General features: G+C 37.7%; 2 protein-coding genes across 2 annotated transcripts; one reads left to right on the top strand and one right to left on the bottom strand.

The window, feature by feature from the left end:
- The first annotated feature begins 24,650 nt into the window (after positions 1-24,650).
- On the top strand, positions 24,651-29,819 carry LOC122820853 (butyrophilin-like protein 3). The gene is made up of 4 exons (XM_044098503.1): positions 24,651-24,807; positions 25,227-25,556; positions 29,549-29,650; positions 29,723-29,819. Exons 1-4 carry the CDS (start codon positions 24,696-24,698, stop codon positions 29,797-29,799), a joined length of 621 nt encoding a protein of 206 aa, XP_043954438.1. The 5' UTR covers positions 24,651-24,695; the 3' UTR covers positions 29,800-29,819.
- Positions 29,820-42,711: 12,892 nt separating this feature from the next.
- LOC122820118 (tyrosine-protein kinase receptor TYRO3-like) lies at positions 42,712-56,628 on the bottom strand. The gene is made up of 10 exons (XM_044097292.1): positions 56,598-56,628; positions 54,417-54,452; positions 54,040-54,318; positions 53,715-53,960; positions 53,576-53,623; positions 53,338-53,501; positions 53,182-53,241; positions 49,807-49,897; positions 46,461-46,541; positions 42,712-42,991 (listed from the first exon to the last, which is right to left on the bottom strand). The coding sequence occupies exons 1-10, from the start codon at positions 56,626-56,628 to the stop codon at positions 42,930-42,932; spliced, it is 1,098 nt and encodes a 365-aa protein (XP_043953227.1). The 3' UTR covers positions 42,712-42,929.
- Positions 56,629-72,087: the final 15,459 nt, after the last annotated feature.

Raw genomic sequence — 72,087 nt, forward strand, 5'->3', positions numbered from 1 at the left:
ATTATTCCACCAAGGAACTACTTTCTTCTGACCTTTCACTTTTATTTTTGGAATGCTATAATTTGCAGCATTTAAAATATGTTCTACTATTTGATTTGTACATTCTTCAATATTACCTTTTAATGTTACTATATGACTTGTTTCTTCACATTTTGTTTTAAATTTAAACCAATCAGCTTTATTAAAGCACCATCTTATTAATGTTAACTCTTCTTGTCTATTTATATTATCATTAATTATTGTACTCACTGGAAAGTGATCACTCCCTAGTGTAGACTCCCATTTAACATCCCATTCACATGCACTAACTAGGCAGTTAGATAATGTAATATCTAGACATGAAACTGTATTTTTATGTATATTTACTCTTGTACCTTTTCCATTATTAAGACAAACTAATGACCTTTCATCCATTAATTCTTCCACTATTTTACCATTATGATCTGTCTTCTTGCTACCCCATAGACTGTTGTGAGCATTAAAATCTCCACACCAAACTTCTCTTCTATGAATTTTCCCTATTTCCTTAAACATTTCACTATCAAGATTTTTACATGGATTATAATAATTTATGATTTTAATATTTCCGTGTTTCTTTAAATTAAATATTTCTATATTAATACATTCTAATTGTTTATTTAATGAGTCTTTCTTATAAGCTATTCCTTCCTTAATTAAGGTGGCACATCCTCCACCACTACCATTACTTCTATCCTGTCTTTCTATGTTATATCCAGGAATTTTAAAATCTAAGTTTGAGTTTAACCATGTTTCTTGTATACATATTACATCTGGTATTATTTCTAAATCATAAATATACTTTTTAAATTCTTGTCCATTAGCTATTAAACTTCTGGCATTCCATTGAAGAATATGAAGAACCATTAGAAAAGCTTGTATCCTAATCCTGACCATTTTCTGTTATTTCAGTGGCACTCAAAATGGTATGAATCTGATCTGCTTGAATTTCTTTCATATCTAGGAACCTCCCTGCTGCTGTTACTATTGCTTTTATTTTATCACTTTTCTTCTTCATTTGGACTGTAACATTAATAATATGACATATAAATGCTACAAAGTTTTCTTTTTCACCATCATTGTATTTTCCTCTATTTTACATTTATGTGAACATATATTATTCGTATTTGTTGTTGGCATTAGTATTTGTCTCTGATCATTCTGTCCTTGATTTGTGTTCCGAGAAGTGTAACTTTGGTCTGTTTCTCCCAGCCTTATTCCTCTTGTACTATCTTTCTTTACTCTTTTTAATGCTTCTGCATAAGAAACTCTTTCTGTTATCTTAATTTTCTGGGCTTCTCTAGCTTCCCTTTGAACTATACATCCACCATAGGCTGCACTGTGATCACCTCCACAGTTACAGCATTTAATTTTAGCGTCTTTGTCACATTTTCCAAATTCATGTGGACCTCCACATCTTGCACATCTAATTTTTCCCTTACATTCTTTTGCAATGTGTCCCATTCTTTGACAGGTAAAACATCTGAGCGGTTTCGGGATGTACTCTCTAACTTTATAGTTCATGAATCCTAGCTGAATGTTTTCTGGCATGTTGTTTTCAAACTGTAATATCACAGCCATAGTATCTTTGAGTTCCCCTTCTCTTCTACTTTTAATCCTGATGGCATTTGTTATTTTCCCTCCTTTGATTTCATTCTTCACCTCCTCCATTGTCATTTCAAGTGGGACTCCTGAAATTACTCCTCTCAACCTTGCCATATAACCTGGTATATATGATTTAATTCTTTCTCCCATCAGAGTTTTCATTTTGATTATATTCTGTTGTTGTGCCTCACTGATAGCTTGTATTATCACTTTTCTGTTGTTCATGATTCTAGCCGTTTTGATTTTTCCTATCTCTACCTCTATTGCTTTGGTTATCTTTATCGGATGAATATAACCCCTTTCTTGCTGAAATTCCACCACAACTTTGTATTCTACTTCTGTATTACTATTATCTTGTTCTCGCGAACTCACTCTTTGGTTTATTTTTGTCCTTTTACTGCCTTCCGCTCCTGGCTCACTTTCATCCGACCAACTTCTTGCTCTTTCATGTCTCTTTCTGATTGTTCTTTTCATTTTTGCTGACCTCGCTATCATCCACTCCATTTCATTTCCACTATTTCCTCCTGATGTAGAAGCCATGCTACTACAGTCAATGTACAGCTTATGTGATCCACCAAATCAGCTCCTACCGCCTTCTTTGTTTGTTGTGTTCAAATGTCCGCCTTCCGGGTTCAATCTCCGTTCCCCCCAGCTCAGCTGTCTGCTGCTGTGGGACGTCTTCTTCTTCTTCTTCTTCTTCTTCTTCTTCCCACTGTAAGAAATACAGCAGCTCGCGCGCAAAAACCCCCTGCACTACGGTGTCCCCGGCAGGACAAACATCTCGGAATTGTGGTAATACCAGCAATTACAGAAAACAATAGTACCCTCTTCTGTAACATTTATGCACTGCTTTACATTTACATCTGTGAAAATGGCTCAAATTTAACCGTGCAGTGCAATAAGTGTTTGCCAGCTATCAAGAACTTGTCCACGTCAAAGCAATCTATGTCAAACCTGAGGAAACATTTAGAGGTAATTGCAGCTCACTGATAAACGAAGCGTATTGTTTTACGAATATTTGACTGTTTGGTGTTGATGCATGACAAACGTAGGAATGTATTCTTTCCCATGAGACATTGTATGCAATGTGCTAGTGTTATGGTTTTCATAAACATAAAGTAAACTAGAAAATTCCTGAAGAAATTTAACTGGGGCCTGCCAAAGTGTGCCCGTTGGTTTGGACCCAGGGTTCTGATGCTAAAAATTAGCATCAATGCTAAGCTTAGCTGAATAGTAGTCATTAGCTTGTGGAAAGTCACAAGTATGTTAAGTAAGCTGGACGTGCACCATTCAGTCTGTTAAAATGAGTCTATAAACTGAAATTAGCCAAAATGCTAATGTAAGCCTAAATACTTTCAGCAGCATGTGGGGTATCATCAGAATGTTCTCTATAATTTACTTAGTCCATTCAGTATACTAAACATGGCTATTAAGTCAGAAAAATAGGTAATATCTTATTTAAGCTAAAAGGCTAATGCTAATAAACTGCCTTGCTATGCAGTTCCCTAACCTGAGAGAACCAGATAATGCAGAATCATATTATTGCCTGTGGCGGTGCACTAACCTGCAGTGCACTAAGAAAAATAAAATGTTGAACATGGGTCAATACTCATTAAAATCTTAAAGTAATCAAAAAGTAATCAAAAGTAATTAGTTACATTACTTTTTAAAAGTAATCGAAAAAGTTACACTACAATTACATTTTAAACAAGGTAACTTGTAACTGTAACGGATTACATTTTTAAAGTAACTTACCCAACACTGGTTGTAATGCAATATAAAATAATGCTGCTTCTAAAGAAAAGCATGGGTTCCAATTGAATTAAGATTTTTAAATATTCTGATTATCTTATGCCTCAGATTCAACATCTTTAACCAGATAATATCTATCCTCTGTTGTGATGGTCATGTAAACTTTACTTTGTCTTTAGCAGATGTTTATTCTGACCCCTTCTCACTTCAGTCCTTTGTTGGTTCATCGCCACTTTTCTTACCCAAAAATCCTAAACAAACCATTTCAGACCTCTTTACCGAAAACCACCAGTTTGCTGTTCTACTTTAGTTAAGTATTCTCATAAATCATCCATTACGATTAATAAAAATGCTTTAATCCCATGCATTTTTAAATACAATTATATCATATTTTAAACTAAAGGAGTATGAAATGTGACTGAAATAACAATCACATATCTGTAAATATTATTTAATTGACTCGATGATCCGCATTGTGTTACAATGGACTCACTAGAATATAGAAAATAATTTTAAGTCATTGAGCTTAAAACCACATTTTGAAAAGTGGTTTCAAAATGTCCCATGTGGAGGTGATACTTCACGCCTGGTTGGTATCCTGAGGCAGATGGTTGTTTCTGTGGAAGAAGTTGGGAAAAACATCAGCAAAATTGTAAAGTTATAAAAAGCTAACTGGACAGAATGAATGGCACATTTCTCAGACGTTATCTTTGTAGTTGATTATTAACCACTAAATCCTTTTTCGCCACTACTTTCCTGTGGAGGACTTTTTTTTTCTCCATATATGTGAAATATTCTATTCTATTAGTATTCTTTTCTGAAAATCTGTACTGCCTTTCTTAATAAGAACTAAGGGATTTTACAATTGTCTTTTTTTAAACAACCTCGCTTACAGACCTCTGTGAGGGAAGTTGCAAGTTTTAATTGTGCAAGATTTCTGCAGTTCATGTTGTCTTTCATCGATGACCGTTCCTCTGTATGTTTACTCAAACTTAGTCATGCATATTTTTCTGCGTAAGTTTCTGTCTGTATGCAAATTTCACTGATACACCATTTTATTTTTGCACTTTAAAGATGGAACTCAGTACTTCCTCTTCCGTGTGTTCAGAAATATCTTTTGAATAAAACAACTAACACAAAGCGACACTTTAATTGCTTAACTTTATAGAAGACATTTGAAAAGGAGGGGCTAAAATTACACAGTTTTTGAAGCTTTCCTGCCTTTCTATTTTAAACTAGTTATATTATCCCTATTGTTTCCCTTACTTTTCTAAATGATTAGAGGAAGGACTGTTTTAGATTAAAAAGTTCTTTTGAATGTCTTGTTTTATATAATAAGTTGAGCGCCTCTCTGTTCAGGTATGAAATTCAGGACCCACATCTGGTTGAGGAAAGTGTCCTGAAGGTCTTGAAGGAGAAGACGGACTTTGCCGACTACAGGCCCAGACCCTTCAACATGCGTGAATTCTACGAGCGAATGGGCCACGATATAAAGGAAATGCTGCTGTCTTGCTCCTACAGAGGGACGGAGTGCAGCGCTGAACACTTCAAAGTGTTAAGTCTTAATACTTACACAAAATATTACCAAAGATTTCTGATTATTTTCTAGTGCAAACGTCTTAGTACACTTGAATTAAGACAAAACTAACTTACTATTAACTTTTCAGCAAGACAGTGGTGCTTGTTTAGAATCAATAAATCCTTAATTTTAATTTTGATTTTTGTTTTTTCGTTGCTCAGCAGTTGTAATAAATTGCCTCATAGGGCTTGTTGAACAAGAGCTGCTTATTACTATTGATGCAGGACTGATAAGTGCATTGATTCTCTATTAGACTTTAAATTCTGTGCAACAGAGTATTGGAGGAGGCTGATATTTCTTTTCACATTTGTGGCATGTCATTAATGACATCTTTAAAAGTGTGTTGAATAGATGATTTCAATTTCCTCAACCAGTCTACATCATTTAGTGGAGTTTATTTTTTAATACCACTAAGTCACAGCAGAAAATCATCTCAGCGAAGTTTAAGTAAAATTAAACTTTTGAAAATACAGCCTTGATAGAACTCCTTTGGGTGACTCTTTATTAGTTTTTCATCTTTGTGAAACAGTTTTTGATCTAAAAGGCAGAGATGTGTAATGCCAAAACAAAACGTGGTGTAATGTTTCACTGATACGGTGTTTAGTTTGATTAGAAGCAGGTCGGTAACATGAGCGTCCCTCAGAGTCCTCTAGAAATAAGCAAGAGGCGTTTTAACATCAAGTGAAAAATACTTAGTGTAAGTAAAACATTAAAACTCATCATTATTTCACTGGAAAACTGAAGATTTCATCAAACTGTCCAGATATATTTGTCCTGTCTACATTGTTGACGTTGTTTTACTTTTCCGTACATGTTAAATACTTCTCTTTAAATGTTTTTGGTTTTCATAATTATGGCTATAGAAGCAGAAGCCATGGTAAATATTTCTGCAGCACGTTTGTTTTCACATTAACATGGATGTGATTTGAACAAATGCTCAAACAGATTTTTAATGAAGATGAGTGATGTCTTACCATTTCTGTGTCTTATGAGAAATATAAATCAAAGTAATATATTTTTGGAAATCTATCCCTCTGTGCCCTTCATAGTTTCTTAAGGGTGAAACATCTCATGATCCTCCAACCCCCATTCCTATAAAAGCATGTAGTGCAGCAATACCCACATCATTTGGCTCCTCTAATCTGCTGATGTGTCCACATTAAGTCTAGGTAGTTGTGTTTATGGCAGATGGTGCATAATATGGCTGTACTGTATTAGTGCAGTGGAGGAAATGGTGAACAGCTCAGCAGAAAGTAACTAATGGTGTGGAAAAAATCTCCAGTGTGATAGAAAGTGTGACAAAAAGAAATGATAACAGCAACCCTGATTCTCACTGTGTGGAGCTTCTGCAGGTTTGTTCTCAGCCTCTATGTTTTGCTAACGGACATCGATACATTATGCTGCTTCGTCAGAAGCAGAAAATGGGAATTAAGTTGATTTAACTTGACAAATTACCAAAAAGTTTTGATTTTAGATGATATTTGCTTTTATTTTCACTGCATCGTAAACATACCATGAGTACTGTATCACCACCTATGGCTGGGTGTTTAAATGTAAAATAAACTTGTAAGCTTAATAACTTTAATTCATATATTTTACAGTCTCAACAACGCTCAGCCAATGAGTGAAGATCCTCTGACACAGCAAGACGATCTGCAGCCAGAGCAGCGACCCGCCCACCAACACATCCTCCATCTGGTTCTGATCCAGAATCTGGATCAGAACTGATCAGAACCTTCTGATCGAACACTTTGTCTCCACAGCCAGGAGTCAGCAGATCATCTGCAGATGAAGAAACAGAAATAATAGAAAACTGATTTTACTGGATGATTAATTGTCCCAGAACTTATTGTGATAATAATATTGTATTGAGACCTTTTTAATGACAGTGGTAATGGAATAATAATATAAGAACACATTAATAATCAATAAACTAATTTCTAATGATCATAACATTGGAACTGAAAAACTAAATAAACAAACAATATTAAAAAATAAAATGGATCATGAAGTCTCTGGAAACAAAATTGTCATTTAAAGAAAGATCAAACTGAGACCAAAACACCAGACTGAAGAGTTTATCTTCCAGAACAAACAGAAGATAACAGAGAAATCAGATAATACCAAGAGTCAGAGTTCATCTGAGGGCTTCTGTGATTTAATGCACTTCTTTCCCAATAATTACAAATACCTAAAGGCTCTGAACTGGGAGCTTCATTAACAGCACAAAGTGTTGCTCAGCACTGATTGGACTATGTCCTGCACGTTTATAAACGTCGACACAGTAAAGTTACACCGCTGTGCAAAGTAAAGTGCAGCACAGTAAAGCTACATATAACGGTGGCAAACAATCAAATGACATATTGTGATTGAGTTTGCAACATTTTAACTTAACAATTGTTACAAAGTAACAGTTAGTGGTATCGCTACACAGCCGTTAGAACAAAAGAGGACAAAACAACATTCGTTCCACCACCGTCATCACCTATCAACTCAGAGTGATACTGACCCCCCTCTGCAACCACGTCAGTTTCAAACCTTCATTTCAGCCACAGTTCTAAGTCTTCAGAATTCACTCAAGTCAGTATATTTTTTTATATTCTGGGAAAGAAGAGAAAACAAATCAGAACCTCTTCAACTCCCTCTCTTTCTCTCTCTGCAGTCCTAAACGTAAAAATAAAAACAATGTTCAACCCAGCTGTCCTGAACTAGCACTGGCTAGTAAAAAGAAAAGGAAATTATAATAAAACTGTTTTTAAAAATCCACAATGATGGTCAAAACTGCAAAATAATACACTAACAAACAATAATAAACAATAGAAACTTTTACATGTGTAACAGGTGGCACCATTAGGTGTCGCTCTTTCTATTGTTTGAGCCTCCATAAAAGGGAAGCTAGAAGGATGGTGGCAAAGTATCAATTTCCTGTGTGTCAGACCAGCTGTGTGTTGGGTGTTTGCTGGCTGTGGAGTTGATTGCTGATGGTGTTCGGACTGTATCATTACCTGGGCGTGGGTGTTCGTTGCCGCAGGTAGGTTTTATACTTGGTCTTTTTTAATAAAAACTAATTGTATGTTTATATATTGTTTTATATTTTTGTCAGGGTTACACCAGATCGGCTACTCCACGGTTTGAACTGGGAGTGTTGATTTATGCAATGCAAGTAGGCAGTGTTTTAATGTGTTTTAGGTTGATTTGATTAAAATGATTTAATAAGAATTTAACAATTTTTGTGTTTTTGTTTTTACAGTTTTTGCACTGCCTCCTGCTGTCCTTTTAGCGTTTGGTTTTTCTTTGTTGTTAGTCCACCCAGTTATGATTGTTTTCTTCTTGTAGTATTTGTGAGGGCGGACTAAAAACCTTTCATTTATTTTGTTGGTTTTGTTTAATTGTTTGTTTTGGGCACTTCCCTGAATATTTATATCCTGTTTGGTGTGATCCCCATGTCGGGTTGATAACGAACGGATGAAGTTAGCGGGGAATCCTTTTTTATCTATGCAACAATAAATATCAATAATTAACTTAATTCTGGTTGTTGATTATTGCGCTTTGGTTAACCAAGCCTATAACATTTGGCGCTGTGAGCAAATAAGTTCAGGAAGTGACCTTCCCCTTTAAACACATGAACTTCCAAACATAAAAACAAGCAGCAGCAAACTTTGCTCCGACTTACCCACAGCAGCGGGAACAACGCTGTGAGGGAAAGGGGGTGGGGGGCTATGAGGGCTGGAAGTAGTGATGTTACGTGATGAGCCGAGGCTTCGAGGCGTGTGTCGAGTAATGGAGGGGGCGTTTCCGTAAAGCGCGTATCGAGGCTTGCTTCATTTAGGGGAGGAGCCGAAAACGATGACGTCCGAGGCCTCGCTGCCCGGCTGTACCACGTGACTGCTTCGGGAAATGGCTCAGATTTTGTCGCGCGGTTTGACAGCTTTATAAACCCCACAGGCTTCATTCAAAATGTGGGTTGTTGTAGGCGAGTTGCGGTCAGTTGAGAGAGTGGATAGAGTTTTGATAGTTTGGATAGCAGAGTTTGGATATTGTTGGTTATTTAGTTTGAGACAGTTAGTTTGGTGTTTGGAGAGTTTAGGAGAGAGATAGATAGATAGGAGATTTAGGAGCACAAAGACAGGATAGGAGTAGGATGGAGCCAGCGAGAAAGAGGAGGATTTCCCCTATGTGGGAACATTTCGATTTAATAAACCCTAACAAGGTAAGGTGAACTGAACATTTGCAGATGCATTAGGTTTGCTTATGAGGAACTGTATTTTTCACTGTTTCTTATTTTCTGTAAAGGTGAGGTGTTTATTGTGCACCAAGGAGTTGGGGTACAATAATAACACCTCATCCATGCTAAGACACTACCGTGCCTTGCATGAGAATAGGGAGGAAACTGGAGCTTCACCCAGCCAAGGTATTTCATTACTACATTGCAAACACACTATCACAATTTTTTGCATGTTGATGTTTGCTTGTTGTGCAAATAAAGACAGGTAACAGACACTGTATTTATTCCCTTTTAACCAGCCACCAGAAAACAAGAGCTGGATGAAGCTCTAGTCTCCATGATAGTGAAGGATACCCAGCCTTTCACTATTGTGGATGATGTTGGATTCAGGACATTTGTGTCTATTATGTTCTCCCTACAAGGCAGGTATGTGTGGCTCCATACATGAAACCAATGACTACATTATTGTATGTGTCACAATTCAGCAATATATATATAGATATATATATGAGTCTGCTAAGGAGCACGCTAAGGCTAAAGTAGAGAAGGTGGCTGCTGTTAGCCTTACATCAGATATGTGGACATCCATCAACATGGATGGCTACCTAGGTCCAGCGCTGCCTGTCAGAGGCAAACATAAGCAGCCTGGAGAACCTCCTGGAATACTGGGCTAATCATCGGTCACTGTACCCCAATCTGTACAAACTTGCACTTATTTATTTATGACCCGGCATCATGTGTGCCATGTGAGCTTGTCTTTTCAAAGGCTGGAGAAGTAGTGTCAAAAAAGAGAAATCCTTTGAAACCTAAAACTGTGGAGAAATTGTTGTTTCTTAATAAAAATGAATGAAATCATCCAAGTTACACAAGCATTAGCCTATTCACTATCCCCTCCCTAGTTCCACAAGCACTTTCACTGTCCTCTGCCTGATTAAGCTCATGCCATTTTTCTAGAGTCACAGAAAAACATTATTACACAACATGCCATATCACATGACACTATTTTGGGAATAATTACACACAGAGAATACATTCAATCAATATTTTATTGTTCAAACAATATTTTATTGTACACATATGTACACCTTTTGTGAAGTTATTCCCAAGACCCATAATAGACAAAAATTCAATGCATCACATGTGTTAAGATACAGCGGGTTGTGATTATACACCTGGCCAGTAGGTGGTTTCGTGTGCACATGAAGCCTCAAGAAATGAACCCTTTCTTGAACCAATTGGCTCAAGTGGTACAATGCCTCATGAGGCTTCATCTCACCATCACTAGCTGGAAGCAACTATGGAAACCCAGGAAACACAAATGAGACGGAGTGCAGAAGAGCGACCCCCGCAGGCAAAAACAACAAAATAAATAAAAATAACTGAATGAGATAAAATTCACGAATTCTCAATATAAAATGAATAAGAAATAATAATTTAACAAAAAGCACATTTGTAACCATCTTCATTGTTTCCCAACCGCCAAATAAACATCACAGAAGAAGCATCCTCCATCTCCATATTTTCCCGCCTCTGCAGGGCTCTGTCGTGTTGGGCTGAGTTATAATTTTCTCCCAGTTTATTTCAGTTATTATATTTGCTACGCACTTGTAACAGAGTCTTGTGTTTCCAGTTAAAGTATATATTTTTTGGTGTTTCCTGGAGTGGAGTTAACTCAACAAGAACTCCTCCATCATGTTTCAGCTGAGAAAAGTATTCTACTTTCATAATCCTCTGAGGAAAACTTTTGGTAAAAAAAACAAAACACGAGTGGAATAATGGCTCCAAAAGGATCTAAGACTGGATGAGGAGAAACAATCTGGATATAAACAGAATTGCTAAGTTGCCAAACGACACTTGGTCTAAGATGGAGGAGAAAGTGAAGACAGTTCTCTCTGAAAAGTCAAACCTGCAACATGAGATGGAGATGGAGAGAGCTCACCCACTGGGAAACCCAGAGGAGACAGACTCAGGCCGATTTCCGTCAAATCCTGAGGTACAAGGACAGATCAACTATTCTGCACCGGGTCAAGGCAATTAGGCTCGCTGCAGTCCTGCATGAGCTGATGCAGGACTTAAGAGCAGCACATCAAAGAGGAAACGTTGTTTATCTCCGTTATGATGAGCTGATCACCCATCCGCTCGAGTTCCCCAAAATTACCCAGTGACGTTCAGAGGACAACCAGGTATGCGGTCTGAACCCAGCATGCCAATTAGTAGCCAGATATATAAACTTTACCATGGCAACTGGCATTGCTGACGCACCCCGATGGAAAAACTTGCTATGGATCGGTGATTATGAGGATGTGGATACATTTCAGTACAACGACTATCAGCAGCAAGACTTAGGAAACGACATTGATCCTGATAAAAACATTTTTTTTTTATCAGTATCAACGATAGTTGTCACTTTTACACTGATGACCAGTTCAACATTAAACTGAACATTTCAATAATTCACTTTAACAGCAGAAGCTTGTTTGCAAATTTCTACAACATCAAACTGTCCAACAACGCAGACCTTTAATATCATCCCATTATCAGAAACGAGGCTCAATAGTGAAAAGGGCTTTGAAATGGATGGAAGAAACAATTAATAAAGTTAATCAATAAGTTGTATTTATTTGTGGGGTTTTCAACATTGATCTTCTAAACCAAATAAACGGAAAGACAGAATAATTTATTAACAACATTACAGTCTAAGATCATCAGACTCATCACACTGTGAACATTAACTGATAATATTTTTACAAATGATCTTGAAAATAGTTTAATTAGTTTAACTGTTAATAGATGACATAACTGATCATTTACCAGAGTAAAAAAAAACTGATCAATACAGATGATCAACACAAAAGATTCACTGGTGCACTAAAAACTGATTTGATGACATGGTTTATTTATTTTATTTTATTTATAGAATAAATTATATGAATTCAGTAGATAAAGAATTTATAAGAATATTTAAAATTGTCCAGTTAAGAAAATTAAGATGAAAAGCATAAAAATGAGCAGTGGATTATGAAAGGAAACAAAAAGCATGTAAAAAGAAAAATAAACTTTTTAGGGAATTTATAAAACATTGAGCTTCTGAATCAGAAAACAAATATGAGAAATATAAAAATAAGTTAACTAATATTGAAAAGGCATGTAAAAAGGAATATTATTATAAATTATTGGATAGTAATAAAGATATTACTAAGGAAACATGGAACATTTTAAATAATATCAGGAAATCTTCTAACAGTAATAATTATCCACAGTATTTTTAGATAATAACCAGAATATTAACAATATGAAGAGTAAATAAATTCAATAGTTATTTTGTGAATATAGGAGAAAAAATATCTGCAATAACTCGTCTGCAGCAACTCGTCTAAATTATGTTGAGAACAGTGACGTGCGGTGAGGTTCATAGCTGGTGAGGCACTGACGTCATCAGAATCAGATTTGCAAATAGATGCATAGATTGACAGCAGTTTACAGGTTATGTTTCACTTCTGCATCCTTACACATACAAACTGTAGCTCACAAAACACACATATTATCTCCTGCTTCGATTGAAAGTTCACTTGAGAAAACTTTTTTAGTGTTGTAATGTAGCCATCCATGTCGAAAGTCGGGATAAGCGAGAGGAAAAAAATCACTATCTCTATTGTAATCTATCGCTGCACTTGACTTGCTTCCCGAATCGTTTAGCCTAGCTCGCTGTCACTTACTCGGCAGTTGAGGAGTGAACAAGACGAACGTCTGGGATCTTGAGCGCCCCCTGCCATGAGGCAAGATAACTGCCTGCCTCACCTCGAACCTGTTCTCTGCCGTTTATAATCGCTCATTACACGAAACACGTTACACAAACACAGTTGGTGACAAAAAGCACTGTACATTATATACATAAGCTAAATTATTGGAAATAAGTTCACATATTAAATTAGTTTAAACCATTTTATTGACGCCGTACAGCAACATGCTCTCTCCGCTAAGCAGCCAGCGCAGAGCCTGGGGTTGCGCAATCCAAGGTGAGGCAGAGCTCGCTGCTGCCTCACCGGCATCGCTTCCAAGCATTTGAATGGGAAAATAAGAAAATTCAGCGATTTTGAACAAATAAAAATCGAAATTGGTGAAGCTACATGAAAAATAAATATTTCTTAGTACAAACCACCGGATGAATATAACAATTTAAATTACTTTATGATTATATATTTTCTTTCTTTCCATGTTGGCTGGTGAGGCACTGCCTCACCTGCCTCCCCTGACCGCACGTCACTGGTTGAGAATCATAACAGTTCAAAGATTTCCCATTAAGAGAAATAAATTATTGATATTGTGAATAAATGTAAAAGTAAATCCTGATGATCATGAAAACCATTAAAAAGGTGATTGAATCTCTAAACATTAACTTTTATAATTTATTGTTCCAAACAGGACAATTTCCCAACAACATCTAAAATTTTTCTAAAATCCTAGAAAAACTTTTTAAGGAGAGAAAATTCATAGACAAACATAAACTACTCAACAGTCAATATGGATTCAGAGTAAATTGGTCAACATCACCAGCTGTGACTGAGTTAATAGAAGAAATTATCTGTGGGGTTTTCATAAATATAAAAACTTTTGACACATATCTTAATTAAAATATTAGAACTTTATGGAATTCAGGGACTAGATCTGAACTGGATGAGGAGTCATTTAAAGAGCAGAAAACAATTTGTGAAAATGGAAGATATTAAATCTGATTGTATGTGGGGAACCTCAAGGGTCAGAACTGGGACCAGTTTGATTTAATCTGTAGCACAGGGGTTTCAAACTCCAGTCCTCGAGGGCCGCAGTCCTGCAGTTTTTAGATGAGCCACAGGTACAAAACACTGGAATGAAATGGCTTAATTACCTCCACCTTGTATAGATCAGTTCTCCAGAACCTTAATTATTCTATTCAGGTGGTGCAGCAGAGGCTCATCTAAAAGTTGCAGGACTGCGGCCCTCCAGGACTGGAGTTTGAGACCCCTGATCTAATGTATTAAAATTTGGGTTATTTGCTGAGAACGCAAATATTCTGGTCTCTGATGAACACTTACAACTTTTTTCCATAGTTGCGTCAGAAATCAGCAAATTAAAGAAACGGTTTGATAATAATAAATTATTACTTTACTAAATTTGAACAAGACAGAAATCATTGTTGATGGGAACTGTTACAAAAATACTTAAACCATTTCATTCCAGTGTTTTGTACCTGAGGCTCATCTACAAACTGCAGGACAGCGACTGGAGGCCTGGAGTTTGACCCCCTGATCTACAGTATCAAACCAGCACTCAGATCTAACAGTAATAAAACTACAACAAATCAACTGTTAATAGAAGATTATTATTCACTGGAAGCAAAGCTGTTTCAGTGAGCAGCTTTAAACCCAGACTGAAATCTCTCAGTCATATTATAATCTTTTAAAAACATTTCAAGCTGAATTAAAACTAACTTTTCAAGGACCTTAGATAAAAAAGGGAGTTTAGAAATGGGCCTAAAATTTTCTAATACACTTGAATCTAGATTGTTTAGTTAAGAAGGGGTTTAACCACAGCTTGTTTAAGAATTGATGGGACACAACCTGACTGCAGTGAGGCATTTATCACCTTTAAGATGTAAGAACCAGAGGTGACAGAAATTTCTATCAGACGGTAGGAAGACAATCCAAAGGACCGGATACAGTGGAGGGATTAACAATCCTATCCAGGACACTAATAAGGACTGGAGGCCTGTGGCCATTTGAAACTACAACATTAATCAAATATTTAGATTTTGCTAATTTAACATTAGTCTGGTAATTAAATAGATTGTCTTTCAAAATCTGCAATTTATCTTTTTTTTCACCTTCTCTCAGCAGCCTGCATTCCTGTCTGAGTGAACCAGTGGTTTCATTAAGTCACGGCTATAATAATTTATTTTTGGTAGTTTTTATAATTTTCAAGGGGACTATACTAGAACAGTGTTTCCCAATTCCAGTCCTCAGGCCCCCTGCCTGCATGTTTTAGGTGTTTCCCTTCTGCCACACCTGGTTGAATCTTTGGGTGATTAACAGGCTCCTGCAGGACTTGATGGCTGCAGAAGATGTCATGAAATCATTTGAATGGGGGGGATTGGAGGTCTCTTGACTGGGAACGGAAGTAGGGAGGAGACGGAAAGGCGGACATTTGAACACAACAAACAAAGAAGGCGGTAGGAGCTGATTTGGTGGATCACATAAGCTGTACATTGACTGTAGTAGCATGGCTTCTACATCAGGAGGAAATAGTGGAAATGAAATGGAGTGGATGATATCGAGGTCAGCAAAAATGAAAAGAACAATCAGAAAGAGACATGAAAGAGCAAGAAGTTGGTCGGATGAAAGTGAGCCAGGAGCGGAAGGCAGTAAAAGGACAAAAATAAACCAAAGAGTGAGTTCGCGAGAACAAGATAATAGTAATACAGAAGTAGAATACAAAGTTATGGTGGAATTTCAGCAAGAAAGGGGTTATATTCATCCGATAAAGATAACCAAAGCAATAGAGGTAGAGATAGGAAAAATCAAAATGGCTAGAATCATGAACAACAGAAAAGTGATAATACAAGCTATCAGTGAGGCACAACAACAGAATATAATCAAAATGAAAACTCTGATGGGAGAAAGAATTAAATCATATATACCAGGTTATATGGCAAGGTTGAGAGGAGTAATATCAGGAGTTCCACTTGAAATGACAATGGAGGAGGTGAAGAATGAAATCAAAGGAGGGAAAATAACAAATGCCATCAGGATTAAAAGTAGAAGAGAAGGGGAACTCAAAGATACTATGGCTGTGATATTACAGTTTGAAAATAACATGGCAGAAAACATTCAGCTAGGATTCATGAACTATAAAGTTAGAGAGTACATCCCGAAACCGCTCAGATGTTTTACCTGTCAAAGAATGGGACACATTGCAAAAGAATGTAAGGGAAAAATTAGATGTGCAAGATGTGGAGGTCCACATGAATTTGGAAAATGTGACTAAGACGCTAAAATCAAATGCTGTAACTGTGGAGGTGATCACAGTGCAGCCTATGGTGGATGTATAGTTCAAAGGGAAGCTAGAGAAGCCCAGAAAATTAAGATAACAGAAAGAGTTTCTTACGCAGAAGCATTAAAAAGAGTAAAGAAAGATAGTTCAAGAGGAATGAGGCTGGGAGAAGCGGATCAAAGTTATACTTCTCGGAACACAAATCAAGGACAGAATGATCAGAGACAAATACTAATGCCAACAACAAATACGAATAATATATGTTCACATAAATGTAAAATAGAGGAAAATACAATGATGGTGAAAAAAGAAAACTTTGTAGCATTTATATGTCATATGTTACATGCTCGCACTTTGCTTCCGCCTCTTGATTGTTTATTTTTGTTTTATTGTTGGCACCTTTGACGGTTCACCGGTGGGGGGCGGGGCTTAGCCAGCCCAGGTGTTTTTAGTTGGGCTGGTGGCACACCTGAGAGAGATGAGTGATGGTGGCGTGTGCGAAGCTGCGGTAGCAGCGGAGTTCGAAAAGGAACATTGATTAAAAACGGTGCGGGAAGGCTCTGGATGAAAAGAGTACCTTCACCTCGGGACGGATCCACCCAGAGGGGAGCGTCGGAAGTTTTTGGCCGGGAGGAAGTTTGTCTTCGTTTGTTTTGATTTGTTTTGTTTTTTTTGGACAAAACCGGCTGGACGCTAGGAATTTTAGCACCGGGGAAGTTACACGCCTGCCAAGACCAACCACCATCGAAATCACCAGAGGTGCGGATTTTTTTAAGGAAAAGAGAAAAGAAAACTAGATCTATATATATTTAAAGACAAAGAAAACATAAAAACTATTAAACGAAACGCCTGACGCATGAGGGATCGCAAGGGCTTTCCCTTCTGCATGAATGCCATCTGGATTGAGGAACATAATCTACTGATCGGACGTCTAAGGTAAGCCCCACCACACTGTGTGTTCCGTCAGGTGCCCTTTTTGTTTCTTTTCTCGGTTTCTTTTTGTTAAAAAATCATTACGCACTTAATGTTGCGGCCCCTCTCTCCCGTAATCTGTATAAAAGAAATAAGAACGAGCCAGGGTGAGGGTAGCGGGTCGTAACAAGTGGGGGCTCGTCCGGGATTGCGGAACTTTATTTTGACTTTATAAAAATAAAATAAAAAAGAGAAGAAAAAAAAGCTACCATTGTGTAACCGGCATAAAATAACTACCCGTATTTTATTTTGGCGGGTCAAACGAGAAGCCACCCTTTAAGTTTTGGGTTGAAGGTGAGCTCTGATCCTACTCCATGGCTGTTGCTGCTGTTACCGGGCTAGCTGTTTCTGTCGGCGTTTCCCTAAATCGCTGAACCATATCGCAACATAAACTCAAATTAAAGCTGCCAAAGGATTACTTTGAGCATGTTGTGACCACTACTCGACGGTGAGTTGCTAATTCCCTGTCAAATTGTTGTTTATTTTAAAAGTAGAAACTCTATGGCGACACGCCCACTTATGATTTGTATATCGGCGTTTTAAATGGTTTTGCGGTCTAAAAAACCATTTTTGTTTGTTAATTATGTGGCCGAATGAACCATATGCCGTTAAAATGTTATAGAAGCCTTTTGATTTCGTCCTTTAGCGATACTTTTAGTTATTTTTCTTTTGATTGTGAACGGCCAATGGAAATTTTTACTGATAGGTTTCAGTAGTTGCGCAACAAAACTCGAGACCAATTAAATACTTATCAAAGTAGTATTTAAGTGAATTAATTTTAATTGACAACGTCAATTAAAATTTCATAGAATTTAAAAGTGCACTTTATTTTGAAAACTTGTCTGACTTTACTTTGATATTTTGTCTGATTTTATTTTGATATCTTGTCTGACTTTATTTGATCTGTGATATTAACTTGGAAACTTATTTAAATGATTCCTGACTATTATTATTTGGTTAGTTATGTATGTTTTTGAATAGCAGTTTAACCCTGGTTAAACTCTAATTTTTATTTTATTTATGACCTCATCTAGGTCAGGTTTTTTCCCCCCCACGGTTTCAAGTCAGGATGGCGAGCTACCACCGGATCACCGCAGCTTTGCGGTAGGACGTACTAGAACCAAAAAAAAAAATTTTTCCTCTTTCCCCGGACCTTTAATTATTTTTTCTTTCCCCTTGGAATACGGACTAACACCAGTTGGACTATTGTTGGTGAATCATTAATCACCTTAAAAGAAAAAGGAAAGAGAAAGAAACGGACTTGAATGAGAGAAAGAAAACCTCTTGTGTCTCATCAGGGTTTATTTGTTGTGTGTTATTGTTGTTTTCTTGTTGTGTTTATTGTTTATATTTATAAGAAAATATTATTATTATTCAATACCTTCCTAAAGATATATATAAAAGAAAGTATACATTAAAATACAATAACTCAACTTTACCTTTTGTCGGATGGTGTTTATTCACACACGGGCTCCTCGGCCGAACCTTTCTGATTGCCATAATTGGCCGTAGTCAGGCGCCTAGCCTCAATTAGCGTTACAATTGAAAAATCGGGGTTTCGTGTTTCCTGTAACTGTAGCGAAAATTATGGAGGAATTCAAAGTCGAAGAATTCTTAAAGGAGGGTCGGATTTTAAGAATGAGAGACTGGTACCAACTTAAAAAGGAAGAACTGTTAAAAATAGCGGAGCACTTGAAGGTTCAGTGTCCACCTGGAATAAAAAAAGTTGACTTAATTGAAGCCTTAATAACTAAACTTTCCCCTGTGGCTCTTTCGGAAATACACCCAAATGCTATGGAGTTACAATTGGCTAAATTGGAATTAGAAAAAGAGCGTATCAGACAGAGAGCAGTACAGGAAGCTGCCACACTTGAGTTGGATAGAGAACGTATGAGGCGGGAGTTTGAGTACAAACATAAAGAACTGGAGAATGAACAACAAAAGCTGGCATTAGAAAAACAAAAAATCGCTGCTATGGAAGCAGAAAGAAGTTTTGATTTAAGTAAAAACATCCGATTAGTTCCTCAGTTTTGTGAAACTGAAGTTGAAGTTTTCTTTCTGTCTTTTGAAAAGATAGCAAAAGCTTTAAAATGGCCTGAGAATAAATGGTCTCTTCTTGTACAGAGTGTGTTTACTGGCAGAGCTCTGGAGGTTTATGCTGCACTTGATGCAGAGCAGTCATCATCTTATGAAGATGTAAAAACTACTGTTCTTGCAGCTTACCAGTTGTCTCCGGAAGTTTATCGACAGCGTTTCCGTAACTTGAAAAAAAGTACTACTCATACTTATATTGAATATGCTAGGGAGAAAGAAATAGCATTTGATAGATGGGTGCGTTCAAAGAATATTGGTCAAGACTATGAGAAATTAAAACAGCTTATTCTCTTGGAAGATTTTAAGAGTAGTGTTTCTTTTGAGGTAAAAAATTACCTAGAAGATCATAAGGTTGACGAGATTCAGAAAGCTGATCGGACGTCTAAGGTAAGCCCCACCACACTGTGTGTTCCGTCAGGTGCCCTTTTTGTTTCTTTTCTCGGTTTCTTTTTGTTAAAAAATCATTACGCACTTAATGTTGCGGCCCCTCTCTCCCGTAATCTGTATAAAAGAAATAAGAACGAGCCAGGGTGAGGGTAGCGGGTCGTAACACATATTATTAATGTTACAGTCCAAATGAAGAAGAAAAGTGATAAAATAAAAGCAATAGTAACAGCAGCAGGGAGGTTCCTAGATATGAAAGAAATTCAAGCAGATCAGATTCATACCATTTTGAAATAACCACTGAAATAACAGAAAATGGTCAGGATTAGGATACAAGCTTTGTTGATGGTTCTTCATATTCTTCAATGGAATGCCAGAAGTTTAATAGCTAATGGACAAGAATTTAAAAAGTATATTTATGAATTAGAAATAATACCAGATGTAATATGTATACAAGAAACATGGTTAAACTCAAACTTAGATTTTAAAATTCCTGGATATAACATAGAAAGACAGGATAGAAGTAATGGTAGTGGTGGAGGATGTGCCACCTTAATTAAGGAAGGAATAGCTTATAAGAAAGACTCATTAAATAAACAATTAGAATGTATTAGTATAGAAATATTTAATTTAAAGAAACACAGAAATATTAAAATCATAAATTATTATAATCCATGTAAAAATCTTGATAATGAAATATTTAAGGAAATAGGGAAAATTCATAGAAGAGAAGTTTGGTGTGGAGATTTTAATGCTCACAACAGTCTATGGGGTAGCAAGAAGACAGATCATAATGGTAAAATAGTGGAAGAATTAATGGATGAAAGGTCATTAGTTTGTCTTAATAATGGAAAAGGTACAAGAGTAAATATACATAAAAATACAGTTTCATGTCTAGATATTACATTAATATCTAACTGCCTAGTTAGTGCATGTGAATGGGATGTTAAATGGGAGTCTACACTAGGGAGTGATCACTTTCCAGTGAGTACAATAATTAATGATAATATAAATAGACAAGAAGAGTTAACATTAATAAGATGGTGCTTTAATAAAGCTGATTGGTTTAAATTTAAAACAAAATGTGAAGAAACAAGTCATATAGTAACATTAAAAGGTAATATTGAAGAATGTACAAATCAAATAGTAGAACATATTTTAAATGCTGCAAATTATAGCATTCCAAAAATAAAAGTGAAAGGTCAGAAGAAAGTAGTTCCTTGGTGGAATAATGAATGTAGTAAAACAATTAAAGATCGTAATAAAGCTTTTAAAATATTACAGAAAAATCTAACAATCGAAAACCTTATTGATTATAAAAGGAAAAGAGCAAAGGCTCGGAAAACCATAAAGGATGCAAAAAAGAAAACATGGAGAGACTATTGTTCATCAATAGGTTCAGAAATAAATTTACAGAATGTTTGGTCAATGTTAAGAAAAATGATGGGGAAAAAGAACAATGTTAATATTCCATCCTTAGTCAGAGGACAGGAGGTATTGGTTTTAAATAGAGATAAGGCAGAGTTATTAGGTGAGACATTTGCGGCAGTTCATAGTGGTGATCACTTGACAGATACTCATAGAAGGCAGATGATTCAAAAACTAGGAAATCATAAAAATTCACTAGAAAAATGTCAAAAATCTATGTCAACATTAGATATGAATATAACCATGAAAGAAATAAAAACAGTATTGAAAGGGACAGGATATTCAGCTCCAGGGGAGGATCAATTATGCTACGCTATGTTTCGACAAATACCGGAAGTAACACTGAAATTAATATTAAAATTATTTAATAAAATATGGAAAGAAGGATCGATACCAAATAGTTGGAAAAGGGCAATCATTTTACCATTTAATAAGCCAGGTAAAGATCCTACCTGTCCAAATAATTATAGACCAATAGCTCTTACTTCTCATTTAAGTAAATGGATGGAGAAAATAACGGTTAATAGATTAGGATACTTCCTTGAGAAGAATAATCTAATTAATGGATACCAATGTGGTTTCAGAACAGGAAGATCAACAATGGATGCTCTAACTAGAGTCAGTAATGACATAGAGAAAGCTTTAAAAATGAAGGAAATAATGATTATAGTATTTTTTGACATAGAAAAAGCATATGACTCACTATGGAAAGAAGGATTACTTATAAAAATGAAACAGATGGGAATAGGTGGGAGAATGTATAATTGGATAGCAAATTTTCTGCTAGATAGAAAAATAAGAGTAAAAATTGGGAATGATTATTCAAATGAATATAATGTTGAAAATGGAATACCTCAAGGTAGTGTAATTAGTCCAATTTTGTTTAATATTATGATCAATGATATTTTCTATGATACTGGTAAATGTATAAAATCTGCACTATATGCAGATGATGGGGCCATATGGATGAAAGGGAAAAATATTAAACATGTGGTAGAAAATATTAAAAAAGCAATTAGTAAAGTAGAAAAATGGTCTTATGAATGGGGTTTTAAATTATCAGCAAGCAAGTCTTGTTATATGGTTGTCACAAAGAAGAGAAATATCAATATAGAAACAATAACATTATATGGACAGACTTTTAACAGAATATAAATATCTAGGTTTATGGTTGGACAGTTCTTACTCATGGAAAACACATATAGATAAATTAGAAACCAAGTGTAAAAAAGTTATTAATCTATTAAAGGCTGTGGCTGGAAATAATTGGGGGGCAGATAGACGGTCATTATTAAGCATATACAGGGCTCTCATGAGAGCAATAATAGATTATGGCAGTATTATATATGGAGCAGCAGCTAAAACATCATTACAAAGAATAGAAAGATTACAGTGTAGAGCTTTACGTATATGTATAGGAGCAATAAAAACAACACCTATTAATGCTCTTTTAATTGAAACTGGGGAAACTCCTCTGGAAATGAGGAGAATTAAACTAGCTTTAGCATATTGGATGAAAATTAAAAGTAATATAGATGATAATGTGAATTCAATTATTTTACAAAATTGTTGGGAATATGTGAAGTTCCAAAGTAATGGATTTGGATGGATGGTTAGGAAATGGATTAAAATGTATGGATTAGAGGACAAGGAAATAGCTCAGTTTAATCCAACTAGCGTTATTCCTCCATGGTTAATACCAGAGGTTAATGTAGATTTGAAAATTAGCATAATGAAAAATGATTGGAATTTAAATGAAATAGGGATAAAGACTGATATTTATTTAAGAAATACATATAATAATTATCTTAAAATTTATACAGATGGTTCTAAGAATTTAAAAGGATATGTGGGAGTAGGAATATATATTCCAGAGTTTAAAAAATGTATTTCTAAAAGAATATCAGATCAATTGTTGGTTTTTACGGCAGAAATGGTGGCAGTTATATTAAGCTTGCAATGGGTGGAGGAGATTCGACCAGACAGGGTGGTGGTGTGCACAGATTCTAAAGCAGTAGTAGAAAGTATCAAGGGAGAAGGAAATAATAGAAAAGATCTGGTATTAGAAATTCATCATATTTTATTTAGATTATATAGGGGTGGCATTGATGTTTGGTTTTGTTGGGTGCCAGCACATGAAGGAGTAAAAGGCAATGAAAAGGCAGATAAATTAGCTAAAAGGGCTAATTTAAAAGTAATATAACATAGCAGGAATTAAAAAGGAATTAACATAGCAATGTTAATTCCTTTTGGGAAAGGGGAAGGGAAATCACTTATTAAAAGTAAAGAAATGGAGGAATGGCAAAAAATGTGGAATGAAGATAAGAAAGGAAGAAGATTATATGAAGTACAAAAGTCAGTTCGAATTCGAAGCATTAATGAAAGAAACAGAAGAGAAGAAATAATAATTAGTAGATTAAGAATAGAATGACATGCTTTATTTAATAGGGAAGAAAAATAGTGATAAATGTGAGAGATGTGGAGAAAAAGAAAATGTAGAACACATACCGATGAACTGTAAGTCATATGAACACAAAAGGAAAGAATTAAAGAGAATAGTTAGAAGTATAGGACATGAATGGAATCTTAAAGGTATATTAGGAAATGAAGGAAACATAACAGATATTCACAAATTAAGGAAAGCATTGTTTATTTACCTTAAGAATACAAAATTAAAAAGTAGAATTTAATAGATGTGAAGTAATGCAGCTACACACTCATGTACAGTAGGTGGCGGTATGCACCTTAAAGTTGCTTGTGATCCGCCATAATAGAAAAGAAGAAGAAGAAGAAGAATCATTTGAATCAGCTGTTCTGGTATAGAGGCACATCTAGAACATGCAGGCAGGGGCCGAGGACTGGAATTGGGAACCACTAGAGCATTTGAGCATGTGTTGTTAAAGTTAAAAATAAAAGTTTCAATATCAAGATTGCTATCATTAGGGAACGTAGTATTAACAAGGACTGCATTTAGTTGGAGAGCAGTTGCAGAATTTATAATATGAGAAATGAAGGGTTTTGTATTATTTGTATCCACAGAAAAAAAAAATTAATTGAAATGAGACTGGCAAATGATCAGAGATACATGTCTGAAGGATTTCAATGGTATTCAAAGAAAGCACATGTGATAACACCATATCGTATGTCCTTTTAAGTGAGCTGGTCCAACCACAAACTGTGTAATTAATATTCTTTTTAAAATGATAACATTAAATCATATTGTTATGAATTGTTACAAAGAAGTACAATATCTCAGGTTCTCACAAATTGATAACTGAATCGTTTATTTTGAAGGATATATGAGATTTTTGTTTCATTTATTTTGAGCGTTGCTGCAGTACACACCATCCACCAGTTGGTGGCGGGGCTGTGCCACTAACGATTTATGCTAACAAGAAGAAAAACAAGAAATAAAATCAGCAGCGCTAAGCTAGCGCCATCTCTATATTTTCCCGCCTCTGCAGGTCTTTGTCTCATCGCGCTGTGAGTTATAACTTTTTCTTTATTTATTTATTTATTCTAATTTCTCCGCAATTCTAACTGACTGTTGTGTTTCCAGTTAAAATATATTTTTTGGTGTTTCCTGGAAATATTTTCACTTGGAAACGTCGCATGAATCTAAATTTCGGACGGAAAGATCGACTCAACCAGGAAATGGTTTCTTCTCTCACTGCGTCTCTGTTCCTGCTGTGTGTGCTTTTCTGGCAGTTTGTTTCTGCTGCAGGTGAGATTTAGCCGTTACACACAGACAGTTTCATCAAACTAGTCGGTTCGAATCACTAACGTTTATCTCCGCCATGTTGAGAGTGCCATTTTTTAAAAATCCCCTTTATAAAGCTGTTGGAGACCGTTTTAATTCTCTGGTTTTAGGTTATTTTTTCTCAGTGTGTGTTTGTCATATTAACATGCAATTGGCCACGAGAAAATCAAGAACAAACCTCCACGTGGCGATTTGGCTTTTTTACATATTCTGAACAATTATCTGTCTAGATAATCTAGACTAAATACATTCTGATGACTAAAACACACCTCAGAGTTCAGAGATTGGATAATTTCTTTCACTCACTGTCTGATAAAAGCTGATGTGGAAGACTAGAGGCCCACTGTGACCTCTGACCTCTGTGTGTGTTTCCTCTCCATCAGAACAGACCAACATCAGAGCCTCAGCAGGAGAGGACGTCACTCTGCCATGCAGCGACCCTGACAATAACCCCATCCAGGTGGTAGAGTGGAGCAGACCCGGCCTGGGGGCGAAATTCGTCCTCCTGTTCAAAGACGGGAAGATGGATGAAGATAAGCAGCATCCGTCTTTCAAGGACCGGGTGGAACTGCTGGATTCTACGATGACGGGTGGAGACGTGTCTTTGGTTCTGAAGAAAGTGAAGGGCAACGATACGGGACTATTTGAGTGTCGAGTCATTCAGACGGTCCACGGGGAGGAACTCAGGAGGAAGGTCTACCTGGATGTAATAGGTGAGTCAACCTGCATGTAGCTCCGCCCCCTCCGCCAGGTGAGAGTTTGTCTCTGGATCAGAACCTGCAGCTGCTTCCTGGTTCTGGATCTCAGATCAGATGATGATCGGTGATATGTTCAGGAATATCCATATTTATCCCACACAATCTGTAATATTTCCATTCATTTATTTTCAGTATGTGGTATTTGTGTATCATCTAAGAGGAAGTAGTTAGCAGCAGTTTGTAGATTTTAAACATACTTCCCATTAAGCCCACATTTTTGTTATAAATATTTTTTATTGACAGAATAATTAACTGTAATTGTTTTCTAAGCTGCTCAGTGGACAATCGTCATCGTTAACAGAAATAGAGACTGGAAAGCATCAGTGAGTTTGGAAATAATCTACATAATGTTTTACACTCAGGCTGGATTCACACTGCAACCTGAAGTCACTTCAGCCAGAATTGGGTGCCGGTGTCGTTCAGACTTCCACATAAATGCAACCTGTATGTGTTCTGCAGCGTGAACGGGCAAACAACCTGACAGTGTCCCGCATGTGCAGTAGGGGGCGCAATAGCGTTAGCTTTCTCAGCGTTCTGCCAACCGCCATAAAAAGAAGAAGTGCTCAGTGTTTACAGAAGTAAACATGGATGCTAACGGTGGAGCATAGCTTACATATTTAAAGTTGTTGTCCAATTGCAGCAACATATTAACAAATTAATCCTCATATCAGGCCTGTCGCGATAAACCATAAATCAATTAATTGTACGATAAATTAAAACTATCAACCTCATTTTAATTATCGTCTCTTCCAGCCTTTTTCTCTTTCTGTTGATGACACTGAATGAAAAAAGGTTCAACTCCGCTGCTCTCCACTGACCCTCCCTTCCTCATTTCCTCAGTGTAATGTCCAGTTCACACTACACCATCTTAGAGCTGTTGGTCGATTGTCGGCCCATTTTCAAAACCTGAGAGATCACACATTAGTTTTTGTTAATGGAGACTGAGAATCCATTTTACTTTAGTTTTTGGTTGTTTTGTTTATTTGATCAGTTCCAGTGTTGAATGTTCTTTTGTAAATAAAGTGTATCTATCTTTGGCAGGAAATCACATGAATTATTATATCATTTCCATTAAATCAGTGTAAGAAGGTCTTCAAACAATATTATCGTTTATCGCAATAGTGTTTTGAGACAATTAATCGTTCAGAAAAATTTGCTACTGTGACAGGCCTACATCAAAATGTAGGCCTGTCACAGTAGCAGGCCTACATTTTGATCAAAGCAAATATTTCCTTCTCGATCACATAGTAATTCAACTGATGCTTATTGAACTTTTTAGAAAAATAACTCACCGGCCTTCCAATACCCAGATCACCAGTCTGTGTAATGCAGTGTTTCTCAGTTCCAGTCCTCAGGCCCCCCTGCCTGCATGTTTTAGGTGTTTCCCTTCTGCTACACACCTGGATTGATTCTATGGGTGATTAACAGACTTCTGCAGCGCTTGATGGTCATGCAATCATTTGAATCAGCTGCTCTGGAGTAGAGGTACATCTAAAACATGCAGAGCAGGGAGACCTGAGGACTGGAATTGAGAATCACTGGTGTAAGGACAGCTCCAGCCCCCACGTGACTGGCATCCACATAAAGTTGGAAAGGATGTTTAAGACGTGGTGCAGCCAATACAGCACAGAGGAGCCTTTTCACCTGTTCAAAAGCCTGTTGACAAAGGGGAGATCATTCAAACTTTACATCTTTATGCAGCAAATTTGTTAGCGGCACCACCACAGATGAGAAGTTTCAACAAAAACATCTGTAATATCCCACCAGTCCAAGAAAATGCATTAGCTCCTTTTTTGTAGCTGGAACAGGAAACTGCTCTACCGCCTGAACCTTTGCTGCAACAGGGCGGACCTCACCGTGGCCAACCACACGACCTAAATAGGTAACAGTCGCCCTTCCAAACTTGCATTTGGCCAGGTTGACCGTTAACCTCGCCCCCGCCAAGCGAGTGAAAAGCTCCCGGATGCGCTCTATGTGCTGTTCCCACATGTCATGGTACACCACCACGTCGTCCAAGCAAACCGCACAACCAGTCATGCCACCAACCTCTCTGTTCATTAGTCTTTGAAACGCCGCCGGCGCATTTCTCAGACCAAACGGCATTACAGTGTAAGAATATAATCCTGTAGATGTAACAAACGTCGACACTTCACGTGCGTGTTCTGTCAATGGCACCTGCCAGTAACCCTTTAAAAGATCAAATTTACTGACAAAGTTAGCAGAACCCACTTGGTCAATCATCCATTCTCTGCAAAAGGAAACAATTTGGTTTTGTAAGCGTTAAGCTTACGAAAATCCTTATGAGTCAGCACGTAATCGTCTGCCAACACTGCAGCCACTGACGTGTTTTTCCCTTTCTGCTCTGTGACGGCCCTGCTGTGCGGTCTGGTGTGCTATATTAGTGTCAATTAACACCATCAATTAAGGTCCTCTAAGTGGGAGGCGCTTCCATTATGCGGCCACCTGGTTGGTACTTAAGGAGCGCCGTTCCATTCAGGAGTGCCCCCACGTCCCCTGGTTGAAGCAAGCATGCCGCAGACAGTCATCCAGTCCAGTCCAGGTTGGAATCCGGACTTCCTGGTGTGGAGGGATCAGGCGTGATTGCCCCATCCAAGCTGCCGTTTGATGCCGAGGCCTAGACCATTTTTGATTCTTTTAAATAAATGCCTTTTATAGGCTTAAAGCACTGCCTGTTTCCGTGTCCCCCCAGTTTTTGTTGCGACCAGTCGAGCCGGGTCGTAACAAGCTCACTACTGTAAGTTGCAATGTTTTCCGGTAAGACACTTTTAAATTCCTCCAACAAAATCAGATTGCAGAGCTGATCAAAGTTCTTGACATCTTATGCAGCGCACCACCGATTAAATAAGGCAGTTTTAACACGCCTTTGATTATCGGCTTTTTTATAGTGGTGAAATTTTTGTCTATACGCCTCATGTATAAAAAGCAGTGCAGTGGAAAAATCTCATAGACTTTCTCTACTGCACTCTTCACGTTATCATAATTTAAACTGTCACCAGGTGGCAGCGAGGCTTCCTGTGCTTTACCAGTAAATACGCACTGCAGAAGCAGCGGCCGAACCTCCTTAGGCCACCTCAGTGTCTTTACGTTCAAACAAGATGAAATATTTATCCACATCCAGTCAGTTGAATACATTTGTTAATGTCAAACTGCAGAACAGCCGGCCTGATCAACAGAAAAGCGCACCGAGCCGCGTTTCACTGCTGCCTCCAATTCCAATTTGCGCATCTCAACTTGATGCTGCAGCTTTTTCTCTCAAAGCTCCAAACGACACATCTCTATCTTTAACTCCATTTTACGTACCTCAGAGTTAGACGCCCCAAGTTATTTAATCTGAGAAAGATTTTTATTTTATAAAACAATGTGATGAAAACATTTTGTATCCCAGATTTATTTCAACATGTTCAGTAAAATAGATGATAGTGTGATGCTGTGTTACTTTGACTGGTCCGTGTTTGTAGTTTCTTCTAGTTGTGTTACTTTGACTGGTCCATGTTTGTAGTTTCTTCTAGTTGTGTTACTTTGACTGGTCCGTGTTTGTAGTTTCTTCTAGTTGTGTTACTTTGACTGGTCCGTGTTTGTAGTTTCTTCTAGTTGTGTTACTTTGACTGGTCCATGTTTGTAGTTTCTTCTAGTTGTGTTACTTTGACTGGTCCGTGTTTGTAGTTTCTTCTAGTTGTGTTACTTTGACTGGTCCATGTTTGTAGTTTCTTCTAGTTGTGTTACTTTGACTGGTCCTTGTTTGTAGTTTCTTCTAATTGTGTTACTTTGACTGGTCCATGTTTGTAGTTTCTTCTAATTGTGTTACTTTGACTGGTCCATGTTTGTAGTTTCTTCTAGTTGTGTTACTTTGACTGGTCCATGTTTGCAGTCTCTCCTGGTCGTGGTCCTGCTGTGTTACTTTGACTGGTCCGCCTGTGTGTTTCCAGAGCCGTTTCCTGCCTGGGTCATCGTTCTGCTGGTTCTGCTCAGTGTGAGTCTGACCGCTGCTACTGTCCTGGTGTATAAGTACAGACACTACTTCAGCTCAAGTGAGTGAGGTGAACTGCGTTACCCATAATGCCGCTGGCCCGGCCCTGATCACCCTGTCTGTCCTCCTGCAGCCCTGCCGGCCCGTCAGCATGAGGAGGATGACTACGATGATGAAGATGATGTCAGGAAGATGAACTCAGAGGATTAACATCATAAACATTTCTGGACATCAACATTTCAGTGGTTTCACAGCAGAAGAACTTGTGAAATGTTTTGAAACTAAAATAAAATTGATTCTGCTGGTTTTAATTGAATCTCATGTTTGGTGGAAATTTAACTTTTAAATAAGTTTAAAAGATCCAAACTAAATATTAATATGCATTGATTTTACTGAATTTATGTAAATAATCTGTAGTTAATAATTTCTCTGAGCTCCATCTAACAGATGAACTCTGATTCATTTCAGTGACTTTCAACTGTAGAAGTTTTTAAATTAAATGATTTTTGTTTCAATTCAGAAAACGGAAATACAAGATCAGCAATTAATCAATTGATCACATGAGGAATTAAAAAGTGTTGTTTTCCTCAGACTTTATAAATTTAATCAGCCTTTCTGTGATTTCATTTAATTATGAGAATAAAACCAGAATAAACACATAATTTTATCAATAAAATGCATTAAAATTGGGAACGAAGTTCAGATCATTAAATAATTCTTTATGGTGGAGTTTTTGTAAAATTACTATTTTATTTTGATACGACAGAAGTTTCAACAAACTGAGCAGAAATAAACCTGAATCCAGAGGGCAAAGGTCAGATTATGTTAACTTTATTATAATTATTGACAGATTCGATTTTATGATGAACATTAATGATAATTTTTGAGTTATGAGTGAATTAAAAAATATTTTCTCATCTTCTGAATTTCAGCTGGTTTCCAACAAAAAGATGATCTGCTGAACCAGTTCAGCTCCAGTTCTCTGACCTGGGACCAGTTCAGAGCAGATGAAGCAACATCAACCCAGAAACCTGTTGAATCTGAACCAGATGGAGGAAGAGAGCATTTAGAGGAGAGGAAATATGATATGATGATGATAGAGCGGAGGCCCCGCCCCCTTAATAGTGAGGCTCCGCCCCTTTTAGCCCTGAGAGAATTTCTCGACATTTATCGGCTTGATGCAGGAATTTATACACAACTTGGAAAATAAATGTTCATAACTCTCTTGGAGAAATTTACTGTCATAAAATTACAAAAAACAAACATTGAATTGCTTGACGAGGTTCTATTATGACTTGGTCCAACATAAATGACCAGAGATCATTAGTGAAAGTTATGAAGTTTTTCTTCAGGTGAACAAAGACAGCAGGTGCAGAATAAAAGACGTCCAAGACAGATTAAAACCAGACTAACAGCAGGAGCTTCATTCTCAGAGTTCATCACCTTCAGTGTGATTTCTCAGGAGTCTGACCACAGACTGACCCCCTGTGGAGCAGAGCCCTGCTTTTAAAGCCACAGGCTCCGCCCACAGGAAGTCTAAAGAAGCAAAATAACTAAGCAATTACTTCTAATGCAAATAAACTCTTGAAGTATAGAAAATAATAATAGAAAAACATTAAATAAACAATAGTCAATTGAATAGAAAACACTCAGTTCGTTCTGATGACATCACTACGTTGTCATGTGACTTCCTCCCTCCCGGTGCTAGAAAATAGAACCGGGAAAATGTTTAAAGATGAAAATAACAGGTTAGGATGAATGTTAACTGTAGCAGGAACACGATGAACCGCGTCAGTTTAGCTGCAACAAAAAATAAGATAGTGAATGTGTGTGTGTGTGTGTGTGTGTGTGTGTGTGTGTGCTGCTCACATGCTGACACGGACTCTATTATTAAGTCCCAGACGGCTCCTCCGTCACAAATTATTTAATTTAGATGTGTTTCCTTTGTTTAGCATCAGATTTCTATGATCATATTATATTTGCATCTCTAATTATATTAGAGATGCAAATCAAATTAATTTATTTTATGCCCAATCTGAAAACATTTGAGCTAAACTACGGAGCCTGTAGAAAGTTTTCACCCTCTGGGTGTTTTAACCTTTTTATTGCTTTAACAAATTAAGTATGTTCAAGAAAATGTGGCTTTTGTGACAAAAATAAACAAAATATATTTCCAGAAGAATCTGTTGCTGAGAAATCTGAAGTTTATTTAAATTGTCTGATGAGGATCAGCCTCCTCTTCATCACCTCCGTCCTTCATCACTGGAGCAAATAAAACCTGATATGAAGGTTTGATGATAAAGACTGAAACAGTTTTAATCCAAATGTTTTTAACTGACAGACTGAAATGCGTTAACAGCAGGTCAAAGGTCAAAGTTGTTGTTGGGAAGCAGAAGCTGCAGGTGTGTGTAAGAGCAGCAGGTGGCGCTGCAGCACAGGATTACATTCAGAAGAACAGATGAACCAGAGATTTTCCTTCATTCAACCAGGAAGTGAGATATTCTTGTGGAGGTGACGTCATGTTTCCACCAGAAAATCTGAAGTGGCGCCCCCTGCAGACGACAAATTAAAATAATCTGAATATTTCCTCAAAACCAGGAAGTTTAACTTTGAAACAACAAACCGGAAGTACAGATCAACATTTCTCCGTCTTCCTGTGGACTGATTAGTTTTATATTTATTTATTACATTTAATGATTTAAAGATTAAATTTCAGGAAATGTCTATAAAATCTGCCTCTTTCCGAGAACTGCAGCAGTTCAGAAGACAGGAAGTGAGTGGGAGGAAGTTTCCTGTTTCTGCTGTTGCCATGGAAACGTCCAGACATGAGTTAATGCTTTACTGCTAACATTTGGGTCTGTGCTGAACTCTGAACTGTCCAGTGAGTCTGAAGCTCCAGGTTTAATTAACAGACAGAGGAGAAATTAAGAATCATTGTTTAGTTTACAGGTTTAAACCAGCAGAGGGCGCCGTCCATGTTTGATCTGGATTCACATCACAGAATGTTTTAAATGAGCCAAACTGACTGAAACATCAGAATCAGGATGAAAAAAGAAGAAACTGAGAATTTATGGTTTTATTTAGTTATTAATTTAATTAATGTACAGAAAATCATCAGAGTAAAAAAGCTTTAAGCTGGTTTTTCTATTTGCTGCATCAGTGGTAGAAACAGGAGTTAAAATCAACTAAATATTACAAAATATAAAAAATATACAGAAATCAGAGCAATGAGCATTAAATATAATCACATTACATAAATACATTAAAATAAATCTATAAAATGTAGTTTTTACTAACATTTTATCTCTTGTTTTTAGCTCTATTATCCTGAACAGACCCCTCAGCATGATGCTGCCAACAATTTACAACCTCAGGAGAATTAAAACATAAACCTGAACAAACAACCTGGAGTGAGTTCAACACTGGAGGAACCTGAAGATTCATTTAGATATTCAAAATAAAACAGAAATAATCCAGGATCAGATGTTTACATTGATCACATCATAGACATTAATATTAATCTGCATCCTGATTATTTAAAACAACTACAGCGATTATTAAATAAGAACCAGGAGTTTATATGTAGCTTTTTCTCTTAGATTATATTAAATGTTAAAGTAAACAGTAAACAACAAACCTCCAGTAAAATCTGGTTAAATGTTACAAAGAGAAAAACAGAACTGCTGAACTTTATTAAAACTGGTTCATTTCATACATTATTCATATATTTTCCATAAAGTTGAGGTTGAGTCCATTCCAGAATCATCATCCATAATAAAACCAGTTTGGATCATCGTTCTATTGGAGCAACAGGCTGGTTAGCGTCTCAGGCTGGTTAGCGTCTCAAGCAAATCAATAAAAACCACCAGTTCTAACTGTGACACCCTGAGATTAACTGAAAGCTGCAGCTAAATGTTTTATAGTCACAGAAACATGGAGCTGATTGACCAACAATGACAAGAAGAGTGTTTGGACACTAAGTGTCCAGCAGGGATAGCATCGGTGACTTGGTGTGGACCAAAACCAACATGGACCAGAGGTAGAGAAGGAAAGAAAATGATAGACAATCATATTAAAGATTATCAGACCGTCTTCAAGCAGCTCCATGTTCCTGTAATTACAGCTGTAAACATTGTTCAGATATTTAAGATCCAACCTAACTGGACGTGACGAACGGTAAATAAAGGGTCCAGAAAAACTTCTAAAGAAGTCAAAGATGAACTTGAAGGAACATGTCAAGTCTAGCACCTAGAACATCAAATACAGACACAAGAAAAGACAAAAGAGAGTTAAATTCTTTTTATTCACTAGGAGAAACAGACAGAGATGTGCTTCAGTTACAATCTGAAAACACTTTCTGGTGCACCTCTCTTTTTATTACTTACATTCCCTAAGTTACATGGACGCTGCAGCTCTAAAGAGGAATAAGCAAATTAATCACAGCTGCAGTGAGTCAGGGTTACAAATCATCTAAATGAGCTATACAATCTTTGTGGCAGCCGAGTGGTGTACCAAATAAAAACTGCAAGGATTGTGGACAGAGTTCTAAACAGACCAACAAAATTTATAATGATTTATTTAAAAAACTAAGAATCAAAAGGGAAGGAGGTGCAGGCAGTTCTTGACAATAAGTCAATAAACAAGTCTGTAACAGACTCCTAGCTGGTCATAGGGAAAAGGGCGCGGTCCTCCACTGCTCCCAACTCTTTCTTGGCTCGATCCGACCAATCCTCCAGTTCCTGGTGAACCTCGACCATGATCCAGCCGCCCGCTCCTCAACGGCGACCAGTCTCTCTTGTCCTCCGGTCCGCCTGCACCGTCCCCCAAATCCAACATGGCCATTGTTGAAGAAAGAAATATTAAGTTAGCTTAATTTGGAAAAAGCTTGGCTCTCTTTATTTCCTCCGATCCCAAGTTCTTCTTGGCGAGCCGCGTGTGCCAATCAGGAACAACGATGCGTGATGACGTCACAAAGTTACAGCGTTTAATTTCATAGGAAACCACAATGAAGTAACAACATGAGCTGCAAAGCAGCCAAGATACAGACTCATTACCTGAGACAGACAAAGAATAAAAACAAGGACAGAGAAAGAAAAGGCAAAGACATGTCTTTGGAGAAGGCTGATGCCAAAACGGCAGAAATATACCAGCAATCTGAATTATTATAATCGTGTTCGATCTCTTATAGTGAAGGCGTTTCTCTCCTTGTTAATGTATTCATTAAGGCGTAGCTCTGTATGACCAATTAGAAGTTACCTTGGAGACTCATAAAAACTTAGAGCCTCCCTAATTTACGCAAAAGATCAAAGGCCATTTGGTTTCCGAGAGGACAAAGGAGCAGGGCCAGCTGCATCTTGGTCTTCCCTGCTCTGTAGCCATTTGGTTCAATAAAACCATAAAATAAGACTTCACAGATACCTGTGAATTTCAGAGTGTCTCCTTCACAAAGTTAAGCTCAGTAAAAGATTATCTTCACAAACCTAATTCTGGTCTACTGCAATCAGCATTTTCCAAAGATTTGAATCTTTGCCTTATCACATAAATCCTGAACAATTTTCTAATACTAAACAACACATTTTCATTGAAACAATTTCCATTTGATTCAGATATTATCATAGACAGTACAATTTTCAAATACATTCAGCATTCACCATTCTAAACTTAGATAATACACTTTGATTATAAACTTGCTATTAATACTTAGAAAAATGTTAGTGATCTCAACATTCTATGTTGCATTTTAGTTTAAACCATGCCAGATGTGATTAAAAAACCTTTGATGTTCTGTGAACCCAACAGAGTTCTGTTTCACAGGCAATACTAATTTTATGGCCTCCTGACCTCTGATAACACAGCAGGAGGAACCTCACAGAGAGATCACAGATTTGACCTACTTCTAAATATTTACCGATAGAATAGTTTTAGTTTCAAATCCTTTACACAAACCTGTTTAAAATTAAGAAATTTGTTCAAAATCAGACTGTTCATTATAACCTTTACATCTGGGGTAAGATTAGCTGTATTAAGCACTAAAAATAATAATTTTCCGTAACACCATCCCGGGCTCGTCCGCGCTCCATCCAGCCGCGTATTGTCTCCCTCTCGTCCCGCTGCTCCTACACCTGTGATCTGTCCAGCTTTGTCTGCTTCTGGTCCCGCTGTCTATGGCTTATCCTCCTTCCCGGTCTGCACGCTGCTTAATTAGATACAGAACACCTGTGCCGCTGCAGTGGGGCGTCTCTCGGTGTACGTGGCACGTGACCTCAAAACAACCAATCAGAAACATGCAACACAACAACCCAAAAATATAACTCAACTAAATCTAAGTGTAGCCCAATTATACCGCTATGAAGTAAGTAAGGGCCCCTGAGTTCATTAAACCCATTAACTTATAAATAATAACACTCTCGTGTTTAAACCTTTGTTTAAGTTTCACTTTAGAATAATAATACACCTGTACTTTTCTATTCTTTTCACCCAATAATATAGCTTTGACCAAAAATAATAAACTCCAAATACTATTCTACAATAAATCAAACACACACCTGTATGAGATTTTTAACATATATTGAACACAATAATAAGTTCACATAAAACACTAGATGTTTCAATCTCTTGGTTTCAAAACCTGTTTTTTCAATGTGGGCCCACACTTAAATGTTCACCTAAGCCGGCAATAATTAACTGAAATATAGTCCCAAAAAAATAAACCCGTTGCAGGCCTGATGTGATGATGAAGCGTGGAATTTGGTACCTTACTCCAGAGAAAACCTTGGACCTTCTTGAAATTTAACTTGTCCTTAGTCCAGTTGGCAAGATGTCTTCAGCTCCTTCACAGGATTCAGGAAAAAGCAGGAAAATCCAACACAGACACAAACTCAGTGTAAGCCAGTGTTTCTCAATTCCCGTCCTCAGGCCCCCCTGCCCTGCATGTCTTAGGTGTTTCCTATGGAAGTAAATATGTGCCATCAGAATTTGAATTAAAAATGCCTCTGAAATTTGAATGCTGTATATTAGTGCTTACTTTTTCAGTATTAAAATAAATTCAGAATATATTTTTAACCTAAAAAAAATTCAGTGTCATTTTTTGTACATGGTTGCAATTTTCATTTATTAAAAAAATTCACATTCCTATTTCAAAGTCATCAAATTTTCAATATACATATTTTTCACAGTTTAAATTTTCAGTGTTAAAAAATTCAGCATATAAAAAATTCAACTTTTCAAAATTCAAATGCAATATTTTCGTTGTCCTCCAATTCAACTTGCTCAAATTCGCCGTCTCAAATTCAGCGTCTAAAAATTCGCTGTAAAAATGGGCAAGGTTACCTCAGGTCACAGACATTAGCAATGGATGTCCGATTCCAACATCCACCTAATCACGTGACACAACCGTCATATTGAAGAAATACCAGCATCACCCAGGCTGGCGACCATGGAGGCGAACGCAAACCCAACGGTGAGTTTAATGCTTTCATATTTCTGTAGTATATTTTATTTTGCGCATGAAGTTTGATACATTATCTTAAAGCCTGATTTAAAACACGGGTTGGGCCGTTGTTAATCTTACACCATGCAGTGCTGGCAGGTAGCGAATTTTTTTTTCATGTACAAATAATGACACTGAATTTTTTTAGGTTAAAAATATATTCTGAATTTATTTTAATACTGAAAAAGTAAGCACTAATATACAGCATTCAAATTTCAGAGGCATTTTTAATTCAAATTCTGATGGCACATATTTACTTCCATAGTTTCCCTTCTACTACACAGTTGGATTGAATCTTTGGGTGATTAACAGGCTTCTGCAGCACTTGATGGTCATGCAATCATTTGAATCAGCTGCTCTGGAGTAGAGGTACATCTAAAACATGCAGAGCAGGGGGACCTGAGGACTGGAATTGAGAAGCACTGGTGTAAGCTCATCTCTTTGCACTAGGCTCAACTCTGTAACGGTCCCACGACGGAAACCTTAGTTAAGTCTTCTGTTAGCCGAGTTAGCTCACAGTACTCAATGTCCATTCACTGTGCTAATGAATGCTAATGGCTAATGCGCTAGCGAGCATTACATATGACTTGCACCTACTGTACAGTGAATTCCGGTCTGAAAGGATCACAGTAGCTACAAACTGTTAAGGAAGAATATTTTATTAATTATCTTTGGAAAAAAGTTTGGCTCTCTCTTCCTAATGATCCCAGGTCCTCTCAGCGGGCGACAAGGAAAACAACAATGCGTGATGACGTCACAGAATTACAGAGTTTAATCCCATACAAAGCAACGTATGAATTAACAACAAAACCGCAGAGTTACAGAGATATACATTCTTTACCTGAGACAAAAAAGATAGAGAAAGAAAAGAAGGCAAAGACATGTCTTTGGAGAGAGCTGGTGCCAAAAAGGCAAAATAGGAGCAGCTATCTGAATTATTATTATTGTGCACGAACTCTTATACTGAAGGTGTTTCTTTCCTTGTTAATATATTCCATTAAGGCGTACCTCTGGCTGACAAACCAGAAGCTACCTTGGACACTCAGAAAAACTTAGAACTCCCCCTAATTTACACAAAAGATCAAAGGCCATTTGCTCTCTGGTTTAACAAAAGAGCAAACAGCTGCATCCTGGCCTTCTGGGTTCTACAGTCATTTGGGTAAAGAAAAACATAAGATAAGATTTCACAGATACCTGTGGAATCCGGAGTGTCTCCCGTTATCTTCTCCTTACATAAATTCTCAGGACAAACTTAAATCCAGTAATTTGGTTCAAGGAAAGTTTACCTTCATAAAACCCAGTTTTTGCTCATCTGCACTCAACATCTCAAAAGATTTGAATCTTTGCCTTAAACCAAAAAATAACACATAAAATCAACAGAACAAAATGAGGTACAATTCCTTTTTTCTAACCTATGAAACATAACATTCAATCCTAAGTATACAAGTTAACACAATCATTTTCCAAAACCCCATTTAGCATAAATCCTGAGCAATTTTCTAATACTAAACAAAACATTTTCATTCAAACAATTTCCATTCTAATACATTCATCATTTACTAGATTAGTAGTTCTAAAATTAGATAATACAATCTTCATTAAAAACCTGCTATTAGTACTTAGAAAAATGTCTTAGAAATTAAATGTTAGTGGTTTTAACATTCTATGTTGCATTTAGTTTTACACCATCTCAGATGTTGGTTCTGGAAAACTTTTGACCTTCTGTGAACCAAACAGGCTTCTCTCCTCCAGGCTCAAATGTTACTGCCCTCCAGGAGATGCTAATTTTATGGCCTCCTGACCTCTGATATCACAACAGGAGCCTCATTGAGAGATCCCCTCTGATCTGCATTTTCCTGTACTTTGAATACTTACCTATCAATAGTTTAGTTTTAAATCCTTAACACAAACCTGTTCAAAATGAAGAAATTTGTTCAAAATAAGAATGTTCAATATACCTTTTACACATGTCGTAAGATTAACTGTATTAAGCACTAAGAATAATCATTTTTCCTCAACAAAACAAAAGTGTAGAGTCGATATCAATAAACAAACTGTCGAGTTGATAGCCTGAATATCTACAAAAACACTTGTTTCTCATCAACTCCGCCACGTTTTCCAGCGCGGTTTTCTATCTCTCTTCTCTCTCGTTTTTCCCTCTATTTTTTACTCCTTCCTGTCTCTCCCTGACCCTCAGCCAACCATGGACCAGTGAAGTTGCTTTGTTTTACCCCACTTCCTCTTACAAACATAAGCACTTCAAAATAAAATATGGTGAAGATTACTTTCCTATAAAACGGTTTTAAATACATTTCTTTTTGTTAACATTTATTTATAACAATTTTAACATATTTAAGCAAACATGCTTAACACATTCTAAATTATTATTCCTTCCATGAACTTAACTCAATACAAAATACTCTTATTTTGGACTGGGTTACATAAGAAAAGTAAATAACTTCAAAATATAACAAACAATCCAAAACAGTGATATAAGGAACATAAATTTAAACCAAAAAAGAAAAAACGAGGCCACATTACCACATCTTCACCTCACACTTCTTCAGCCTTACGACTGAGGAGGACAGGAGTTTCCAGCCAAGCGTTTATCTCATGGGCGTAGGTTTGGGTATGAACGGTCCTGACACGTCACGACCAATATTCAACGGATATAAAATAGTCCGGACCAATTTTTGTCATATTAATTAAAATACACTTTTTTTTTAACAAAAACAAAATAAATAAAAGAAAATCTACATTGATTAGTTTAATATTTCAATATACTACGCAGTGGTAGCATTCATTGTTAAATTCACTGTTATGAACTATGACGACCCATGCCGCTATTGGCTCAAAGAACGTGGATCTACGTTCTTTGATTGGCTGCAACAGGCGGCGGCCAGCTGGACACACGCGGAACAGAAGCTTGGTCCATGGAGCTGAAAGTGAACGCGTCTCCTTCTGAGTTTGACATTTATTATGAGTCTCCGAGACCAAAATAGAAAAGGACGACAGACATTAGAAGTTATTTCGCTACTTCGGCTGTAAGTACAGTGAGTGGACCCATAACTTAGATATCTATCACGCAACGCATTTGTTGGTGGGACCTTACAACTTACTGACCAATCCCCTCTCCCCCCCACTGGTCAAAAATGGTTGGGGGGGGGGGGTTGGTCAGTAAGTTGTAAGGTCCCACCAAAACAGCCACCTACTGCAATGAACTCTTCTCCACTTCTCCTTTCAGTGACCTCCTTAACTATAATGATTAGTGTTTATATAGGTTATTATTTTAATTCTATCAGAACATCAGCATCAGATCGGACCAGCCGACCTTTGACCCAAAGTAACTTAAAGGGAGATGACCACGGAGAACAACATGGTTGAAAACAAATCATAAAATATCCAGACTGGAATTTACCAAACTGCATGTTGACACAAAGATTCTGGGGGATTTACCTCTGGACAGACGAGACAGAAACTGAACTTCTTGACACATCAGCTCTTTGAAGGATGGAGAAATGAAGCAGATGAGGGAAAGATCACTGTCAGTCACTGTGAAACACGGAGGAGGCTCCGTTATGCTCTGGGCTGCGTTGCTCCATCTGGTTCAGGGTTAGAATGAAACCTCAAGACTCTCAGTGGATTCTAGAGAGAAATGTGCTGCTCAGTGTTTGGATCATCATGCAGGTCACCAGGATGATGATAAAAACACTCAGATAAAAAACAGAGGAAAACATTCAACCAGTCTGCAGTGACCTCTGACCCCTGACCTGAATCCTACTGACGGAGCTGAAACGTTTCGTCTGGAAAAGGTTTCAGAACTGAGAGCAGTTTGTTGATGAGCAGAGAAATGAAATACCAGAATCGTTGGTTGATCAACTCAAAAGGTTGAGCAACAAAATATCAACTTTTATCATTTTATCCAGGAGTTTAATTTGAAAATATGTTTAAAAGGACGTGCTGTGGCGGCGTAGCGGACAGCGCGAGCCACATTTGGAGGCCTTGAGTCCTCGACGCGGCCGTCACGGGTTTGATTCCCGACCTGGTGAATCAAACCCGTGACATTTGCCGCATGTCTTCCCTCCTTTCCTGTCAGCCTACTGTCATATAAGGGACACTAGAGCCACAAAAGACCCCTGGTGGGGAGAAAAATATGTTTAAAAATCAATGACTGACTTTCATTTTCATAGAATCTTTATTCATCATTTTCTTTGTCAGATTGAAGTGATTTCTGTGACCATTGAGGTTTTTCCTTCACTAACTGAGAGAAACCAACAGATGAATTAATGAGAGATAAACTCAGAGGTCAAAGGTCGACACTTTGCCTCATTTCTTTGGAAACTCAGTTAAACATTTCAGAGAACTCAGATATTTAGAAACACATGACCAAGAAGATGAAATGTTTCCTGTCTCTGTTTTTACACTCAAACATTTCTCACCAACAGCTTCAAGTTTTCACAGGTTTTTAATCTCTCAACAACTGGGCGGCTAATCTCTAAATATAAATCTCTAAATATAAATCCTGTAGAGAAGAGGAACTGATCGGCTTCTCGTCTCTATCAACAAAAATAAACACGTTTCACCACAGAGGAGAAAAACGGTTCACTGCTAAAACTAGGAATGGAAAAAATGATCAGAAAGCAGAAATGTTCAGACAGCAGCTGCAACGTGTGAATTTCTGCTTTTAGATGTTAAAAATAACCAGAAATGTGGAGTTATGATGAAAACTGAGAGGCTGAAAGGAGCTGATTTAACCTGATGGCTGATTAAAGGAGCCAACAGAAGAATGAATGTCTGGAAACATCAGAGCCTGAAGCAACGATGGGAAGAAGAAGATCAAACGTTTTTCACAATGAAAGAAAAACAGAAACAGGAAACAAAAAGCTGATTTCCTGCTGCTGATGTTGGTTCATCAACATCAAGTTACTGAAACCAGAATTTAGATGATTAAACAAAAGATTTAAAGTTCAGGTCATATTAGCAGTCAGGCTGATCTCAACCTGACTGATGAAGATGAGTTACATCAGCCTCCTCTTCATCACTCCTTCATCACTGAAGCTGTAAATAAAACCTTCATCTGAACTCAGAGCTGATAAAACCTGAAAATCCTCTTTAGTTCATGAAACTGTTTTAAAGAAGCTTCATGTCTGAGTGAAGTCAGTATTTTAACATCTCAGGATGAATCAGATTCTGATGTTCAGCTTCAACCAACATGTCTGGATCCAAACAGGATCAAATAATCTTCACTTTTCACCATCAAACCATTTCTGCTGTTTTATGCAGTAAATTTAGATTCATATTGTAATTCAATCTGTTCAGGATAACAAATAGAACATCTGTTGTTACTAAACACAAACAAGAGTTTAATAGAAATTAAATTATTATAAAATAAACCTAAAAGACTAACATGATATTAAAACAGAATAAATTCATTCATTTATTATTTGATGCAGATTCTGAAAAACCAGAAAATTATTTATTGTAAAACTTAAAATAAAATTCTTTCTGACTTCAGAAGCTAAATTAGCATGAAGCTAATCTGAAACTTTAAATTTCCAGATTAAAAACATTCAAACATTTCAACCCAGAACTTAAAATCCAACATGGCCGCCGCACAGGAAGAGCTGCTGTGATGAAATGTTTTATTTCCTCTGCTGGTCAACATGTTGCTGCTGAGTTAAATTACATAAAAAGCAAAGAATTAGCTTGTTGTTAGCTTGCTGTTAGCTTGGGCTGCTGTTAGCCATTAGCTATGTCTCTGACTGCAACACTTAGCTCATGCTACTGGTTTCCTGAGCTGCAACTGGAAACCAGTCCAGCTGATCCCAGTAGATCTGACAGCTGCTGGAGGTCAGAGGTCAACTCTGGGTGACCTCACTGAGGAGTAGAGAACATCTGGGCCTGATTGATTCTCTGGAAACAAAAACAACAAAAAGTTTGATAAAGATTTGAAACTGCAGCAAAGAAACAGGATAAAAAACAGAAATTTATTTATAAAGGCAGAATGTGAGACGAGAATTAATGAGTTTAAACAAACGTCTCATTTTTAATGTTTTATTATTTCCATGTTTTTATTTTTGTCTATTTAATCATAAAAGAGGATCAATTCTCCTGCCTTCATTTCAGATTCCTGACGTTGATTTAAAGAGAAAAATCTCTAAATAGTTTGGATCTTAATTTGTTGATTTCCATCAGATTTTCATTTCATTCAATAATAAATATGAATAATTCATGTAACTAATAGAAATCATGAGTGAAACGGAGCAGAAAGAAGAATAAAAATATAATTTCTGTTCTTTATTCAAGTAAAGATAATATTATCTCTTCACCTCAAAAAACTATTTCAGACACAAAAACACAGAAACCATCAGTTTGTTCCTGTTTGGTTCTGGTTCTGTTTTCTCCTCTGATGGACCGGAGGTCGGTCCAGTCGGTCCAGTCGGTTCTCTGGTTCTGCTGGAGATGAACATCAGAACCCAAACTAACTTAAAACTAACAAACTAACTTCTCCCTCTTCAGTCTGAATATTCTGTTATTTTTTAACAGGTTTGTTGAATAAAACAGATTATTTCGGGTTCAGATTGTGCTGTTTGGACCAGCAAGTGGCCCGGTTCTGTTCACATGCAGAACAGCAGCGGTTCTGAACATGGATGGGTCGGGTCGACCAGAACCAGCAGCAGTGAAACTCACTGCAGGATGAACTCAGAAACCATCAGGCCTTCAGACGCTGCAGCTTCACATCTGATTCTGATATTTATCATCAACAGTTTTAATTTATCAGCTTCTTCCAAACCGGATCAGTACCAGAACCACGTCTGCAACTGGACCTGATCAGAACCAAACCGGAGAATTTCATCTGGATCCTGAAATGTTTTGATCAAAAATGCCGAAATGATCAGAGAAAAAACTCTGTTAGAAAGTAAAAGGTCAGGCAGTTTGACCTTTACTGGATCAGATTAATCTGACACTAATCTGATATTAATCTGATATTAATCTGATATTAATCTGATATTAATCTGATATTAATCTGATATCAATTTGATATCAATCTGATATTAATCTGACACTAATCTGACATTAATCTGATATTAATCTGATATTAATTTGATACTAATCTGACATTAATTTGATATCATTCTGACATTAATCTGATATTAATCTGACAGTAATCTGATATTAATCTGATATCAATCTGATCTTAATCTGATCTTAATCTGATACTAATCTGACATTAATCTGATATTAATCTGATATTAATTTGATACTAATCTGACATTAATTTGATATTAATCTGACATTAATCTGATATTAATATGATATTAATCTGACATTAATCTGATATTAATCTGATACTAATCTGACATTAATCTGATATTAATTTGATACTAATCTGACATTAATTTGATATCATTCTGACAGTAATCTGATACTAATCTGATATTAAGCTGATATTAAGATGATATTAATCTGATATTAATCTGACATTAATTTGATATTAATCTGATACTAATCTGACAATAATCTGATGTCAATCTGACATTAATCTGACATTTAGAACTAAATGAAGTTTCATCCTGAGAACAGGAGCATCAGGAATCTGTAACTTTTCTCTGTTTCTTTCATGAACATCTTCAGGTTTCCAGTTTTTATCTCTGCAGCTGCTCAGATTATCACTAAATCTAAATCCTGCTGACGTGTTTAAACCTGAAAACAGGAACTGATCAACTTCCTGCCTCCATCAGAAAAACTAAACACATTTCAACACAACGGTTCTAAAATTATGATGGAAAAAATGAACAGAAAACAGAAGCAGAAATTCAGATAACTGGAGGAGGAAGATGAACTTCTGCTTTTAGATGTAAAAAACCCAGAAAACATCAAGTTAGAGTGAAAACTGACAGACTAAAAGGATCCGATGTTAATCTGATGGAGGCTTAAAGTCCAAATGTTTCATGTTCAGCATCTGATCGACACTCAGTGGAAAAACTTCATCTTTAGTTTTAAATGTGACTGAAAAAATAACATTTTTGCTCCATAAAAGCATCAAAGAGGCAGATTTATTGAAAACTGACTGACTTTGTTTTTACTGTTTCAGTGAGAAACTTAAAGTTTGACGTAACGATCAGATTCTGTTCTGGTAAAACTCATTTCCTCATTCAGATGTTTCGATCTAACCGACTCCAGGAATCCAGACTCCAGTCAGTTTTAGATTCATCTCTGCTCAAACACACCTGAACAATCCTCAGGTAGGAAAACACTCAGCAGGTCTGAATCCTTCAGACTCTGAATCCTTCAGACTCTGAATCCTGACAGACTCTGAGTCTCTCAGCGACTGGAGGATTCAGAAACATGAAGCTTTGACGAGTTTCTAGAACTCAGTTCTGCTCTTTGCTCATGTTAAAACGGTTTTGCTGTGAACGGCTCTCAGCTTCTCGTTTTGATGGAAAGTTTCACCATAAACACGATGATGAAAGGATGATTTTCATCTGTTCCTGTGAAACCACAGAAAAAAACAGAATGATGAAGCAAACAGTGACGGATCACTTCTGCTTTCTGCCACAATGAGACTCTGCTGCCGGGCTTTGACTAGACACTCTGTCTGAAAGCTGCTCCTCTGGTAAAGTTTAAATAAATACACACTTTATTTACAGCAGCTTGGAAAAGTATTCACACCCTTAAACTTTTATATTTTATCACAAACAAAAACATAAATAAATTTCACTGGGATTTAATGTGAACATCAAACACAAAGTGACATAAAACTGGAAGGTGGAATAAAAACTGACTGAAGATTCAAATCATTTTTAACAAATAAAAACTGAAAAATGTTTTCCATTCATTCAGTGTCATCAACAAAAAGAAAAAAAGTTCAGAAGAGACGATAAAGCCAATAATTAAAATGACATCGATAGTTCTAATTTATCGTACGATTAATTGATTTATTGTTTATCGCAACAGGTCCAGGTGAGACCGACTATTTCTAACCAGAACCTCTCAGCCTCACACACACACTAGCTCCTCCTCCTTCCCCACCAGAGAGGAGACGTTCAACGTCCCAAGAGCTTCTGCAACCGAGGATCGGACCGCCAGGGCCCCCTCCCTCGGCCGCCACCCATCACACAATGCACCCGACCCCGTTGGCCCCTCTCAGGTGGTGGGCCTGGTCTGAAACCAACAACTGGTTAATGACCCTCCAGTGTTTCATCATATCCTGTAACCTCCATATTTTACTGTAGGAGGCGCTGCTGAGTTTTTACATCTTAACTTGACCTCAAATAAAAACAATCCTTTTGTAAGAACAGAAGTTTGGGAGGAGAAATTATGGAAAACAAACACAATAAAAGAAAGAAAAACCCAGAAAACTCATCAGGAGAAGTTTTACCTTTGGCCTTTGACCTCTTCTGCTTCTTCTTCTGGTTGGTGACTAACTCTCCATAAGTCACTTCTCCAGCTCCTTCACTGCCTGATAAAAGATAAAAACACTTTTATTTCCTTAATCTGCTGCATGTAAAGAACAAAAATCAAAGCTGAATAAAAACCAACCTGATAAAGTTTAGTTATAATTAATAATCAAAAGTCAAATTAAAGAGGAAATGAGAAGCTTTGGGTTAGTTCTTTGTTTTTAGATTCAGTTTGTCTGGATTTTAAATATCTGTTGTTGTTTTTTAAATGAAATATAAATATAATAATCCTGATCAGAGCAGCAGCTGGTATCTACACTGAAAAAAATAACTCTTTGGATGAACTTAAAAAAATCATGGAAAGGTTTTCCACCTGATTACTTTGCTTTATTTCAGCACCATGTAATTCTGTTACTCCTATTTAAAACAAATGTGTTGGGTCAACTTAATTTATTATGGTTGATTGAACTCATTTACTATAGTTGGATCCAATGTAATTAAAAGAACCAGCCCAACTAATTTGCAACAATTTGGACCAAATAATTTACTTGACTAAGATTAATGCAAATTTAGTTGAAACCAACTTTTTCTTTGAAGAGTTTTTGCTGCGCTAGTGGCTCATATCTTTTTGAGACAGTAGGCAGACAGGATGAGGACGTGGCAAAGGTCACCAGGACCGGGAGTTGAACCAGCAACGTCTCCATTGAGGACTAAAGCCTCCAAACATGCAGTGTGCTAAACCTCCTGCGCCACCACACACTGGAGAAACCAACTTATGTTACAGTGATTCCTTCACACTAATTATTAAGTTGATTCAACTCATGAAACTTAAGTCAGCTCAACAAACATGCTTCATGCTGAAAGAAAGATATTTAATTGTGTGGAAATCCTTTTCATAATTTAATTACGTTAATTCAAACATTTTTTAAGTTACATTACATTAAGAGTTTTAAGAAAGGACTGAAAGGGTAACAGCTGAACAACACGTTGTCATCCAGTCTCCAACCTGAAGCCCAACAGCAGTAGTAGCAACATCATAACAGCCTGAACTGTACAGCTTACACATTTAAATCAGAACCATTGCAGCCTTATAGCAAAAATATATACTTTATATAAGTTTGTCTTTGCCTGACTTCCGAAAAAAAGAGAATATAAACAAATTTCTTTGTCCAGATCCAGTAAAGAGAAATGTCAATGGAGTGATTACAGCCAGCAGAAAGAACACTCAACTATTAGAAAAGGTACAACAGAACTGTATTTTCATGCTGTAGTTTTTACAGCCATTTGTTTCAGTGCAGTTCTTAAATGCCAATAGTTCCCTGCAGAGAAAAACAAATATCTATAGTTTAATGTGTAACTAAAACCTTTTTGAAGTTTTCCCAGGTCAAAACAGTTCTGTCTCATAATCTCTCATGATCCCCTGATCTCTCTAGATCCTCTTCAGTGGGAAATGAATCTGACTAAATTGAATCACGTTATTTCAACTTGATTAAATTTCATAAATTCTTGTTTATCCAACATGATTTTATCACGTTTTTGTTTCAAGCATAAAATTATTCTGCTTTTTGTTAATGTGATAACTCCCTAAGTTCATTTTTTTCGGTGTAACAGTGTTTAAATATTTTATTTGTTCAGCTTCACATTCAGCTGAAGAACAGAAACAGGAAGCTGGACGACTGCAGAGCTGTTAGAGTCAGTTAGCAGCAAAACCACAAACTGCAGCACAAAGTGCAGCACAAAGTGCAGCAAAAAGAGTCAAATATTCACTGATCAGCTGGAAACATCCAGAGTCTGACTAAAGTTTGACCTGAATTAATCATAAATAAAACATCAAACCAAAAATAATCCACATTTTACATCTAATGTTGAGAGTATAAACTATAAAGAAAATGTTTTATTTCTCTAAATTAAATAACCAGATAAATCAGGAACATTTTCTACTTATAAAGTTTTGTTTAAATAAATTTTATTCTTGTTTGGACTTGAGTCTCAGTGAGAAATGTTCTGGTTTTTACGACTTAATTCTCTTATAAAGTTCTACACACATCAACAGCTATTTACATAGAAACAAAATTATTTAATATTTAATAAATACAAATTAAGAAATGGGTGGATAATTATTATATTTAATTTTGCTGAAGAGGATTTTTTTTCAGCCACACAACATCAGTAATAAAGAATTATATGAGTATCTGACATTTATATTTTACATGTTTTAACCCAGGGGTCTCAAACTGCAGGCCTCCAGTGGCAGTCCTGCAGTTTTTAGATGAGCCACAAGTACAAAACACTGGAATGAAACGGTTTAATTACCTCCACCTGGTGTAGATCAGTTCTCCAGAACCTTAATTATTCTATTCAGGTGCAGCAGAGGCTCATCTAAAAGTTGCAGGACTGGAGTTTGAGACCCTGATTTAACATTTTATAAAAATACATAACCATCTTTTTCTGTAAAACTTCCTGTGGTTTATTTTGTATAAACATTGATTAAAACAGATGATTCAACTTTTTATGAGTTTCAGTCCTAAAAATTGTATTTGGGATAAAATTATTTGTTCTTAGAGAAATCTAAAAATTTGGTTTCCTGACTTCCAACATTCAAATGACCATATTTAATTGATTTAATTTCTTTGTGTTTGTCATCATTAGAAAGTTTCTGAATCTGTAAATAACTCAACAGATTGTTCCTGGTTTTGCTTCAATCACATTCTGATATTCTTACTTATATTTTGATGGATTATTAATATTATGGATTTTGCTGATCAAAATCCTCCAGGTAATGTCACCATAAAACTTTAAATCATTTTCCAGGTTTGTTACTAAACTAGAAAACATTTTAAACAAATTATTTAGAAAGGAAATATTATGTAGCCAAAAGATCTGCATAATAAATTTATATTATTGTGTTTTATTACAAATAACTTGATGCTTGAACTCATGTTGACTCAAATATTTACTCAAGAAACATGAAGTTAAACATCATTAAGTTATTTTCACCTCAAACTGAGAAACTGATGAAGATAAATGAGAAGCAGAATGCTGACTTCTGGAAATACTGAACATATTTCATGTTTTTCTAAACTGTGAGTGATTTAATAAAGGTTTAATAAAGTTTTAATAAAGTTTTAATGAAGTTTTAATAAAGTTTCAATAAAGGTTTAATAAAGTTTTAATAAAGTTTTAATAAAATTTCAATAAAGGTTTAATAAAGTTTTAATAAAGTTTTAATGAAGTTTTAATAAAATTTCAATAAAGGTTTAATAAAGTTTTAATAAAGTTTTAATAAAATTTCAATAAAGGTTTAATGAAGGTTTAATAAAGTTTTACCTCTGGCCTTCGGTTTCTTCTTCTTCTCATTGATGATTATCTCTCCATAAGTCACTTCTCCTGTTTTTACTGCTGAATAAACTCCAGCTCCCTGAGAAAAGATAAAAACTTCAGATTTATTTCTGTCCAATCTGCTGCCTGGATGTAAAGATCACAGATTGATTAAAATAAAAACCTGTAGTAGTTTAATTATAATCAATATTACAGCAGCAAATGTAAAACAAGAGGCAGAAATTAGATACTTTGATTGTTTATTAGATCCAGTTTGTCTGTAAATAAATTGTTAAAGCTAATTTACATTTGAAATGTTTGGCTTTTCTCATTAAAGACTGTAATAAAATAATCTTTCAATAATTAGTGAAACACTGAATCAATCAGAGAAATTTGTCCTTTAGATCTTTTATTTTGAAAACTCTGAGATCAGGATAGAGAGCCAGAGAAAAAGAAGAAGATGAAATGAAATTTAACCAATTTTCTTTTCTATCTAATCAGTCTCATGTAGGGTTAAGTTTATCTCTAACTGGGCGCCATACAGCCAGTTCTTCCATTAGAGAGTTTCTCTCTGTTAAACACTAAAGTGAACCAGTTTTTCCTTCCACCGCGTTTTCTGACTCTGGAGGTTTTTAAAAAGCAACTAAAACATTTTGATGTTCCCAGGCTTTTATCTCTTGATTTAATTGTTTCTTATGTTGGTTTTATATTTTGTTTGGTTTTAAAGTTGATTTCTTTTGTGCAGCGTTTTGTGATTTCATGTCTGTGAAAAGAGCTTCATAAATAAACTTTACTTACTGACTTAGTTTCTCTCATCTCTGGTTAATTACCTCTAAATCAAACACAGTTCAAAGGAGTTTCAGTTTTGATAAAGAGAAGAAAAACATTTTCACTGAAAGCTTCGTTATCAGTTCATCTTCCCAAAGTTTATTCTGTCAATAATAATAATTATAATAATCCTGAACAGAGCAGCAGCTGCTGTTTAACAATGTTCAGGTATTTTATTTTGGTTCTAACATGTTCAGCTTCACATTTGGCTGAAGAACAGAAACAGGAAGCTGTTAGTGTCAGTTAAACAACACGGCTCCTTCAGACTAGTGGCAGCAGATGGAACACAGTTCATCTGACCTCCAACTCATAAACATGTCTGGATGTTGTTTATGTGTTTTTATGTTGTATGTTAAGCATCTTTAGGAAGCCAAAACCAACAGTAAGTCACTAAAGATGTTATGGAAGCTGATCTGAAACTAAGACCACAAACTTCTTGACCATATTTATAGATGAAACTTTTTAGAAAACAACAGGAAACCAGTAAGACCAGACCACACAGAGGCCCAACCAGTCTGATCGCTACAGGAGAAGGTTTCACTTCTCACTTCACATCAGAGCAGCTATGAGTCAGTAGAAAAGGAATAAAAATACATTTAAAAACTCTGGTTGTTCTGCAGGTGAAGACAGAAACTAAATGTTTCTGAATTTATATCCCAGATAAAAAGAACTGTTCCATGTTTCACACATAATGTTCCCTGATCTACAGAGATTCAAGCTGAGAGACAAAGATGTTAACATCCATCGGTCCAGAAAGGATCAGAGTCTCTCTGAGGGTTTGGGTCTCCAGAACCACAGAGACGTTATACACAGAGAAAACATGAGGCAGGGAAACGGCCCCGCAGGCCGACCAAACAAAATTACTCATTTTCAAACATAAAGTATTGAAATAATATTAGTTTCACTCCACAGAACACATTAAAGACTGTAACTGTAACCAGTGGTTCAGTTGGTAGAGCTGCTGCCTTGCAGCAAGAAGGTCCTGGGTTTGATTCCCGGCCCGGGGTCTTTCTGCATGGAGTTTGCATGTTCTCCCTGTGCATGCTGGGTTCTCTCCGGGTTCTCCGGCTTCCTCCCACAGTCCAAAAACATGACTGTCAGGTTAATTGGTCTCTCTAAATTCTCCCTAGGTGTGAGTGTGTGTGTGAATGGTTGTGTGTCTTTGTGACAGACTGGTGACCTGTCCAGGGTGACCCCGCCTCTCGCCCGGAACGCAGCTGGAGAGGAACCAGCAACCCTCCTGACCCCATTAGGGACAAGGTGAACAGAAAATGAATGGATCTACTGAACATGTGTGAATATGTTGAATTTTCAGTATTTAACAAATCACAACAAAACACACTTGAACAGCCAAATATCTCCAGTTTGGACTTTGGGAAGGAAAAATATTTTAACTGTACATTTAAAACATTCTGTTTTGTTTCGTTTTACTTTTTAGCAGCATAAAAGCCTAAACAGTGACCAGTCCCTCCATTTTGGATGTTGAAGTTACGACACAGAGGACGACTGTCTCCATTCTCACAGTTTTGCTGTTTGTATCCTGAACACTCAAAGCCTGATGTGATTTTGACTGAATTCACTTCATGGAGGCGCGCAGGGTGGAAACTGAGCTTTGGGACCGGACTCAAGTCAACCCCCCAGACCTGAGATGAAGATGTTTGTCTGTCTCATATCAGTTTTTGTTCCAAGTTGTCCAAGTATCAAATTAAGAGTTTCTACTGTTGAAGTTTCTCTACCAGTGCTGGGTTCAGATCCAATATGGCCGCCCCGCCTCAGCATGTAGAGAACAAACTGAACTGTGCGTCTGATCAGATCCAGACTGAATCAGTGAGGATTGTTCACTGCTTGTTACGTCCAACAAGGGCACAACATATTTCAGAACATAGGCAAAATTGAGGGTCCAAAAAAATTATTTTACTTTAAATCTCTCTTCAACTTTTATTTTGGTTCATCTGCTTTAATTATCTGTGGAGGAAAGAGAGAGAATTAAACGTCCTCAGTTCCCTGTGTCCCAAAAACAAAGAAAGGAACAAACAAAAATCCCAAAAGTATAAACAGAAAGTTGGACCTGATGAGCCGATCAAAAAGAACAAAACGGTACAGCAGGGGGCCGACCCGATACAGGGCCGTTGAAGCCCCTACTGGTACTGGACTAAAGCAAAAAGGAATCTACTGCAAAGGAAAAATCAAAAACAGGCAGGCCTGTCATGATAGCAAATTTTACTGAGTGATTAATTGTGTCAAAAATTATTGCGATAAACGATAATATTGTTTGAAGACCTTTTTACACTGATTTAATGGAAATGACATAATAATTCATGTGATTTCCTGCCAAAGATAAATACACTTTATTTTAAAAGAACATTTAACACTGGAACTGATAAAATAAACAAAACAACCAAAAACTAAAATAAAATGGATTCTCAGTCTCCATTAACAAAAATGTACTTGAATAAAAAAAATAAAAACACCAAAGTGTAAATAAGTGGCAGCTGGTTTTCAACCTGACGACATTCCCAGAACTGGGATCAGGACCAAACATGGCTGACTGTTTACCTTTGGAGATCCTGATGTTTCTGGAAGTGATGTCATCCTCTCCTCTTCCTCCTTCATCACCTGAAATGAATCCAAAGTTACCAGGAAGTTTTTCAGGAAGATCTGAAAAGATTCAATGAATGAAATCAAGAGATTTAACCAAGAGGTTTGTCTCACCTTTGGTTTGTTATAAAAGTGTTTCACCAGTAAAACCAGAACAACCAGCAACACCAGGAAAACCAAACCACAACCAGATGCAACAAGAAGCTCCATTAAGGGAAAACTGGAGGAAGAACCTGGACCAGGTGGGACTGTAGAGACAGAGATGTTGGTGGGTTTCTCTAGAAAGAAGAAGCTGCTAAATAACCGTCTGCTGTAAACATCAAGACTCAGAGCTGAAGGAGAAGCTGCTCACCTGAGGAAGAGGAGGAGGAGGAAGGTGGAGAGGTGGTTGGAGGTTTCTCTAGAATAAAGAGGTTTGATTAAATATATCACCAGATTGTGGATTCTCAGACATTATCAATGAGATTTACTATTAGAGGATGACCTCTGACCTTTGACAGAGATCCTGCTGGATGGAGACTCTCCATGACCTCTGATGTTACATTTATAGAGGCCTTCATCAGAGCTGGAAACATGGAGGAGGGTCATGTGACCTGAAGACTCGTTGCCGATGACGACGCCATCTTTATAGAAAGCAGCTGGGAGGTTGTGGGTTGGATTCCTTGCTCTGCAGCTCAGAGTGACGTCATCTCCCTCCATCACAGGGAGGACAGGACTCTGCAGGATCACTGATCCACCTCAACACAGAGACAAACTACAGCATTTCATCCATTTCCACACAGCTTCAGCAACACTAACTCCACAGTCTGATCTTACCAGAGACAGAGAGCTGGATGCTGCTGCTGCTGCTGCTGGAGGATCCAGACCTGGACTCACACCAGTACACACCAGTATCATCTTGTACTAAGTTCATGGTACAGGTAGAACCAACTGCAGCTCCCCATCCATCTTTACATTCAGTCCTGGTTCCTCTGCTTGTGTTTCTCCTCACAGTCCATCCATCAGATCTGTTTTCATCCTCACAGATCAGAGTCACTGGTTCAAGGTCAAAAAACTTAGATCTGCTGGGATTCACAGTCAGATGAACTGGGAGAACTGGGATGAAGAACACATCTGTTATTCCAGCAGTTCTTTTCCTTTGAGAAAATTGATCTAAAAAATATTTTAACAATTTAAAATGAAATATTACAAACCTTGACCTGATGTCCAGAACAGCAGTGAGATCAGAACTGAAATGAAATAAAAGTTTTTATTATTTTAGATTAAAACTTTCTAAAAGGTTTTTAGAAAGTATTAACCAACATCATAAATGTGATTTATTGATAAAGTTGACATTTAAAGTATTTAATAAACTTCTTGTGCTATTTTAATTTACATGTTTTTCATGATTTTTCTGTCCTTCATTTGGAAATATTAAAATTAATTAAATCAAATATTTTGTAGTTTTATTGGCTTCCTCTTGTTATTGATCAATATATTTGCTCATAATTTCCTGTTTTTGCTTAATAAACTAATTGTTTAAGGGTTTTTCTGCAGTTTGTGATGACTTCATTACACTTTCATTGAATCGTGTTTATTTGACATCCAGAGGAACAGATTTTAAGATTGTGACTCTTCATTCTCAGAATGTGTAAATGTTGCTGGAATCAGGCTCAGATGACGTCTGGAGTTTTATTTGTCTTTTATTTACCGTCTCATAAATAACTCAGGTTTTCTACCTCGGAGCCTGAAGCCGTTCAGGGAACAAACAGTAACATTCAGGGACATCTAGGAAATGTCAGTACTGCTGATTAAAGGCATGAGACAGACAGAAAAACCAGGTTTGGACAAACTAACAATGACAAATGAATTTCTTATAATAAGCAAAACAAAGTGTGTGGGAAACCTGTGACCAATAATCCATAAACAGTAACAACATATTGATTTGTGATCTGATTGTAATAAACTCAGCACATTCAGGTCAACCTGCTCATTAACGTCTGGAGACAGAAGAAAGGAATGGACTTTATCCAGGTTACATTACAACCTTCTGTTAGCTCCACAGACTGCTGATGTCATCAGTTTACCTTTATTTTAGTCCCATATTTAGTTAGAATATAAAAACTGATTAATGTGTTTATTTCTACATTTGTAATTCATTTGTATCTCATCATTTGTAACAGGAACCTTTGTTACCGTCTGAAACACAAAATGGAGACGTTTTGATTTTCCTCACCACGGCTGCTGTACCTGGTCCATTTACACATTTACTGTTCTGTCTGTGAAACTTGGTTCTCCAAGAGTAAAATAAGTCAAAGTCTGTGTTCTCCTTCTCTCTCTGCACTCGGCTGTCTTTCCTCTACGGCCTGTTGGATGTCAGAACCTCTTTCCACATGATGAGCCCATCATGTCCACATCCTGTGGTTCGGTAATCTTGTTATTTTCCTCAGCAGTTTCTGTAGGATCACCCTGAACATCTTCTGCTCTGTACTGAGGTTTGTTGGCACAATTAGTGGTACAACTTCTGCAGCCGTGGGGTCCAGTGCAGGTGAACTGCTAATCAGACTGAGTGTCTGTTCTGAGCCCAACTGACCCATTTCTTTATGTGTTTCATCTGGTACCAGAGGACGGTACACTGAAGGAAGGACTAGTTGTTTTTTGTCTCTGGTTGTTCTAAACATTGATCCATCCTGGGTGGTTTTTAGTTTGCTCCACTCTCTAGCCAAAACTTTAAACTCGACTCTCAGTTTGGAGTTCATGTGCAGCAGGTCTTTGGTTTTGCAGCCTGAACTCAAACATTTGACCCATTACAGATTTCCTGTCCAGTTATTGGCTGAATTGTCCAAAAGTCTCTCTGCTCCTGTTTGTTGCTGCTTTAAAGGAAACTGAATTCAACGTTGGTTCTGGTTCTGCTTGCTGCACTGCGATACCTTACAGTGAAGCTACTGCAGCGTCTTGGTTAATTGTGTGCAACTTCTCATATAATCTTTAAAAATCAAGGGACATTGGAGATAATCCTCCTGCATCTGCATTTGTTTTTCCAGGTCTGTGTTTTATGGTCAAATTAAAGTCTAACTCAGCAAACCAAAACTGACCTGACACTTTTCATTTAGCTGTTGTCAAAACATCAGTGAGTGGATTATTGTCAGTGTGAACCACAAAAGATGAAACCAATAATCCCTGAAGCATCACAGACAGACTATTTTAGCTCTAAAAACTCAACTTTCCCTGCTTGTATATGATAGTTTTTATCAAGTGGGTTAAAGTTCAATAATCTTTAACTTGCTGTTTCTGTGTTGACAGAGAAATGGCTCTAGCTCTGCACCAGTCTGCAACATTTCTGCTTATTTCCACTCATATTAATATCAGTTATTAAACATTATTTCTGTACTTACAGATCAGACGCTGAGCAGCTGCTTCCTTCATCTCTGCTGACTTTGACTAGACCGATTCACTAGAGGAGAGTCAGAGCAACAACTAGAATCCGCCTCTTCCTTCCTTTAGCATCTGTTTTTACTCCAGAAAGGTTACAGCAGACAGAAAACTAAAATGGTGCAGACTAAAAGTTTAAACACACACAGCCTTGATTTAATTTAGTGCAGCTCAGCAAATTCAGCAGAGTTCAAATTTCAGTGTTTTATCAGAGTTGATACTTCAGTGTTTTCACCATAAATAACTCAAAACCACTTTAACACCAAGTGAAGTTTCCCTTCATTCTTCAAATCAGACAAACTGGGTGTCAAACGTTTGTGCAGCAAAACTTTTTGTTTGTGCTGCTGTCATTTTAAAGATATAAAAAAATGTTTCTAGAGGTCATCAAAGGTCAACCAGCCCCCCCACCAGTGGTGTTTGTAGGCCTGTTTTAGGGAGCTTTAACATTAGCACCTCAAAAACCCCTGAATCTGTCAAGACATGCAGGTGAGGTGTGTTGAGGCAAGTGCTGGAGAACCTGGTAGAAGTGAGAAAACTGAGTTTATTGATGAAAATGTCAGAATATCCAAAAACAGTCCAAAACCCTGTCAGCACAGCAGAGGGGATGAAATATTAATTTGTTTGTGTTTAATTCTTTCTAAGTGTCTCCATAAAAACGCAGTCTGCACGGCCATGAGGTAAATCTGGTCTAGAACCTCTAAAGAAAACAGTAAAGACCATTAGATATATATTATTTTTAACCAGCTATTAGAGGTCAGACTTTTATCATCAGCACCTTTATTCAGATGACAATTTGCAATGCTAAATATTATGCTTAGTGATTTTTTGCAATAGGCAATGCAGTACTTAATTTAGAATTATTTTTATATTTATGAATGAAATTTTATTGTTTTATATTTATGAATGAAATTTTTATATTTAATTACACATTATTGCCAAGCTTGTTCATTTCAGAAAAGGTTCTTTTTAACATTTAAAATCCACAAACTGAAGCTTATGTGCTGTAGTCGAAGCCTCACTGCAGAAAGTTTTCATCTTTTAGGTGGCTTTATTTATTTGGAGAGTATTTTTTAGTTCTGTACAAAATATTGTAAACATGCTAAATATTTGGATAAATGATCCTGGTCCTTATCCTTGTTGATTACTCTTATTGGTCTTTTTTGAAGTTTGATTAGTGACTGTTGTGTTTTGTAATTAATTTCCCAAATCTCTCTGGAGTCACTTAAATAAGGTTAAACTAATGAACAGTGTAATGATTCACTAGAGGGACCCTGTGACAAGACGACCTTTAGCGGTTGGGTTTTTGTTCAGTGAGAAGAGTCTTGAACCAGAGTCAGGTGGAGAACAGCAGCAGTTTATTTTCCACTCAGCATCAACACACCTTCACAGCTGAAACTGCAGTCTTAAATAGTCCCAGCTGTGACAGACCAAACCATATTAAATTCACAGGGGAATTACTTCATCAATCTCCACCTATTTACATAAAATACATTTTATTAAATACAATACTTGTATTTACTTTTTATAAATATTTTCCATTTTATCATTACACCTTAAATAAACACCACAAAACCCACAAATAATTCCCCCCCCTAGTCCTTTCAATGGCCTCTCCCAAAGCTATATATGGCGTCTGGACCCCCGGGGTAGAATTTGTCCAAACACCCTGGAGAGGATACAGAAAAGACAGGTGAGTAGTGATGGTGAGATGAAGCCTCATGAGGCATTGTACCACTTGAGCCAATTGGTTCGAGAAAGGGTTCATTTCTTGAGGCTTCATGTGCACACGACACCACCTACTGGCCAGGTGTACAATCACAGCCCGCTGTATCTTAACACATGTGATGCATTGAATTTTTGTCTATTATGGGTCTTGGGAATGACTTCACAAAAGGTGTACATATGTGTACAATAAAATATTGTTTGAACAATAAAATATTGTTTGAATGTATTCTCTGTGTGTAATTATTCCCAAAATAGTGTCATGTGATATGGCATGTTGTGTAATAATGTTTTTCTGTGACTCTAGAAAAATGGCATGAGCTTAATCAGGCAGAGGACAGTGAAAGTGCTTGTGGAACTAGGGAGGGGGTAGTGAATAGGCTAATGTTTGTGTAACTTGGATGATTTCATTCATTTTTACTAAGAAACAACAATTTCTCCACAGTTTTAGGTTTCAAACGATTTCTCTTTTTTGACACTACTTCTCCAGCCTTTGAAAAGACACGCTCACATGGCACAGATAATGCCGGGGTGCATAAATAAATAAGTGCAAGTTTGTACAGATTGGGGTACAGTGACCGATGATTATAGTATAGTATATACTATATAGTAATGAAATACCTTGGCTGGGTGAAGCTCCAGTTTCCTCCCTATTCTCATGCAAGGCACGGTAGTGTCTTAGCATGGATGAGGTGTTATTATTGTACCCCAACTCCTTGGTGCACAATAAACACCTCACCTTTACAGAAAATAAGAAACAGTGAAAAATACAGTTCCTCATAAGCAAACCTAATTCATCTGCAAATGTTCAGTTCACCTTACCTCTCGCTGGCTCCATCCTACTCCTATCCTGTCTTTGTGCTCCTAAATCTCCTATCTATCTCTCTCCTAAACTCTCCAAACACCAAACTAACTGTCTCAAACTAAATAACCATTATCCAAACTCTGCTATCCAAACTATCAAAACTCTATCCACTCTCTCAACTGACCGCAACTCGCCTACAACAACCCACATTTTGAATGGAGCCTGTGGGGTTTATAAAGCTGTCAAACCGCGCGACAAAATCTGAGCCATTTCCCGAAGCAGTCACGTGGTACAGCCGGGCAGCGAGGCCTCGGACGTCATCGTTTTCGGCTCCTCCCCTAAATGAAGCAAGCCTCGATACGCGCTTTACGGAAACGCCCCCTCCATTACTGACACACGCCTCGAAGCCTCGGCTCATCACGTAACATCACTACAGGTGAGTCACTTTACCACAGCACTCCACACTCAACAGATTAGTCACACATTTGCTTAGTTTTTCCTCACCAGTAGCTCATTGCTCTGAGTAATAATTATGCTCCTCCACAGGCAACAGCAACCAACCTCACTCATCAATGAGGAGCAGCTGTGCAGAGCCCAGAACAAAGGCTACATACTAATTGCTAAAATGTTCAATAAATATAATTAAAACTTCTTGTGTGCAAATTTATTGTTGTGCAAATCTCTGCTTAAAGTGCAAATGCTAAATAAAGTGTTTGTTAATACAGTGCAAAAATATCTTTTTACGTGCCATACAGTGCTATATATGTAAAATAGTCCCAGTAATGAAGATCTCTTCATTACATTTCCTCCCTCCTCTCTTAAAAGCACAGTACCTCAGTCCTCTGACACTCTGGATAAACAGTCAGCAACCACATTAGACTTCCCTGGCTTGTACTGGACCGTGAAGTCAAATGGCTGCAGCACCAAGTACCATCCAGCGATGCGGGCGTTGGCATCCCTCATTCGTCTCAACCACTGTGTTGGCATAGTTACTTTGAAAAAGTAACTATAATCAGACTACTGATTACTCCTTGAAAAAGTAACTTAGTTATATTACTGACTACTTGATTTGGAAAGTAACTAAGTTACATTAAAAGTCACTTTTTAGTTACTTTCAGCAGCTGCTAACAACGCTCCACGTCCTGTGAAAATCACATTGATCTTTGCCAAAACTTAATTGTAAGTTATTTTATAATGGTAACATCAACAATGTGTCTCCACTAGTGATGGTGAGATGAAGCCTCATGAGGCATTGAACCACTTGAGCCAATTGGTTCGAGAAAGGGTTCATTTCTTGAGGCTTCATGTGCACACGACACCACCTACTGGCCAGGTGTACAATCACAGCCCGCTGTATCTTAACACATGTGATGCATTGAATTTTTGTCTATTATGGGTCTTGGGAATGACTTCACAAAAGGTGTACATATGTGTACAATAAAATATTGTTTGAACAATAAAATATTGTTTGAATGTATTCTCTGTGTGTAATTATTCCCAAAATAGTGTCATGTGATATGGCATGTTGTGTAATAATGTTTTTCTGTGACTCTAGAAAAATGGCATGAGCTTAATCAGGCAGAGGACAGTGAAAGTGCTTGTGGAACTAGGGAGGGGATAGTGAATAGGCTAATGCTTGTGTAACTTGGATGATTTCATTCATTTTTATTAAGAAACAACAATTTCTCCACAGTTTTAGGTTTCAAATGATTTCTCTTTTTTGACACAACTTCTCCAGCCTTTGAAAAGACACGCTCACATGGCACACATGATGCCGGGGTGCATAAATAAATAAGTGCAAGTTTGTACAGATTGGGGTACAGTGACCGATGATTATAGTATAGTAATGAAATACCTTGGCTGGGTGAAGCTCCAGTTTCCTCCCTATTCTCATGCAAGGCACGGTAGTGTCTTAGCATGGATGAGGTGTTATTATTGTACCCCAACTCCTTGGTGCACAATAAACACCTCACCTTTACAGAAAATAAGAAACAGTGAAAAATACAGTTCCTCATAAGCAAACCTAATGCATCTGCAAATGTTCAGTTCACCTTACCTCTCGCTGGCTCCATCCTACTCCTATCCTGTCCTCGCGCTCCTAAATCTCCTATCTATCTATCTCTCTCCTAAACTCTCCAAACACCAAACTAACTGTCTCAAACTAAATAACCATTATCCAAACTCTGCTATCCAAACTATCAAAACTCTGTCCACTCTCTCAACTGACCGCAACTCGCCTACAACAACCCACATTTTGAATGGAGCCTGTGGGGGTTATAAAGCTGTCAAACCGCGCGACAAAATCTGAGCCATTTCCCGAAGCAGTCACGTGGTACAGCCGGGCAGCGAGGCCTCGGACGTCATCGTTTTCGGCTCCTCCCCTAAATGAAGCAAGCCTCGATACGCGCTTTACGGAAACGCCCCCTCCATTACTGGACACACGCCTCGAAACCTCGGCTCATCACGTAACATCACTAGTCTCCACTGATAAGGTTGAACTGAAGAGGAGATTGTAGAAAAATAAAAAACGTGAGTAATTTGTGTGGTCCACTGTTGTCTGGAAAACTCTAAGAAGGATTTTAAAGCCCCCCCTCCCCCAGCCTCCAGGTTCTGCGTTACGGCCCTGCGTTTGATGTCGCAGCACACAGAGTTCCTCCTGCAGCTCCACAGCTCAGATGGCTGCGACACTTACCGTAATATTAATAATTATAACGGTGCTAACTTGCCATTATAATCATTGCCAACTACGGACATGTTTATTCGTGGCTGTTTTCACGTTTATTGCGCTGTTCATATTAGTCTCGATGTTTGCAGTTTTCTGGAGCGCAACGTGAAGCTCGACGTCATTCAGAGGTAAAATATTAACTTGACATTAACAAAGACACAGCGGGACGGATCATCCGGGAAATGATGGACAGGGAGAGACTGAGTAAAACTACCTTAATGACGGACAAATTCTGGGATTTATTATGAGTCTCTGCTTATTTCCAAGCCCAAATGAGAAACTTCACGTTCAAAAACGAGCCCAAAAAGGCGCAACCAGCAACTCATTAAATCTGCAAGCGACTTTAAAAAAATGAAGCCCAAAGCCGTTTATAATAATCGGACTTGGCGACAGAAACTCAAAATAGTTCCAGTTTTTCCACCAACAAAATGCGCATCTCCCTCCATTGTTTACATTTCTGTCGCATAGAGACGTCGGTCACTCGACAAGACGCGTCGAGGAAATACGATTAAATTACAAAAGAAGATAGTAAAGCACAGTAACGCAAAAATGATTTTGATAAATATGTAACAGCCGTATTTGTGGTGTCTCTTTAAGATGCTCTAGTCTAGCTGATGACGTCACACGTATGCGCTGTAGCTTCTCTGTGGAGAGCGAGGGAGAAACGTGCTAGACGGACATGTTGTTTGGACTCTGTTCATTTTATTTATGTTTTGATACTACAGCAGCCGTTCAACCGGGCATTTATTAAGAAAGAGATATTTTAAGTTAGCTTAGTGTGAAAAAGTTTGGCTCTCTCTCTCTTCCTTCCCGGGTCCCTGAGCGGATGGCTTCACGCCGGAAGAAAAACAGCGAGGCGTGCTGACGTCACAGTGTTACAGAATTTATTCCAATAGGAAAACACCGTATGAATGAACAGAAATACATTCTTTACCTGAGTCAGAGAATTAAAAGAAAAGAACAAAGACGCGTCTTTGGAGAAAGCTGATGCAAAAAGCAGAATCGAACAGCTGTCTGAATTCTTATTATTGAGCATTCACTTTTCTAGTGAAGGCGTTTCTTTTTGTTAATATATGCGAATAGGGCGTACCCCTGTTTTTGACCAACCAAAAGCTACCTTGGAAAAACTTAGACCTTCCCCTAAGTTATGGCAGAAATCAAAAGTCGTTTACTACTTGTTAAAATTATAAGTTATTTTTCATTAAACTTAGTTTTCTGCTTTTCTGATTTCAGCATCTCCAAAAACTTAAATCTTTGTCTTGTCACAGAACAAAATGAGGTAGAATTCCTTTTTGTAATTCAAACAATTTTCCTTTGATTCTGAAATTATCCCTGATAATACATTTTTCAAATACATTCATCATCTACTAGATTAATACTTCTAACTTGGATAATAAACTTTAATCAAAAACATGCGATTAGTATTTAAAGATGTATTAAAATTAGACGTTAGTCCCAGGCTGTAACCATCTCCAGATGCAGCCCTCTTCTCTGAGAAACCCCCGACCTTCGACCTCTGAGCCGGGGAGATATGGTTTATGGCCCACCTAATTTAAAGCCTTTCAAGAGAATAGTGTTTTGGTTAAACTCCTCCAAGAGAATGTTTATCTCTTGCCTCCTGGCTGTCTCCTAACTTACATCTGTTTAGTTTTTGTCCAGATAAGAATGTTCAATCTACCTAAATGCACATGGCTGTGAGATTAACTATATTAAACACTCAAAATAGTTATATTTCCTCAACACATTACAAGGTTGTTGAAGAGTGCGCGTATTAAAGATAACACTGTGGAATCCTAGTACCAGTGTGGTTGCGAGTTTTTTTGATCGACCTGATGACTCTGCCGCCTCCTCTCCTCCCTCAAACGTAACCCAAACGTTACAAATAACTGTAGTCTGACTACTGGATTTGAAATAGCAACGCGTTAGATTACTGGTTACTGAAAAAAGTGGTCCGACGTCAGTAACGTTACTGACATCACTGGCCAAAACATCCTCTAAGGTGGGAAACATTTCCACTGATCCCCACTCCACACGCCACCCCACAGTTCCAACTTTTTCCTAAATCCACAGAGTTGATCGTATTCGTAAAAGACGTTTCTCTCACATCAGTAGACAGCAAGCAGATAGCTTTACCGGTTGACTTTTTCCCTCGCACCGCGCCTCCCCTAAAGTGCTCTGGCGCCCCCCAGGGGAGGCGCGCCTCACACTTTGAAAACCGCCGCTCTAGAATAAAGTGACGTCCCAAAAGATAGTACCTGAGGGCCTCAATAGCCCACTGCATGGCCAAGCACTCCTTTTCCACTGTTGAATATCTTGTCTCCCTGTCAAGCAGCTTCCGACTCAGAAACACCACAGGTCTTCTTTCACCATCCACCTCTTGTTGAAGAACAGCTCCAAGTCCTACTCCTGAAGCGTCTGTTTGTAAGATGAATGGCTTAGTGAAGTCTGGTGTGTGTAAAACTGGATGAGTACATACTGCTTGCTTGAGATCTTTGAATGCTCGATCACAGTCTTCCGTCCAGCACACTTTGTTGGGGGCTGCACCCTTTGTTAGATTGTTCAGTACAGCTGATCGTTCTGCAAAAGAAGGTATGAATTTCCGGTACCAACCCACCAAACCAAGAAATCCTCTCACCTTCTTCTTGGTCGTTGGAACTGGGAAGGAATGTATTGCATCCATCTTCCCCACTTGAGGCTTTATTTTTCCAAACCCAATGACAAAACCCAAATACTCCACTTCTCTCTGGGCTACATTACACTTCTTTGGGTTAACAGTCAGTCCAGCCAACCTGATGCGGTGTAGCACCTCCTGCAGGTGAATCAGATGCTCCTCCCAAGACTGGTTATACACCACAACATCATCTAAATATGCTGCAGAAAATGCTGAAACATCTCAGTACATGATCCATTAAACGTTGGAATGTTGCTGGCGCACCCTGGAGCCCAAATGGCATGACTCTAAATTGGTACATACCAAAAGGAGTTTTGAAGGCAGTCAGCTCTCTCGCTTCTGGTGCCAAAGCCACTTGCCAGTATCCTTTGCACAGATCCAGCGTTGTGATGTAGCTTGCTGAACCGACTTTCTCCAGTAGGTCGTCCACCCTGGGCATCGGGTACGGGTCAAAGTTGGACACAGCATTTAAATGTCTAAAATCTATGCAAAATCTCAGGGAGCCGTCTTTCTTTGGTACCAGCACAATCGGGCTGCACCACTCACTACTAGACTCTTCAATTATACCCAAATCCAACATCAGCTTTATTTCTTTTTCCAGTACCGGAACCAAGCGTTCTGGTATGCGATAGCTCTTTTGACGACTCGGTGCATCTTCTTTCAGCCGAATCTTGTGTTGAACCAGTGTTGTAAATCCTGGAACTTCTTTAAAGAGCTGAGGGTCCAAGAAAGGTTTGATTTTTTCCTGCTCAGTAGGAGACAGATGAGAAATGTCAACCAAAGCACAGTCTGACATGCTAGTTGGAAAAAAAATTTCAGTCACCTCCTCATCCTTAACTGCTCTCACAAATAACTCCTGGTGCACAGGCTCTTGTCGGCTGTGAAACTCTTTCAACAAGTTGACATGAAAAGTCTGATGCTTTTTAGCTCTTTCCGGCATGTACAGTTCATAAACCACTTTACTCACTTGTTTGGTGATCTCATATGGTCCATGCCATTTTGTCAGCAGCTTGTTGTCACTGGTAGGAAGCAGTAACAGAACCTTTTGTCCTGGCAAGAAGACTCTGTCTCTGGCCTTCTGATCGTACCATGTCTTTTGATGTTGTTGAGCTGCTTTCATGTTGTCCTGTGCAAAAGATGCCATTTCCTGCAATCGCTCTCTCATGTTGATGACGTATGCTGCAATGTTTTCACCCTCTGGCTTAGCGTCTTCCCAACAGTCCTTCAGTAGATCCAGCGGACCTCTCACTTGACGGCCATACAATAACTCAAAGGGTGAGAAACCTGTGGACACTTGTGGAACCTCCTGGTAAGCAAATAACAGGTACGGCAGCCATTGGTCCCAGTCGGCACCTGTGTCAGAGACAAACTTGCGCAGCATATTTTTGAGAGTCTGATTATATCTTTCCACTAGCCCGTCCGTCTGGGGGTGGTAAGGGGTGGTCTTAAGTCCTTTAATCCCTAATAACTTATAAACCTGCTGCAAAAGTTTGGACAAAAAATTTGTTCCACAATCTGTGAGAATTTCTCTTGGTATTCCTACTCTAGAGAAAAGCTGCAGGAGACAGTTAGCAACATGTCGGGCTTTAATGGATCTGAGAGGAAAAGCCTCAGGGTACCGTGTAGCATAGTCACATATCACCAATATGTAACGGTAACCTGTAGAGCTCCTCTCTAATGGACCCACAATATCCATGCCTAGCCTTTCAAAAGGTGTTTCAATAATTGGCAGCGGCTGTAACTGGGCTCGTGCTACTCCTCTGCCTGAAGTCAACTGACATTTTTCACAGGAACTACAAAACTTTGAAATCTGGGTATACATTTCCGGCCAAACAAAACGGCTACTGATTCTACTCAGTGTCTTGTGAAAAGCCATATGACCTGCCCATGGAATTGAGTGGCCCAGCTCCATGACTTTGTACCTGAACTGATGTGGAAGGGCTAATGCTTCACACTGTCCCTTCTTCTGATACAAAATGCCTCCTTTAATAATGTAAACTGCATCTTCCAAGAAGTCTAACCGGCGCTGATGAGTTCCCCCCACCCCAGTTACTTTTTCAAACCAAGGTTTTAGAGTAGGATCATCTCTCTGGAGTGCACCTACATCTGAGGGAATGTCAAACTCAAACAAGTTATTTGGCTTAGACAACTGTTCTATCCCTTCATCACCTGAGCCTTTGAATTTCTCCATTCTTTTCTGAGCTCTTGACTTTTTAGTTTTTCCCAGCTCTGTTTCCAGAGACTCCCCATAAAAAGGCAGCTCTTCCAACACAGTCTTTGAACTTTGAGCTCTTGTGACTACATTACAAGGTTTCAGTGATTCTACTGGTATATCAGATTTTGGACATAAATCCTGGGCCTCTCTGTTGGTAAGCACTTTGGGTTCATAGTCTGACTGGTGAATAAGGTCAAAGAGAGTGGGGATATCATTACCAAGTATAACTGAGTATGGCAAAGAGGGAACTACAGCTACATGTACCAGGTATGTTTGACCTCCCACTGTCAAATACACCTCAGCACTAGGGTAGACATGTTCATCTCCATGTACACATTTTATTTTAACCCCCACCCCACTTAGCTTTTCTTCAGAGATTAAGCTAGCATGCACTACAGACTGGAAGCACCCAGAATCAAGCAAAGCTTCTTCTTTCTGCCCATTCACTAGAACAGAAACTGTACAAACTTTCTTTTCCACAGCCTCAATAGCTGGTCTTGGAACTGAACACAAAAGTGATGGCTTTGATTTAAGGGCGGGGCAAAAGTGTTGTGTATGGCCAAAGCCATTACAATGGTTACATCTAATATCTTGGACAGAAGACTTTTGAAATGACTTTTTAACATTGGGAGGTCTTTGAGAAGGGAACTGCTTTGAACTAGAAAAATTTCTAGCCTGACTTTGACCAGAGCCCTGTTCACCCCCAGTGGACTTACTTGATGGGGCATAGTGAGTCTCTCGGCCAAAATAGGTGCTCTTGCTCCCCTTCCTGGCTGATGTGAAGACCTCTGCAAGAGTAGCTGCTTCTTTTGCCGTCTTCGGGTCGCGCTCACGGATCCAGATCTCCAACTCTGGATTAACCATTCTTAAAAACTGCTCCAGAATTATCTGCTCGGATATTTCTTGCACAGTAGATTCATCAGGTTTAATCCATCTTGAAAACAAGTCTTTTAATCGCACATAAAGTTCACGTGGCGTCTCACCTGCTTCAATCTTCAGGCATCTGAAGCGGCGTCGATAAGTGTCAGCAGTGATTTCATATTTTGCCAGAATTGCCTCTTTCACTTTGTCATAGTTCTCAGAGTCAGCCATATCCATTAGAACATAGGCTGTGCGGGCCTTACCGGTCAGCAGAGGGACCAGACGAACCGCCCACTCATCTCTAGACCAGCGACACACCTGGGCCATCCTCTCGAACGTCGTCAGGACATGGGTAAGTACATCTCACAGAACATTTAAAGAACTACTTACAGTTCAAATAAGGAAGATATTTTTTTTCAGACGGGGTGCCGGCTTGCTGCGGTCTGCGGGCCGGTTCTAATAATAAATCAAGATCATCCCAGGGGCCGTAGAAAATCTTCTCGCGGGCCGGATGTGGCCCGCGGGCCTTGACTCTGACATATGTGTTGTAAAGGGAGAAACAAAGCTGAGTTGGATGAGTATTGAAGAAGAATTAGTGAACCCTTTCAGACCAGTAGATGTCCTTTCTCATGGTAAAATGGATAATAGACAACCCTTTTCCACAAATCCAGTACTAGCACATTCTAAATTAGTATGGAAGGAGATGCATAAAATATGTAGGATGTCACATTTTAAACAGTTGTACTCTTCATTGTGGTTTAATCCATCCATTTGTATTGGAAAGAAAACTGTTTACTGGGAACAATGGCTGGTGAAGGGGATACGCACTGTGGACGATCTGTATACAGATGAGGTTTTTATGTCTTTTTCAGATCTCATGCAGAAATATAACTTAAAAAAAGAGTTTCTGGAGATATCTACAAATTAGAGACTGTTTTATTAAAGACAGTTTTATACATAAGGATAATCCAATACAGGAATTTATGGGTTCAAGTGATATTAAATATAAGGCATCAACATTTTATAAATTATTTAACAGTATGTAAAAGGATGTATGTAAAAGTCTGGGGATTGTTTGGCAGAGGGACCTTTTAGTGATGAAGAATGGTTGAAAGTACTTTCAAATAATGGAAAATATATTAAAGAATTGAGAGGGAAATTTATGCACTATAAAATAGTACATAGATTTTATTTCACCCCCTCCAGGCTCCATAAAATGGGCCTGATCACCAATAATTTATGCTGGAAATGTAAAACGGAACCAGGAACTTTTATACATGTGATATGGGAGTGTAAATGTATCTCCCCATTCTGGAAAGAAGTACTAAAACACATTGGAAAGTGGATATTTGTGGGGAAACCCAGTGATGCCTAATATGTCAAAACACCAGAGCACCGCGGTGCAGGGGGGGGACGGTCACGGCTGCCAGAATAATCATCACACTATGGAAATCCTCAACTGTTCTGAATATTAAAATCTGGTTGGAGTTGATGCTGGAAATGGTGTCATATGAACAAATGCTGGCCAAGTCAATTAATGACATAGAAAACTTCACAAAATCCTGGAACAGTTTTCTTTTCTGCAATACTGGGACAAGTAAATTCCTGTGATGAACTGCAGTTTTGGAAAGTATTGACGAGTGATTATTTGTTTACTGTGGATGTTTCTGCCAACATTGAGGATATTTGTATATGCCATTTTTTTTCTTTTTTTGTGACTTTTATTAATTAGATATGCGCTGATCTGGTGGTTTTGTTTTGTTTTGCTGTGTTCTATTTGTGTTTTTTATTTTTTATTTATCCATTTTATTTGGCGGGGGGTGTTGGCCGGTTGGGGTTTGGGAGAGGTTGTATAGATGTGTGCTCTAAAATAATAAAAACTTAAAAAACACACAAAAAAAACAGGCGTGCGTCGAGATCCAGATGGGCAAACAGCAAAAGTCCGACAAGGGCGAGGCAAAAGGGGCAAATCTGAGGAACAAGAGCGTGGTTGAAACGAGTGCTGAAAAACTACTAGCTGGAAGCGTTTGATAATCTGGCAGCGTGGTTGTGACTGAGAGGGGCTTAAGAAGGAAACAATCAGGGAGCGACACGTCCCTCATTGCATAACGGAAATGAGGGACGTGACATGGATTGGCTCAAACCAAAAAAAACATGTACCATGTGAACATCACAAACAGTGCAGAATGTTAGGCTGTTTCTGTGTGAACAGAAAGGTGTTTTGTCCTGAAACTATGAGACTCACTTCATGAACTGTGAACTGAAATAATAAAACCCCAACTCATAATTTCTATAAGAAAAAAGACCAACAGCTGCATAACGTTCAGATAAAAATAATGGCAATGAAATTTCTAAGTATGATTTTTAAATAAAGTTCAGGTTAAAGACTCATTTTCACTGGTCATAAACCTGAACGTCTACCTTGATAATAAACTGGTTTTAGGTTTATTAATCCTATGAATTTAGTAAAATGTTCTTCAACAGACTGGAAATGCAAAGTTTTGAGTAGATTTTATTTTAATTTCCAGGGAGGAGACCCCACTAGGTCTGTGTCTCTCCACAGCTGCTTGTGTCTCATTAATGTTGCAGATGTTGGCAGGTTTGATGTGGTCCAGAGATTCTGTTTCAAACTGAACAAATTTAAAGTTTCTCTGATTTTACTCTTTTTAAGAGTAAAATCTTATAAAGAGTATAAGATCTTATAAGTTGGACAGCAATTGTTTCTTGCACCCCAACAAATGATTGCCCCCCCCCCCCCACCCCCCCTAATCGTTTGTTGGGGGGCAATGCAAGGAAAAGAGACATACAGAGACTGAACCGCCTCATCTGCAGAGCTGGCTCCACGGTCGGTGTGAGCCTGGAGTCTGTGGAGACTGTTGGGTATTTTTGTTTCCCTAAATACAAAGAAAGAACCACAGAAACGTTATGAGTTTTCAACCAAGCTTCTGCAGGAGGAGATACAGAGAACAGTTCACCACGTGTTCTGAAACTCTGCAGCAGAACTTGTATTTTATTAACACAAAACAAAAGCAAGGGGGCTGGTGCTGATAAGATTAGGAACCCCCCAGTGTAGAAGCCTAAATTCAGTTTTTGTTCATTCAGACGTTAAGATAAGTTATGTTCACATTCCTTAATATAATTTGTTTATTTGGATAAAAATGATAACTAGTTAAATCTGTATTTTGTAATTTGTTGTATTTGACTACACTGAAGTCTTGTAAATTTGCATAACTAATTAGAGTTAAGGATTTTTAGGGTGTGGCTAGCCAGAGTCAGTTGGGCAGTTGGAGTGGAGCCACACAGTTTTTTGACCTCTCTCTCTCACTCTGTATTTTTAGATTTTCTTGTTTCTTTATTTCTTGTGGAAAGAAAACCTTTGTACCGTTTTTTATTTCTGGAGTAAAACCATTTAACTATATTAAGAGGATCGAGTCTTTTTTGGTTGTTTTGTTGTCGTCATCAAGTGGACTGAAGAGAAAGACGGAGAGCGTCAAGCTTATGGCTTCATTATTTAGGAAACTACACCCAGGAACTAACACATAACAGAAACAGTTTTACGACTAAGGAATCTCTACGTAGGGGGCACAGAGTATAAACAAACACAAGTTTACGACAAAGGAAACTCTCGGACGACCAACTTCAAAGAACATGTTTTAGGGTTAAAGAAAGGTTAGCTCTGTCCCTAACAAATTTCTCTTCTCTGGGGTGTTAAATACTAAACCTATGAATGAAAAGCAAACTGGTAACTACTGATGTAAGAATGACAACAAAACATATTTATTCTAACAGAGACAGTGGTGGAACAGAGGACACTGTCTAAACTCAGTCTAGTCCTGGAGAACACCAGCCATCCCATGTTCACTGTTTTCTCCAACCAGAGGAGCTCCTTTAATGACAGGTTCCTCTCACTGGGTTGATCAACTGGGAGGATTAACAACAAGTTTTATTTTAACATATTTAAGCACTTTTACTTGGCCTCTTTTTAGTGGTAATGTATTCATTTATTACATTGTTGTACCTTTCATGGATGTCTCCAGCTGTATGATTTTAATGCTGTGTGGATGTGAATTAATGTGTGAGCAACATATAACCTCAATTTTCCTATGGGATTAATAAAGTTTAACCTAACCTAACCTAAGTTTATGTTTGAGTAAAATGAACATTGTTCTTTTGTTCTGTGAATTACTGACAACATGTCTCTTAATTTTGTTTGTGAATGTATGTAAACAAGCAATTAGATTTAGAAAACCGCACCAACAAATATCTTCTCATGGGTCTTAGCCCTGCTGGGGGCTAAGACCCCCTAAAGGTCAGATCCTAGAATCGCCCCTGTCCCCCACATTCTTCAAATCAGACAAAATTGGTGTCAATCAAGTCAACTATGTTTTTGTTTGTTTGTGCAGCAAAAATTTTGTTTGTGCCACTTTGGCTTTGAAGATATTAATGAAAGTTTA

The sequence above is a fragment of the Gambusia affinis genome, linkage group LG18 (assembly GCF_019740435.1).
Source record: "Gambusia affinis linkage group LG18, SWU_Gaff_1.0, whole genome shotgun sequence".
NCBI lineage: Eukaryota > Metazoa > Chordata > Actinopteri > Cyprinodontiformes > Poeciliidae > Gambusia > Gambusia affinis.

Excerpts from the sequence above, each read along its gene's own strand:
- LOC122820118 (XM_044097292.1), bottom strand. The coding sequence starts at position 56,628 with ATGAAGGAAGCAGCTGCTCAGCGTCTGATCT. Across the intron at positions 53,242-53,337 it reads ACTTTTATAACAAACCAAAG|GTGATGAAGGAGGAAGAGGA; the intron begins GTGAGACAAACC and ends GATTCATTTCAG. Across the intron at positions 49,898-53,181 it reads AAACATCAGGATCTCCAAAG|GGAGCTGGAGTTTATTCAGC; the intron begins GTAAACAGTCAG and ends ATCTTTTCTCAG.
- LOC122820853 (XM_044098503.1), top strand. The coding sequence starts at position 24,696 with ATGAATCTAAATTTCGGACGGAAAGATCGACTCAACCAGGAAATGGTT. Across the intron at positions 24,808-25,226 it reads GCAGTTTGTTTCTGCTGCAG|AACAGACCAACATCAGAGCC; the intron begins GTGAGATTTAGC and ends CCTCTCCATCAG. Across the intron at positions 25,557-29,548 it reads GGTCTACCTGGATGTAATAG|AGCCGTTTCCTGCCTGGGTC; the intron begins GTGAGTCAACCT and ends GTGTGTTTCCAG.